The 72089-nt window shown below is 38.5% G+C and overlaps 1 pseudogene; it reads right to left on the reverse strand.

Annotated features, from left to right (window-relative positions):
• Positions 1-33563: 33563 nt before the first annotated feature.
• On the reverse strand, positions 33564-34473 carry LOC127668082 (vomeronasal type-1 receptor 4-like; annotated as a pseudogene).
• Between the last annotated feature and the right edge of the window lie 37616 nt (positions 34474-72089).

Genomic DNA, 72089 nt, shown 5'->3' on the forward strand with positions numbered 1-72089 from the left:
AACCATGGACTCAACAGTTAAAGAAAATGCAAAATGCAAAAAGCTTGTAACCCAAAATATCCAGGAAATCCAGGACACAATGAGAAGACCAAACCTAAGGATTATAGGCATAGATGAGAGTGAAGATTTACAACTTAAAGGGCCAGCAAATATCTTCAATAAAATTATGGAAGAAAACTTCCCTAACCTAAAGAGAGAGATGCCCATGAATATACAAGAAGCCTACAGAACTCCAAACAGACTGGACCAGAACAGAAATACTTCCCGTCACATAATAATCAAAACACCAAATGTTCTAAACAAAGAAAGAATATTAAAGGCAGTAAGAGAAAAAGGCCAAGTAACATATAAAGGAAGACCTATCAGAATCACAGCAGACTTTTCACCTGAGACTATGAAGGCTAGAAGGTCCTGGGCAGATCTCATGCAGACTCTAAGAGAACACAAATGCCAACCAAAACTACTATATCCAGCAAAACTCTCAATCACCATACATGGAGAAACTAAGATATTTCACGACAAAACCAAGTTTACCCAATATCTATCCACAAACCCAGCCCTAGAAAGTATAATAGGAGGACAACACCAATACAAGGAGGGAAACTTCACCCTTAAAAAAGCAAGATAGTAACCTTTCATCAAACCCAAAAGAAGTTAAGCAATCAAATTTAAAAAATAACGTCAAAAATGATAGGAAGTAACAATCACTATTCCTTAATATCTCTTAACATCAATGGACTCAATGCCCCAATAAAAAGACACAGACTAACTGACTGGATACGTAAACAGGACCCTACATTTTGCTGCTTACAGGAAACACACCTCAGGGTCAAAGACAAACACTACCTTAGAGTAAAAGGCTGGAAGACAATTTTACAAGCAAATGGTCTCAGGAAACAAGCTGGAGTAGCCATTTTAATATCAGATAAAATTGACTTTCAACCCAAAGTCATCAAAAGAGACTCTGAGGGACACTTCTTGCTGGTCAAAGGAAAAATACAACAAGAAGAACTCTCAATCCTGAACATCTATGCTCCAAATGCAAGGGCACCCTCTTTCATAAAAGAAACTTTATTAAAACTCAAAGCACACATTGCACCTAACACAATAATTGTGGGTGACTTCAACACTGCACTTTCCTCAATGGACCGATCAGGAAAACAGAAACTAAACAAGGACACAATGAAACTAATTGAAGCTTTGGACCAATTAGATTTAACTGATATATATAGAACATTCTATCCTAAAACAAAAGAATATACCTTTTTTTCAGCACCTCATGGTACCTTCTCCAAAATCGACCATATAATTGGTCACAAGACAGACCTCAACAAATATAAGAAGATCGAACTAATCCCATGCCTCCTATCTGATCACTATGGAGTAAAAGTGGTCTTCAATAGCAACAGAAACAATAGAAAACCCACATACACGTGGAAATTGAACAATACTCTACTCAATGATACCTTGGTCAAGGAAGAAATAAAGAAAGAAATTAAAGACTTTTTAGAACACAATGAAAATGAAAACACAACATACCCAAATCTATGGGACACAATGAAAGCAGTGCTAAGAGGAAAACTCATAGCCCTGAGTGCCTCCAAAAAAGAAAATGGGGAGAGCATACATTACCAACTTAATGACACACCTGAAAGCCCTAGAACAAAAAGAAGCTATTTCACCCAGGAGGAGTAGAAGACAGGAAACCATCAAAGTCAGGGCCGAAATCAATCAAGTAGAAACAAAGAGAACCATACAAAAAAATCAACAAAACCAGGAGCTGGTTCTTTGAGAAAATCAACAAGATAGATAAACCCTTAGCCAGACTGACCAAAGGGCACAGAGAAAGTATCCAAATTAACAAACTTAGAAATGAAAAGGGAGACATAACAACGGAAACTGAGGAAATCCAAAAAATCATCAGATCCTACTACAAGAGACTGTACTCAACACAACTGGAGAATCTGGAGGAAATGGACAATTTCCTTGACAGATACCAAATACCAAAATTAAATCAGGACCAACTAGACCATCTGAACAGTCCCATAAAGCCTAAAGAAATAGAAGGAGTCATAGAAAGTCTTCCAACCAAAAAAAGCACAGGACCAGATGGTTTCAGTGCAGAATTCTACCAGACCTTCAAAGAAGAGTTAACACCAATACTCTTCAAACTATTCCACAAAATAGAAACAGAAGGAACACTACCCAATTCCTTCTACGAAGCCACAATTACGCTGATACCAAAGCCACACAAAGATCCAACAAAGAAAGAGAACTTCAGACCAATTTCCCTTATGAACATCGATGCAAAAATACTCAATAAAATTCTTGCCAACCGAATCCAAGAACACATCAAAACGATCATCCACCATGATCAAGTAGGCTTTATCCCGGGAATGCAGGGTTGGTTTAATATACGGAAATCCATCAATACAATCCACTACATAAACAAACTCAAAGAACAAAACCACATGGTCATTTCATTGGATGCTGAAAAAGCATTTGACAAAATTCAGCATCCTTTCATGCTTAAAGTCTTGGAGAGAACAGGAATTCAAGGCCCATACCTAAACATAGTAAAAGCAATATACAGCAAACCGGTAGCCAGCATCAAACTAAATGGAGAGAAACTTGAAGCAATCCCACTGAAATCAGGGACCAGACAAGGCTGCCCCCTTTCTCCTTATCTTTTCAATATTGTACTTGAGGTACTAGCTCGGGCAATTCGACAACATAAGGAGGTCAAAGGGATACAAATTGGAAAGGAGGAAGTCAAACTATCATTATTTGCAGACGACATGATCGTCTACCTAAGCGACCCAAAAAGCTCCACTAGAGAGCTCCTACAGCTGATAAACAACTTCAGCAAAGTGGCAGGTTATAAAGTCAACTCAAGCAAATCAGTGGCCTTCCTATACTCAAAGGATAAGCAGGCTGAGAAAGAAATTAGGGAAATGACCCCCTTCACAATAGCCACAAACAGTATAAAGTATCTTGGGGTGACTCTTACCAAACATGTGAAAGATCTGTATGACAAGAACTTCAAGACTCTGAAGAAGGAAATGGAAGAAGACCTCAAAAAATGGGAAAACCTCCCATGCTCATGGATCGGTAGAATCAATATAGTTAAAATGGCCATTTTGCCTAAAGCACTATACAGATTCAATGCAATACCCATCAAAATCCCAACTCAATTCTTCACAGAGTTAGAAAGAGCAATTATCAAATTCATCTGGAACAACAAAAAACCCAGGATAGCTAAAACTATTCTCAGCAACAAAAGAAAATCTGGGGGAATCAGTATCCCTGACCTCAAGCAATACTACAGAGCAATAGTGTTAAAAACTGCATGGTATTGGTACAGTGACAGGCAGGAGGATCAATGGAACAGGATTGAAGATCCAGAAATGAACCCACACACCTATGGCCACTTGATCCTCGACAAAGAGGCTGAAAACATCCAATGGAAAAAAGATAGCCTTTTCAACAAATGGTGCTGGTTCAACTGGAGGTCAGCATGCAGAAGAATGCGAATTGATCCATCCTTGTCTCCTTGTACTAAGCTCAAATCCAAATGGATCAAGGACCTCCACATAAAGCCAGACACTCTGAAGCTAATAGAAAAGAAACTGGGGAAGACCCTTGAGGACATCGGTACAGGGAGAAAGTTTCTGAACAGAACACCAATAGCGTATGCTCTAAGAGCAAGAATTGACAAATGGGACCTCATAAGGTTACAGAGTTTCTGTAAGGCAAAGGACACCATCAAGAGGACAGATCGGCAACCAACAAATTGGGAAAAGATCTTCACCAATCCTACATCAGATAGAGGGCTAATATCCAATATATATAAAGAACTCAAGAAGTTAGACTCCAGAAAACCGAACAACCCTATTAAAAAATGGGGTACAGAGTTAAACAAAGAATTCTCACCTGAAGAACTTCGGATGGCGGAGAAGCATCTTAAAAAATGCTCAACTTCATTAGTCATTAGGGAAATGCAAATCAAAACAACCCTAAGATTTCATCTTACACCAGTCAGAATGGCTAAGATTAAAAATTCAGGAGACAGCAGGTGTTGGAGAGGGTGCGGAGAAAGAGGAACACTCCTCCACTGCTGGTGGGGTTGCAAATTGGTACAACCACTCTGGAAAGCAGTCTGGCGGTTCCTCCGAAAACTGGGCACCTCACTTCCAGAAGATCCTGCTATACCACTCCTGGGCATATACCCAGAGGATTCCCCACCATGTAATAAGGATACATGCTCTACTATGTTCATAGCAGCCCTATTTATAATTGCCAGATGCTGGAAAGAACCCAGGTATCCCTCAACAGAAGAGTGGATGCAAAAAATGTGGTATATCTACACAATGGAGTACTATTCAGCCATTAGAAACAATGAATTCATGAAATTCTTAGGCAAATGGATGGAGCTAGAGAACATCATACTAAGTGAGGTAACCCAGACTCAAAAGGTGAATCATGGTATGCACTCACTAATAAGTGGTTATTAACCTAGAAAACTGGAATACCCAAAACATAATCCACACATCAAATGAGATACAAGAAGAAAGGAGGAGTGGCCCCTGGTTCTGGAAAGACTCAGTGAAACAGTATTCGGCAAAACCAGAACGGGGAAGTGGGAAGGGGTGGGAGGGAGGACAGGGGAAGAGAAGGGGGCTTACGGGACTTTCGGGGAGTGGGGGGGGGGGCTAGAAAAGGGGAAATTATTTGAAATGTAAATAAATTATATCGAATAAAAAAATTACAAAAAAAAGAACTTTTAAAAGAACTGTAAGCTAAACAAAGGCAGTTTAATTAAACAGATGATAAATAACTTATCTGCACTTCTGATTCTTTTAATACAAATCACTACAATAAATACGTAAGATATGGCAGATTATGCATTTGATCAAAGCACTTTGATTTAGGCCTAAAACAGATCCAAATGGTCTAAGGTGCACAAGACCCAAGGGCATGTGTGCCCTCCAGGCTCAGCCTTCTGAGTGGGAATTTCCAGACCTCAGCCACAAGCCTCCCCCACCTGGGGCGGAGCACTCTCTTGCTCCTTGTTCTTCAGGATCTACAGTTTCCTGAATTAAGCAGGACCCCCACTGAGCAGGGTAGCGCAGTGGAGCCAACACCCACCGAGCAGTGGAGCCAATGTCCGCTGAGCGGACCCTCGGAACATTGCAGGGAAGGCTCTTGCCCCCAAACCTTAAATTCTCAGTCACCCATTAAAGTTTGGACCTCAATCAGCAATTGGGTTGTCCTGGTCTGTCTCTTTTTTGCTGCCTTCCCGTCTATCCCCATCTTCCCTTCCCAGGTGCCCGGTTTGACTGGAGAGGCTGGCTGGAGGCTACAGATGTGACTGCTGGTCTCTAGGCAGTCTTCTAATCAGATCCATTATTCATCAGCTGCAGATGAGACAAGGCCCAATCTGTTATAAACAGAGAACTCTTGTAAAAATAGGACAATATCATTAAATTAAGATCACTCTTACTCAACTGCAAAGATCCTCCCAAGTGTCTTCCAAGTGTCCTGAGGATGTATTTTGTTGGCCTCTTAATGATTCCATTTTATGGTTTTTGTGTTCAGTTTTATTTTAAAACTTGGTTTAAATTCGAATACAACTCTGTACATGTCAACAAATTATTGCATAAAAAGTATAATCTTCAGGACGATGTTTATAAACCCATGTCCAATTTATGGGGGAAAAATCACATTTCCCATCAGGATTTTTTCTTTTTGTATTTGTTTTTGGGATAGGTAGTTAGTTTCAGACCCGGTCTGTGACATCGGTGAGGGAGGCACAGTGTCTTGCTTAGCATTTGTCTTGTGCTTGACTGTGAACCTTATACTGTCTGTGTCACTTGAGAAGAGCTCAGCAGAGATAGTAGGTTACGATGCCAATTTTTGACCTGTACTCCAGCTGGATCACTTGTACTCATGGTCTTCAGGGAACACGCTTTTTCCTGTTTTTGAACTGCTTCGAAGGCATTCACTAGAAGCTCTTTCTGACGTCCTTTTCTAGTTCTTCTATGTTCTGTATGAAACAGTTGTCTTCACCTTGCTTGTACAAAAGCCAATGATTTTTCTCCCATTCTGTAAGTTACATGTCCACTGACTGGTATTTTCTTTTAAGGTGCAGAAATCTTTTAATTCTGTTCTCCTTAATTCTTGGTGCCTTTTCTGTGCTATTCATATTGTTGCCTCTACCTACATCTTGTTAGCATTTTCCTATGAGAGTTTTAGCATTTCAGCTTTTGAATAATTTAACATTAATTCCTGTGCAAGGTGTAGAATTATAAATGCAAACATTTTGTCTTCAGTTGAATAAGCATTTTACACAAATATATTCAGAATCAGAAGGTCTGAGAACCTAATCACTCCAAACATTCAAGAGAGGAATGATTTCATCTTTGCAAATTCTTCATGAGAACTACTGAGACTCAGAAAACCAGGGAAAACCAGATGCCTTGTTTATCCTCAATACTGATAATTCACAGTATCTTCTCATATCCCCAGATCTTTGCCCAGCATTTGCTATTATAAATAACAAGATCTGATGACTCAATGTGTGGGAGATGCAGTAATACTACATTGGAACTTGGTAATCATTTTTCAACTTTGTTAAAGCAAAACCAATAGTAAATTGTAGAGATTCTACAACATTTTACTTTCAATGAAGTCTGTGTTAGGATTCTTATTTCTCTGTATATTCAGCCCCTTAACATCTTGCTTTTATTTGTGTAAGAGGTATTTCTAAACACCTGTTTATAAGGTGTGTAATGATCTGTCATTGCTATTCTGATTAGCATCTCATCACTGCATTTCCATAACTATTGGTGGCACTGGGTCTCATTTTTCACACATTTTGGACATTCCTGAATAGTTTAAAAACTTATGCCGGTCATGAACCCATTTCTCACTTATTTTATGTTTTTGTTTTCTTCAGATTAAGTTTTAAATATTTTCTTTATGGTAGAGAGGGGAGTCAGTGGCTGAGAGTGCATACTGCTGCTCTTTGCCTCTGTGCTGGGTTCCTAGCTCCAATGAGCAGCTCACAACCATGTCCAGATCTGGGTGTAGGAGATCATTAGCCTCTGGGCTCTGCTGGCATGGCACTCATACTCACATACAACAGCCAAACACACACCATTAAAAACAAGATAAAGCTTAAATTGAAATATGTTTTAAATATTCTGAATATTTAATCACTCTTTGTGGATACTATTATCAAATATTTTATGTTTTTATGATGAATATTAATTGTTTCATTTAAACTTCAGAGATAATGCCATATTCTTAAAATACTTTACTTAAAAAATTCACCCCAAATTAATGTGTTTAGTCAAAAGTAATGAATACATTAATCTTCTTTGTTTCCTTTTATGCTTTTTGAGAACATTATTCTCTGTATGTAGCAATGACTGTTCTGGAAATGTCTGCAGACAAGATTAACCTCAAATTCATAGCTCTGTCTTCCTCTGTCTCTTGAGTTGCAGAATGAAAGGGGTTCAACACCACATCCATGGAAAACATTACATTTTAGTAAACATATCTACTATTTTTGAAATAATAGAGAATCCCTACTCACATAAAGAAAAAGTGATGATCATTTTATTTAAGCTAACTATATGAAGTAATGGACTCAATGTATTTCCAGTGTTTCTTGACCACAATAAATTTATTTACCTTTTAATTGATAGGAAAATGACTTCTGCATGCTTTGCAATGGTAATTTTCCTCATCTTCCAGATAACAGAATGCTTGACAATTCCTCAACAATATTTTATTATGACATTTTGATATACACTGGAAAGCCCTTAATGCCCAAAGACCTAATTATAGAGCACTTGGCTTTTGGCAACTTCTTGTCTATCGTCCCAAAAGGCATTCGACAGACACTGCCAGATTTTGGATTTAAAGATTTCCTAGACGCTATTGGATATAAACAGATAATTATCATTTATACTATCAACACTTCTTTCTAATGGTATTAAGAATTTATGACACCACACAGTAGCAAAATTACTGTTTTGAGGTAGCAATGAAAGTTAGTTTATGGTCGAGAAATGCTAAGATAGCCAAAAATAAGAGTTTTCTGATAGTTGTGACACACAGGATGAAAACCACTTTTCTTTAGGAAGCCTGATGCTCCAAATTAGACCAGAAACCATGCTAGGGGAACTCCCAGGCCCCATGGACTCAACAAACTCCATTCTTTCCCTAAATGAACACATTGTTAAACTACCCTCTAAATTCTTATATCCATAGCCATAAATTAGTACAACACTCAGATATCATCATTGAAGCATCTGTGTGCTGTGAACATGGTTATCACAATGACTAAAGTGCAGAGAATGAGTGACTCGGTCATGCCCAGTCAAAAATTAGATCTCTATATCATACCCATCACTGAAGGTTCAGATAACATCATGGACAATAGCATGGAAAGAATGTATGAGTCAGATGTTGTGGATATTTAGAGGCAAAAAGTACCTACTGGCTATGACAGGACCACTGCAGTCATGAATTCTCAGCTGCTGTGTTTGACTGCATAAGACAGGCACAATACTAGATAGGACAAGCAATTTCCTTGCCTGAGAAAGGGATTCATGACACCCCAATACTAACAGAGTAGCTATGGACAGTTCCTGACTTTCAGGCAAGGAGAATCAGTTTTCCATAAGAATGTGCCCTCTAGTAAGTCAACTAAAATCCCAGAGGTGGCCTCACAAACCTATGAGTGTATGGGCAACAGAAATAATTTCTTTCTCATCTTGTTTATACTTTGAATAGAGGAAGGCCACTGATTTGTTTGAGTAAAGTTTATATCCAGCCACTTTGCTGAAGTTGTTTATCAGCTTTAGGAGTTCTCTGGTGGAAGTCTTGGGGTCACTTAAGTATACTATCATATCATCTGCAAATAGTAATATTTTGACTTCTTCTTTTCCAATTTGTATACCTTTTACCTCCTTATGTTGTCTGATTGCTCTAGCTAGAACTTCAAGTACTATATTGAGTAGATAGGGAGAGAGTGAACAGCTTTGTCTGGTCCCCAATTTTAATGGGATTGCTTCAAGTTTCTCTCCATTTAGTTTGATGTTGACTACTGGTTTGTAGTATATTGCTTTCACTATGTTTAGGTATGAGCCTTGGATTCCTGATCTCTCCAAGTCTTTTATCATAAAGGGAAGCTGGATTTTGTCAAAAGCCTTTCAGCATCTAATGAAATGACCATGTGTTTTTTTTTTCCTTTAGTTTGTTTATGTAGTGAATTACATTGACGGATTTCCATATATTGAACCATCTGCATCCCTGGGATGAAGCCTACCTGATCGTGGTGAATTATACTTTTGATGCATTCTTGGATTCGGTTAGCCAGGATTTTGTTCAGTATTTTTGCATTTATGTTCATGAGGGAGATTGGTCTAAAGTTCTCCTTCCTCGTTTGGTCTTTGTTTGGTTTCGGTATAAGCGTTATTGTGGCTTCATAGAATGAGTTGGGTAGTGTTCCTTGAGTTTCTATTTTGTGGAAAAGTTTGAAGAGTATCAGTATTAACTCTTTGAAGATCTGATAGAATTCCCCGCTAAACCCATCTATCTGGTCCTGGGCTTTCTTTCTTTCTTTCTTTCTTTCTTTTTTTTTTTTTTTTTTTTTTTTGGACGGGAGACTATTCATGACTGCCTCTATTTCCTCAGGGCATATGGGGCTATTTAGATGGTTTATCTCATCCTTTTTTAACACTGGCACATGGTATGTATCTAGAAAGTTGTCCATTTCATCCAGATTTTCAAACTTTGTTGAGTATAAACACTTGTAGTAGGATGTGATGATTTTTTTTGAATTTCCAGTTCCTGTTGTTTTGTCTCCCTTTTCATTTCTGATTTTATTAATTTGCATACTGTCTCCGTGCCCTCTGGTTAGTCTGGCTAAGGGTTTATCTATCTTTATTTTTCTCAAAGAACCAGCTCCTTGTTTTGTTGATTCTTTGTATAGCTCTTTTTGCTTCTGCTTGGTTGATTTCTGATCTAAGTTTGATTATTTCTTGCAGTCTACTCCTCTTGGGGGTATTTGCTTCCTTTTGTTCTAGAGCCTTCAAGTGCGCTGTCAAGCTGTAGTGTAAGGTCTCTCCATTCTCTTTTTGGAGGCAATCTGAGGTATGAGTTTTCCTCTTAGCACTGCTTTCATTGTGTCCCATAAGTTTTGGTATGATGTGTCTTCATTTTCATTAAATTCTAAAAAGTCTTTAATTTCTTTCTTTGTTTCTTCCTTGACCAAGCTATTGTTGAGAAGACCATTATTCCAAGTCCACATGTATGTGTGTTTTCAATTGTTTTTGTTTGAGCTTAAGACCAGCCTTAGGCCGTGGTGATCTGATAAGGTGCATGGAATATTTTCAATATTTCTGTATCTGTTGAGGTCTGTTTTGTGACCAGTTACATGGTTAATTTTGGAGAAGGTACCATGAGGTGCTGAGAAGGTATATTCTTTTGCTTGAGGATGGAATATCCTATAAATATCTGTTAGATCCATTTGGTCCATAACTTTTGTTAGTTTCACTGTATCTCTGTTTAGTTTCTGTTTCCATGATTTGACCATTGTTGAGGATAGAGTGTTACAGCATTACACATACCACCTCCTCCTCTCTGCACTATGCCTGCCATCTAGTTTTTTTTTTTTTTATTCGATATAATTTATTTACATTTCAAATGATTTCCCCTTTTCTAGCCCCCCCACTCCCCGAAAGTCCCGCAAGCCCCCTTCTCTTCCCCTGTCCTCCCACCCACCCCTTCCCACTTCCCCGTTCTGGTTTTGCTGAATACTGTTTCACTGAGTCTTTCCAGAACCAGGGGCCACTCCTCCTTTCTTCTTGTACCTCATTTGATGTGTGGATTATGTTTTGGGTATTCCAGTTTTCTAGGTTAATATCCACTTATTAGTGAGTGGCCATCTAGTTTTAAACCTCTGTATATACTGAGTTTTACTTTCCCTCCAACTTCTCTTTCCTATAAAATTTGTCATTTTATGTTATAAAATATTTATATACTTTTATAAAGTAATTTGACATTTTAAAATAATTTGTCATAAACTTTATTCATCAGCTGTTGCCCTCTTATTTCTTCTCAGGTTCCTCCTCTCGGTTCTTCTCATGAGACAGTGTCGTCTTGATTCCCTTGGTCTTCTTCCCACTGTCTTCAGGTCTTCTTTTGCTATTCTCCGCCCCCACCCCCACCCCCGGATGTTTTCTTTTTATATCTAAAATAAAGCGTTCTCCTTAACCATATCTTGTTATGGCATGCCCACATTTCACTCAAAAATTTCCAAGTGTTACGGAGTATGGGAGAGTAGAAACATAGTCACTCTGTATGTCTTCCGTGCTCCAGAGCAAGGTTTTGAAATGATTCATCTATGCTGTGTGTGCCATTCTTTGTTGGCTTCATGCTATAGAGAACTCCACTGCATGTGCATTGAAGAACTTATATTGTTAGTGACTGGAAAAATCCTTCTAGTGTGAGCTATCATGTAGGATTTTTGTCAATGAATAAAAAATACTTTTCCCTAAATAACTATTCTGTGATTGTTGAGCTAGATCAGGAGACATGAGCAATTGTTGCTTTTGCAGAGAAGTTCCCAGGAGGCACTTGCAGCACAGCAAACAACCGATTTGGTTCCTAAACCTTTTCCTGACATCCATGGACATTAGTCTCACATGTGGTACATATACATATATATGGACAAAAAAATGTATTCACATAAAAGTAAATATTTATTAAAAGATGGCTAACTCACCACTAGACAACTTCCTCCTTTTGAGTTTCATCAGCATTATATTCAGGATTCTGACACTATTGAGATGCTGAAATTAAAGAAATGTTTTCTTCCAGTGATATCCATTCATGGAGCTTATGATGAGTGTGGCTAATACTCTGTTGTGCTTACCATTGAAAAAAAATCTTCCTTGAAGAACACTCCACATGGATTCTTCTGCAGAATTATAAAAACAATAAGCGTACATGTTTATTTCCTTTTATTAGGAAAAAAATTATATATACTGTTAAATTTTCTTTAGACAGACTTGTGTTATTTAATTAGTTAAATTATCTTAAGAAGTCCTTAAATGTCTAGTTCTGAACATAGGATTTGTATAATGAAGGTAAGTGGCAAAAGAAAAGCAACAGAAAAAGATATTACAGCCTGAAAATGGAAACTATCAAAAGGAAGCTCTTGCTACCTAATGAATTATACTTGCACCTTTCCTAAAAAAGGGGGACACATTATCTAGAAGGAAGCAGCTCCCACATTCATTGTATTGCTGTCATATAGTAGAAAGCAGACTCCATATTACATGAGGATATTTTCTGTAGAAAGAAGCAGACTCTACAAGGAAGAAAGCAGTCTATCCTAGCAGGAAGAAGCATTCACATAGCAGGGTGTGAACCCATTACACATGACCAATTTTAAAATCCCACTTTAAAAAAAAACTAGAAACAGATCTAAGTGCCCTACTTTATCTTTTTCTAAAGTATGTTGTTTCCACTCTCTTGATATGAAAGAAAAGATACTCTAATGTTGTACACCCGAAATTATATGGGGAATGGTTTACTTTGTCTTGTGATTATGATCAGATATGTGTTTCCAACTTAAAATTTATTATATCCTAGCCTCTTTCCAAACAGACTAATTATTATTTTCATAACAACTGTGTATCCATAACCTACCTGCAATATTGAAAATTATTTTCCAATCACTTTTGCATAATATTATCTTGAAGTATAAACAAGAAGAAATTACACAGATATATTCAAGAAAGCAGTTGGGAAGAGTTGGAAGAACCCTTTTTCTGTGTGTTGTCGGAGTGCACAGTGTTTTTCTTGAAGAAGCATACATGACACAAAGGCTCAATGCTAAGCAGTATCCTAGTCAGTGTTGGAGATGACCTGGACATTCAAGTCTTTGTTGCTAAATGTGTTTTCTTGGCTAAATGTAACCCGTCCCGCGGGTCAGTTATTCCAGGGTTCCGAAGGGGTGCTACCTGCGGGTCAAAAAGGGGGGGGGGGGGAGAGAGACGGAGGCCAAGCACGAAGAAGGACAGAGTCACTCTGAGTTGTGTCAAAGCCTCGTTTAATGTTCTGGGGTACCCACGTTATAAGGCTTTCAGGAGGGGCGTACCCCAAGGTAGGGACAAAGGAAGGAAGTGCAATTAGCAGTTTCAGCAGGAGGAGATAAGGGTCCTCCGGTGGAGACAACAGGTGTTTGCACAGGCCGGAGCCTGCCGCAGTTATCTCAAGACTTCCTTCCATCGCAATTACCGGAGTCGGTGGGTGATGGTGCAGGCAGGATCATTCTGTAGTTATCTTCGAGACAATGACTAAACCAATGCCCACGGGAGAGGCTCTAGTTAATTGTTCTTATATTTTAGCAGCCACCACCTTAGGGCCATGAGTAAGCAATAGTCCGAATAGCTCAGGATGGCTTCCCACATCTCCTCCTTTTTCCTTTCTTAAGTTGAGGGGTGGCTATGGAAAGAGGGTGGGTGGAGAGCCTGTTTTAGGCTATGTGGTTTTGCCCCCACGTCCAGCACCGCAGTAACTAGGCCCTTTTCTGATCCTAGTAGGGCAGGGCCTCTGTCTTAGGCTATGTAAGTTGCATCCACTCCTGGCATCACATCCCACTCCAATGGCTTAATCAGGCCCTTGGTGGGTGTGACGGGCCTCCAGGTAGCGGACTCACAATAATCCCGTCATGGAGTCACCCTGCAGCCAATAGGCGGTGTGCATCTGGCTTGTGGCACCACAATATTTCCCGTCATTGGCTACTCCACAGCTTATGGCCCTCAGCCACTATTAGGAGCTGGAGGTCACCCTCTCTGGCATTGACGTTTCTACTGCTTAGGAACCAAGAAAGCTCTGTGCCTGCAGCAAGGGTAGAGAACTGAAGGCCGAGATGGTTGCTACCTCCATGTCTGTCAAGGCAGAATCAATCTGTGATTTAACAAAACTGGTTAATCTGTTAAAGGCCCAGGGGCCAAATGACAAAAGAAACAAAAGATCCAGGAGGGGCCCCAAAAGGCTGGAGAGCAAGGTGGAAAGTCAGGGTGAAATCTCAGCATCAGCATATTCTGGCAGCTAGCATGTTCCTTCAGCATCCTGTAGAAAAAACACAAACATACCTCTTCTCTACACTTAGAGTTCCCTGGCATTAAAATTTAAAATTTTTTATGGTATATAGAGATGTTATTCTCCCCTCTTTTATTATAAAAATATTGCAAAGTTATTTTTATTATAAAAATATTGCAAAGTTCTATGGGCTTGTTCTATAATATCTTGTCTTTGCGAATTATGAGGAATCTCAGTAATATGACTAATATCAAATTGTTAATAAGACATCTTAAATGACTGGTTATAATAATCAGTTATAATATTTGTCTTAATCTGATTTGGAACATTTAGTATAAAAAATAACATATGTAATGACTAATTTTATTTTTGTTTCTTATGTTAAAACAGTTATAACTAGAAAGCCTGAAAAGCTGTCAATAGTCGTATGTATATTTTTGATTAATTTTTTGAATTGTATTTGTACAAACAATTGTAAAAGTTAAGAATTAGTATCATTAAAAGGAAACAACTTTAAGCAATTGCAAGCCATGAGCTATATATGTATATTATTAATATAAAAATCAAGTTTGATTTTTAACATTTTAAAACAAAATTGTATCTTTTAGATAACAATTATTAATTTTGTCAAAAAGGCTTGTCATGTAATAGATTAACAATTAATAATAATCAATTTGATTGTTGTTTAAAATAAGGAGCAAACATTTTATCATGCTCTTAAAACATTCTTTTTAAAATATTTTTTTTATTTTATTTTGTAACATTTTATTATTATATCAAATCTTTATTGGAGGATGTCAAAATCGTATTTGGAGAGATTTTACATTAATGTTCTCTTTGTTAAGGAATGGAAGTGAGCATATATCATAAACTGTTGACAAATACTTATGGTAGCTTTCTCCAAGTTATGTCTCTCAGTATTTGTTTTGCATCTATCTTGAGAACATCAGAGACTTAAATGACAAACTTAAAGCAGTGTCTTAGGCAAAATATTTATCTTAACATCTTTTGAAAATCATTTTCTTAAAAAATTTAAAAGCCCAATGTTAAGAGCAAACCATTTCTTGAGGAATAACCTTCTAATGAAAATCTTAAATCTATAATAATTTTGTATGTAGTAGGCAGGCCAAAATTTTAGATCTAAGTTTGAACTTCATTTTGAACCACATCTGTATGGATCTGTTAAAAATGTTCTTTTGGCCAGAAACTCTCTAAGTGAGGCCTGCAAGACAAAACTGCATCTCTCAAGCCTCTGCAGCTTTAAGCAGCTTTGAGGCAGTTCTGAGCTTTGTATTAACTCAAATGTAAAACTCCTGATTTGAGTTTGTTATCTCTAAGGCCAGACCTACACCCACCAGGTCCTGTAAAGAGTAACCTGTAATCAGACCCTATTGTATAGAGGTCAAATAACAAAAGGAACCTGTAATATCAAAGCATAACTACAATTTGTTGAAAGCAAAACCCAGTTTTAAACAATCTTTTCTCCTTAAAATTAATGGCAAATATATTTTTATATTGTAAAGTTTGTGCATCATCTTGTGTTTGAATGTATGACTTTGTAACTTATTGAAGAGACATTATTTTAAATCGTATTTCTTATAAATCCAATCTCCAGGCCAATCTTCACACAAAATACCATGTCAATTTAAAAGCATCTTAGAGGCCTGTATTTCCTGGGTTGCGTCATGTCACGTGTAGCTAGTTAAGATGGCTCTGACACTAAATCACCAGTTTTAAACTAACCTTTTCTTAAAAACACTATACCTTTTAAATTATAACCAATTAATTTATAACTCTATAGCCAAGATATGTAAAACATTTATACCTTTAAGACTAATTAGAAATAAAAATGAAGCGATCATACAAATCTCATAAATTTAAACCAAATATATATTTTTTTCTAGCTGTAACTTCAGAGGAATAAAGCACTTTGAACCCAATCATCATCATGGTAGAAATTTTTCTAGGAGAATTAACCATTTCCACTTGTCCGGCACCTGGCCCTTTAAGAAGCAGCTTTTTTTCCCAGCTGTCTTAGACTCTTACCTTAGAATGTGAGGCACCTCAAATTAGCCTCTTCTGTGTAAACCACAATTGGCAGGACTGCCAGCAAGATAAAGCCTTTTTACCTTTTTTTTTTTTTTTTTTTTTTTTTTTTTTTTTTTTTTTTACATAAAACATAAAAACAACCAATCATTCAGCCAAACAAAACAACAGACAACATGAATTGACACACATATAGACAAGTTTTGGTGCACCAAAGACGTACAATAGACAACGAGGGAACTTCATGTCCCAAAAGATCCAAATATCTTAACCTGAACTAAGGCGATCTCCAGTAGGTTTCAGAGAGAAAACAGGACGTCTCCCGTTTTCTTCTCCTTTCCAGGAGAGTTTTGAAATAGCTTCTAACCATTATTTATTTATTTATTTATTTATTTATTTATTTATTTATTTATTTATTTATTTTTGATACCGTATCCTACACATGGAAAAACTGCTTTTCTGTAACCTGCTTTTTCTCTTGTTTAAGATTTAACAAGGGGGAAGGAGGATGCCTAGTCGAACACACACACCTGTGGAGAGGGGTGGGAGGAGAGCCCAGGAATTTCTCTGCAGTCCAGGTCTTACATGCTGCCCATGAGCAGTTTTTCTCTGGCCGCCTCAGCAGCAGTCTCTGACTTCTACCTGCATGGGTCTCCCCTGTCCATTTTTGCCTAGTCCCTGTCCAGGGAGATAGCCCTGGGAGAGCATTTGTTGAGCAATAACCTCATTGGGACCACACATAAGGACTTTCATTTGAGAGTGAATGTCTCTTCCCCAGAGGTTAACAGGCAGACCAGGAACCACGAAGGGCTGAGTAGAGCCAGCATTTCCCTCTGTCCTCCCAAGTCAGCAACTGTGAGCTCTTGGAGAGTATTTTTTTGATTGTCCAATCCCCTGCAGAAGGGTCAGAGAGGCTTGCAAAAGCCAAGCAGGGGCCAAGCACATTGCGAGATCACAGTAGAATCGGCACCTGAGTCTAAGATGCCCTCAAAGCTTTTACCATTTATTTTAAGGCTGAGTATAGGACGATCTCTGGTGATTGCCTGGACCCAGTTAAGGTCTGAGGGACTTGGCTGAGAGTAGCCACGCTGCATGCCTATCGCCGGGTATAGGGTGGTGGGCCACGTGGAGGGGCTTGTTTTGGCTCTGGCTTTTTCTAGGCATTTGACTTTGAAATAAATCTTGAAGTTAGAATGACCATTTGTCCTTCATAGCTCCTTTAAGAGGACTGCTTGCTCTCTGCAACTTTTCTCCTCTAAGTTGGCTTTCTCCCCGGGGGTCTCTTAACTTAATGACATATCAGCAAGGAATGGGTCCCTCAGGAGCGGAGGATAAAGAGAAGTTACAGGAGCGGATGGCGGGGACTCAGACCTGTCTATAACGACCAAGGAAGGTTTTGGAGAGTTCTTTTTAGGGGAAAGTGAGGTCACAGAAGCTGCCCGCGACAAAGGGCGGAGGCAATATTCAGCAGGGTCCTCGTTCGCACTCTGAATGAGCCTCCAGTAACTAAAGAATGTATCAAACATTGGTTCACCTGTACCTGTTTTTAAAATCTTATTAATTTCTTTACCAACCTTATCTCAAGTTAACGGGTGAATGTCAGGTCCACTTAAAATTAACCAAGGACATTTCTCATGACAAAACAAAAGAACTTAATTAAATCTTTTTTCTTAACTCTTACTCCTCTCTCCCTGAATGATTGCTTGATTTCTCCTATGAATCAAGCCTCTTTAGCCTCTTTTTTTTTTTTTTTCCCCAATGACAATCGGACGACAATGTTTGGCCACTCACCTGCCCCTCCAGCGACGCACGAGCGATGCGGTCTGTGGGGTCCTTCATTCCTTTTCCCGGGATTTCTCCTCCGTCGTCCGGTAGTTGACCGTACTTCGGGTCCCTGGTTCGGGCGCCACTGTAACCCGTCCCGCGGGTCAGTTATTCCAGGGTTCCGAAGGGGTGCTACCTGCGGGTCAAAAAGGGGGGGAGAGAGACGGAGGCCAAGCACGAAGAAGGACAGAGTCACTCTGAGTTGTGTCAAAGCCTCGTTTAATGTTCTGGGGTACCCACGTTATAAGGCTTTCAGGAGGGGCGTACCCCAAGGTAGGGACAAAGGAAGGAAGTGCAATTAGCAGTTTCAGCAGGAGGAGATAAGGGTCCTCCGGTGGAGACAACAGGTGTTTGCACAGGCCGGAGCCTGCCGCAGTTATCTCAAGACTTCCTTCCATCGCAATTACCGGAGTCGGTGGGTGATGGTGCAGGCAGGATCATTCTGTAGTTATCTTCGAGACAATGACTAAACCAATGCCCACGGGAGAGGCTCTAGTTAATTGTTCTTATATTTTAGCAGCCACCACCTTAGGGCCATGAGTAAGCAATAGTCCGAATAGCTCAGGATGGCTTCCCACAGCTAAATCTAAAGAAAAACCCATTAACAACATACAAACCTTCAAACAAATCATTCTCATATGCTTCAAAGAAAAACATAACAGTGAAAAGGGTTTCTATAAGAAAAGTAAAACAAAGCAAAAAACACAACAAAATCAGTCAGGTTTGGCAAGAAGTTATTTTTTTATTATTAGATATATTCTTTATTTACATTTCAAATGTCCCCTTTTCTGGCACCCTCACCCCCTAAAAATCGCATAAGCATCTCCCCTCCCCCTGTTCCCCAATCCACCCTCATTTGCTTCCCTGTCCTGGTATTCCTCTACACTGCAGCATCGAGCCTTTTCAGGACCAAGGGCCACTCCTCTCTTTGGTGTCTAACAAGGCCATCTTCTGCTGCCTATGCATCTGGAGCAATGGTTAACTCCATGTGTACTCTTTGCTTGATGGTTTTGTTCCTGGGATCTCTGGGAGTACTGGGTGGCTCATATTGTTCCTGTGATGGCTCTACAAACCCCTTCAGGTCTTGGTTCTTCTCTTTAGCTCCCCCATTGGGGACCCTGTGCTCAGTTCCATGGCTGGCTGAGAGTGTTCCCCTCTGTATTTGTCATGCACTAGCAGAGTCTCCCAGATGACAGCTATATTTGGCATGGGTCAGCAAGTACTTGTAGGCATCAATAATAGTGTCTGGGGTTTGTAACTGTATATGGGATGGATTCCTAGGTGGGGCAGTCTCTGGATGGTCCTTCTCTCAGACTCTGCTCTACCCTTTGTCTCTGTATCTCCTTCTGTGGGTATTTAGTTCCTCCTTCTAAGAATGACCAGAGTATCCATACATTGTTTTTTCTCCTTCATGGGCATCATTTAATATATGAAATGTGTCTTGAGTATTCCAAGCTTTTGGGCTAATATCCACTTATCAGTAAGCACTGTGTCCTTTTGTGATTGGGATACCTCACTCAGGATAATATTTTCCAGTTCAATCCATTTGCCTAAGAATTTCATGAGTTATTTTTAGTAGTTGAGTAGTATTCCATTATGTAAATATACCACATTTTCTGTATCCATTCCTCCACTGAGAAACATCTGGGTTATTTTCAGCTTTTGGCTGCTATAAAAAAGGCTTCTGTGAAAATAGTGGAGCATGTGTCCTTATTACATGCTGGAGAATCCTCTGGGTATATGCTCAGGAGTGGTATAACAGGGTCCTTTGGTAGGTAGGATTATGCCTAGTTTTCTGAGGAACTACCAGATTGATTTCCAGAGTGATTGTACCAGCTTGCACTCCCACCAACAGTGGAGGAGTGTTCCTCTCTCTCCACATCCTTGCCAGCATCTGTTATCTCCTGAGTTTTTAATCTTAACCATTCTGACTGGTGTAAGGTAAAATCTCAATGTTGTTTTGATTTGCATTTCCCTGATGATTAAGGATGTTGAACATTTCTTTAGGTGCTTCTCAGCCATTCAATATTCCTCAGATGAAAATTCTTTGTTTAGCTCTGTACCCCATTTTTAATAGGGTTATTTGGTTCTCTGGGGTCTAACTTCTTCAGTTCTTTGTATATATTAGGTATTAGCCCTGTATTGGATATAGAGTTGGTAAAGATCTTTTCCCAAATTGTTGGTTGCCATTTTGTCCTGTTGACAGTGTCCTTTGCCTTACAGAAACTTAATTTTATGAGGTCCCATTTGTCAGTTCTTGATCTTAGAGCTTAAACTATTGGTGTTCTGTTCAGGAAAATTTCCCCTGTGCCCATGTGCTCAAGGCTCTTCCCCAGTTTCTTTTCTATTAGTTTCAGTGTGTCAGGTTTTCTGTGGAGGTCCTTGATCCACTTGGACTTGAACTTAAAACAAGGAGATAAGAATGGATCAACTTGGAGTTTTTTGGGTCACTTAAGTCTACTACCATATCACCTACAAATAGTGATAATTTGACTTCTTCCTTTCCAACTTGTATCCCTTTGACCTCCTTATATTGTATAATTGCTCTAGCTCAAGTACTATACTGAAAAGCTATGGAGAGAGGGGGCAGCCTTGTCTAGTCCCTGATTTTAGTGGGATTGCTTCAAGCTTCTCTCCATTTAGTTTAATGTTGGCTACCAGTTTACTGTATCTTACTTTTTCCTATGTTTAGGTATGGGCCTTGAATTCCTGTTCTTTCCAAGACTTTTAGCATAAAAGGATGCTGAATTTTGTCAAAAGCTTTTTCAACATCTAATGAAATCACTATGTGTTTTTTGAGTTTGTTTATGTAATGGATTGCATTGATGGATTTACGTATATTGAACCATCCCTGCATCCCTGGGATGAAGCATACTTGATCATGGTGAATGATCGCTTTGATGTGTTCTTGGATTTGATTGGCAAGAATTTTATTGAGTATTTTTGTATCTATATTCATTGGGGACATTGGTCTGAAATTCTCTTTCTTTGTTGGATCATTGTGTGGTTTTGGTATAAGTGTAATTGTGGCTTCATAAAACAAGTTGGGTAGTATTCCTTCTGTTTCTATTTTTACAGCTGATAAACAACTTCAACAAAGAGGCTGGTTTTAAAATCAACTCACGCAAGTGAGTAGCCTTCCTATACTCAAAGGATAAGCAGGCTGAGAAAGAAATTAGAGAAATGACACCTTTCACAATAGCCACAAACAATATAAAGTATCTTGGTGTGACTCTAACCAAACAAGTGAAAGATCTGTATGACAAGAACTTTAGGTCTCTGAAGAAGGAAATTGAAGAAGACCTCAGAAAATGGAAAAATCTTCCATGCTCATAGATTGGCAGGATTAATATAGTAAAAATGGTCACCTTCCCAAAAGCAATATACAGATTTAATGCAATCCCCATCAAAATCCCAACTCAGTCCTTCATAGATTTAGGAAGAGCATTTCTCAAATTCATCTGGAATAACAAAAAATCCAGGAGAGCTAAAACTATTCTCAATGGTAAAGGAATTTCTGGGGGAATCAGTATCCTGGACTTTAACCAGTACTACAGAGCAACAGTGTTAAAAACTGCATGGTATTGGCACAGTAACAGACAAGTGGACCAACGGAATAGAATTGAAGACCCAGAAATGAACTCACACACCTATGGTCACTTGATCTTTGACAAAGGAGCAGAAAACATCCAGTGGAAAAAAAGATAGCCTTTTCAACACATAGTGCTGGTTCAACTGGAGGTCAGCATGCAAAAGAATGCAAATTGATCCATTCTTATTTCCTTGTACTAAGCTCAAGCCCAAGTGGATCAAGGACCTCCACGTAAAACCAGACACACTGAAACAAATAGAAAAGAAACTGGGGAAAAGCCTTGAGGACATGGACACCGAGGAAAGTTCCTGAACAGAACACCAATAGCTTACGCTCTAAGATCAAGAATTGACAAATGGGATCTCATAAAATTATAAAGTTTCTGTAAGGCAAAGGACACTGTCAAAAAGACAAATCAGCACCCAACAAATTGGGAACAGATCTTCATCAACCCTACATCCGACAGAGGGCTTATATCCAATATATACAAAGAACTCAAGAAGGTAGACCCAGATAACCAAATAACCCTATTTAAAAATGTGGTACAGAGCTAAACAAAGAATTTTTACCTGAAGAATTTCTAATGGCTGAGAAGCACCTTAACAAATGTTCAACATCATTAGTCATTAGGGAAATGCAAATCAAAATAACCCTGAGATTTCACCTCACACCAGTCAGAATGGCTAAGATCAAAAACTCAGGAGACAGCAGGTGTTGGCAATGATGTGGGGAAAGAGGAACACTCTTCCACTGCTGGTCAGATTGTAAGAAGGTACAACCACTCTGGAAATCAGTTTAGTGGTTCCTCAGAAAACTGGGCATGACACTTCCGGAGGACCCTGTTATACCACTCCTGGGCATATACCTAGAGGATTCCCCAGCATGTAATAAGGACACATGCTCCACTATGTTCATAGCAGCCTTATTTATAATAGCCAGAAGCTGGAAAAAATCCAGATGTCCCTCAAGGGAGGAATGGATACAAAAAATGTGGTATATTTACACAATGGAATACTACTCAGCAATTAAAAACAATGAATTCATGAAATTTTTAGGCAAATGGATGGAACTGAAAAAAATATCATCCTAAGTGAGGTAACCCAAACACAAAAGAATATACATGGGATACAGTCACTGATAAGTGGATATTAATTAACTTAGAAGCTCTGAATACTCAAGACACAATTAACATATCAAATGATTCCCAAGAAGAAGGAAGGAGAGGGCCCTGGTCCTGGAAAGGCTTGATGCAGCATTGTAGGGGAGTACCAGGACAGAGAAATGGGAGGGGGTTGATTGGGGAATGGGCAGAGGGAAGAGGGCTTAAGGGACTTATGGGGAAGGGGAACTGGGAAAGGGGAAATCATTTTGAATGTAAACAAAGAATATAGAAAATAAATTTAAAAAGAAAACTATTAAGAATATTTGTGAGGAACTTTTTCCATAATTCCTGGATTATTCTATGTACTTCAGAAAGAAGCATCGAGGAGACAATGGTTCAGTGCTAAACCATATCCTATCCAGTATTGGAGAAGACGTGGAAATTCAATTCTTTGTTTTATTCAGTTGACTTGTGTTGTAGTAATTCTACATAACCAACCTATTAAAAAATTATATACATATGTGCAGGCAAAACATTCATTCATACCCTACAAAAAAAACACAACAAAAAATTTACAAAAGAAACAATTATCCATCTAGTTTGACAAGGTACTTGCATAAAACTGTGAAAACCTAAAACACATGAGGATAATCTGGATCACTGCTTTTCAACATTCCTAAGGCAAGACCATTTACTATGGTTCCTCATATTGTGCTGACCAAACCATGAAATTATATTAATTGCTCCTTCATAACTGTAATCATCACCTGTTAGTTATCAAGTGTAAATAACTGATATGCAGAATATCTAATGTATGGCCCTCATGGAACCATGGCACACAGGTTGAAAAGCACTTGTCCAGAAGCAAGCTTCTTCTGGTAGCTAGGGTAGCATACCTCATAGCTATATATTCTTTATTTACATTTCAAGTGATTTCCCCTTTCCTGGATCCCCCTCCCCGAAAGTCCCATAAGCTCTCTTCCCTCTCCCTGTTCCCCAATCAACCCCTTCCCACTTCCCTGTCCTGGTATTCCCGAGACTTCTGCGCTGAGCTTTTCCAGGACCAGGGGCCACTCCTTCCTTCTTATTGGACATCATTTGATATGTGCATTGTGTCTTGGGTATTCCAAGCTTCTAGGCTAGTATTCATTTATCAGTGAGTGCATACCATACCCAGAGGATTCCTCAGCATGCAATAAGGACATATGCTCCACTATGTTCATAGCAGCCCTATTTATAATAGCCAGAAGCTGGAAAGAACCCAGATGTCCCTCAAAGGAGGAATGTGGTTTATATACACAATGGAATACTACTCAGCAATTAAAAACAATGAATTCATGAAGTTCTTAGGCAAATGGTTAGAACTGGAAAATATTATCCTAAGTGAGGTAACCCAGAATAAATAAATAAAAAAAAACAAAACAAAAGAAAGGTTTGAAGGTTTCAAGGAGTCATCCGGCAGACATCAGGTTTAACCCTCTTCTCTTATTAAGCCTTTCTACATGGACAACCTTCCCTGCCTGTTTAGTAGACATTTACCTGTCAGTGTGAATCCATCAAGAAGCCTAAGTCTATTACCTACATTTGGACAGAATACCGGTTCTATTCCTGTGTGCCTGGATACACAATTTAACTTCATTTCCTCTTTACAGTCATTGTGGAATCAGTTTTGGGAAGGCAATTGCCCTTTTGGTCTCTCTCCATGAATAACATTCCATTGCACAGCATCACCAGGCTTTTTCAACTAATGCCTACTTACTAGTACTTGGAGTACATTTCAAACATCCGAAAGTGGCCAGTAGATTGACTCAGAGCATAACATGCCTTACTTCCCAATATGAAGATCTGAATTCTCTCTGGGGATTCCAATAAGTTGAAAGAAGAAAACCAATAACCACACGGTGGAGTGTGTCAGGGACTCCTCTGTGGAAGACTGTAAGCTTCTGGTGTTGGTTTCTTCCAAGATGGAACTCACTGTCTTCTCACATGAGCTACATTCTTGAATTTTAATCATACATGAGATAAAAAGATATTTCAGTGAATAAGAGTACTTGACTTGGAATTTCAATAACCTGAGTCTGGATCTTAGAATACAGTGAACCTCAGGTCCAAAACCTGTATTATTTTGTTTTGTGTTGAATTAATTTTATGCCCAGCCACTTCACTGAAGACATTTAGTTGCTGTAGGAGTTCTATGGTAGAACTTGGGAGTCGTTTATGTGTAGTAGTGTGTCATCTACCAATAGTGATGGTTTTACTTCTTTCTTTTTCAATTTGTATCTCCTTGATGTATTTTAGTTTTCTAAGTGCGCTAATATATCAAGAACTGTAGTGAATAGGTATGGAAGGAGTGGACAGCCTGGTCTGTTCCTCATTCCAGTGAAATTCCTTATATATGTCTCTCCATTTAATTTGATGTTGCTTCTCACCTTGCTTTTAATAGTCTTTAATATGCTTAAGTATGTTCCTTGTATCACTATCTCATCAGGAGTTTTATCATGAAGTGGTGTTAGATTATGTCAAAGGCTCTTTTGCTTTTTCTTTTAGTTTTTTGTATCTAATGAGATGATTTTGTGTGTGTGTGTGTGTGTGTGTGTGTGTTTATTTGTTTTTCAGTTATTTCCTATGGTGGACTATGTGGTCAAATTTTCCTACATTGAATTGTTCCTGCATCTCTGAGGTGAACCCTAATGAACCAAACCCTATTATGGTGTTTGGTGTTTTGTTTGTTTTGTTTTGTTTTATCCTGTTTTGGGGTTTCATTTGTGAGCAATTCATTGAGTGTTTTTGCATCAGTGTTCATGAGGAAATATAGTCTATAACCATATTTCTTTGTTGAAACTGTGTGGTTTGAATAGCAGAGTGACCATGAGTCATAAAATGAATTCAGTAATATTCCTTGTTTCTAAGTTTTGAAATAATTTGAGGAGAATTGGTATTAATATTTGAAAGACTCACAGAATTCTCTGCCAAAACTGTTGACCTTGGGCTTTTTTGTTTTCTGCAAGATTCAATGACTGCAGTATTTCTTTCAAAGTGGTAGGTCTATTTTAATTGTTATCTGATCTTTGTGTAATTTTCTTAAGTGGCATCTGGCTAGAAAATTGTCCATCTCATTTAAATTTTCCAATTTTGTGGAGTACATGTTTTTGAAGTAAAACTTAATGATTCTTTGGATTTTCTTAGTGTCTGTTATCATGTCTCTTTCTACTTCTAGTTTTGTTACTCTAAATATTCTGTTTGTCATTTACTTAGTTTGGACAAGGGTTTGTCAATCTTGTTAATTTTCTCAAAGAACCAAATCTTTGTTTCATTTATTCTTTATATTATTCTATTTGTTTCTATTTTATTGATTTCATACCTTCATATTGGAAGGATTATTTTCAGCTTTCTATCCCTCTTGTGTGTGTGTGTGTTTCATTATTTCAGCTGTAGAGCTTCTAGGTGTGCTGGTAAGTCCCTAATATGAGATCCTTCTAATTTCGTTATAAAAGTTCATAGTTTCTAGGACCCTTCCTCCTTGCACCACTTCCATTGTGTCACATAAGACAGGGTTTGTTTTGCAATCAATTTCTTTGAAATAGAGAAAGTATTTTTCTTTCCATTTTTTATTGGTCATTTGTTTACATTTCAAATGTTATCCCTCTTCCCAGTTTCCCTTCCACAAACTCCCTATTTTCTCCCCCTTCCCCTTTCTCTATGAGGATGCTCCCCCACCCACTCACCCACTCCTGCCTCAGAGCCCTAGCATTTCCCTACCCTGGGTCATCAAGCCTCCACAGGATCAAAGGGCTCACCTCCCAGTGATGCCTGAAAAGACCATCCTCTGCTACATATCCAGCTGGAACCATGTCCCAGCCCCATGTACATTCTTGGGTTGATGGTTTAATCCCTGGGAGCTTTGAGGTTCTGGTTGGTTGGTATTGTTCTTCTTCCTATGGGTTTGCAAACCTACTCAGCTCCTAGACTCCTTGCACTAATTTCTCCATTGCCCTAACATCTCCTCTGCTCAGCTCGTCTGCTGTTGGCTGAGTATATCTGCATCTGTACTGGTAAGGCTCTGGCAGAGCCTCTTAGGGGACAGCTATACTAGGTTCCTGTCAGTAAACACTTATTGGCATCAGCAGTAATGTCTGAGTTTCCTGTCTGCAGAAGGGATGGATCCCTAGATAGGGCAGTCTCTGGATGGCCATTCCTTTAGGCTCTGATCCACTCTTTGTCCCTGCATTTCCTTTTGACATGAGGAATTCTGAATTAATATTTTTGAGGTGGGTGGGTAGCCCCACCCTGCAAACAGAGCCTGTGCCTATTTACTGTATATGGTCTCTATAGGTTCTATCTTCTGTTTGTTGGGTATTTCTGCTATTTTCCTCCCTGTTGGGTCCTGGGAACATTTGGAGTACCTGGTATGAGGAACTTTCTAGTGGCCACTCCAAGTTCCCAACTGCTACATACCTCTTTTCAAATTCTGAGCCTCTGTTCTTCTCCCCAATTTCCTCCCATATTTGAACTGCCCCTCCCCCTTTCTTGCCTCCTCCTCTCTTTCTCCCAGATCCCTCACTCCCTCTACTTCACAGAGTTTATTTTCTTCCTCACTCTGAGTAGGATGGTAGTATACACACTTTGGTGTGATCATCTTTCTTGGCTTTCATATCATTGGTGAGTTGTATCGTGGGTGTTCCGAACTTCTTTTTGACTAATATCTACCTATCAATGAGTACATACCATTTGTGTTCTTTTGTGACTGGGTTATCTCACTCAAGATGATATTTTCAAGTTCCATCCATTTTCCTGTGAAATTCATGAAGTAATTGGTTTTAATAGCTGAGTAGTACTGAATTTCTTTACTTCTCCTTTCACCCAGTGTTCATTCAGTAGAATTTTTCACTTTCCATAAGTTTGTAGGCTTTCTGTTGTTTTAGGTCTAATAACATACAGGGGACTACTCAATTTTCTTCTATCCCTTGCCTCTTGTTTTATGAGGTCACTTTTGGAGAGTTTTCTGGGTGGTCCTGAGAAGAAATTATATTCTCGTATCTATCCATTTGAGCCATACTGTATAGCAGGACCAATATTTCTGTGTTAATTTCTGTGTGGATGAGCTGTGCACTGGTAAAGGTGAGATGTTGAAGTCTCCCACTGTTACTATGTGGAGTTCAATGCGCAATTTAAGATTTAATAATTATTCTTTTACAAATGTAAGTGCCTATTTGTTTGGGGCATAAATGTTCATAATTGAGACATTATGATTTCATTTGATGTATAACAAGTGTCTTCTCGGTCTCTTTCTCTATACTGGGCTTGCATGCTCCGTTTTGTTACAAAATAGAATGGCTCCATCCCTTTACACTTTTGCCCATTTGCTTCAAAAACCTTTTATTTAACCCTCAACTCTGAGGCAATGTCTCTTTTTTATTTGTGTATGAAGCAGAAGAATGTATCCTGTTTTTACATCAATTCCTTTAGATTGCACCTTTTTATTGAGGTGTTGAGTCCATCTGTTTTGAGAGATCTTAATGATAAATGATAGTAGTAGACCAGCCATGTTGCCCTGGCTTTGTTGATTCTTATCACGCTGGCGTCTACTCATCTGGCTGTAAGGTTATGATAAGTACAGGTGCTGATTTATTTCTAGTTTGTGTTTGTTAGGTGGATGCTTTTTGTATGTTTCTGCTCTTGGTTTGGCTTCCTCTTGGTCGTTTGGCCTGAGCAGCCTGAGGTTTTGCTGACAAACATGTCTTCAGTTCTAGTAGGATGTCTTTGGCGAAGTGGTAGGGCAGAATATGGAAACTATAGGAGACTGTGCAGGTGGAGGTTGTTGAAGAGGAAAGCGCCTTGAATGGCCCTGGTCTCCAGTAAAGGATCTGGAGTGCGAGCTGGAAAATCTATTGGATTATTTTTTAAAATATAGTATCTTCATTAACTATCTGAGAATATTTGCATAAAGAGGCATTTGATCATGTTGACCTTTTTGCTTGTCCTGTGAAGTCCTGTAGATGTGCCTTTACATTACCAAATTCTCCCAACATCATAAACTCTTTTTTTTTATAATAACAAACTGATCATGTCAATTTCTGCTATTCATATATACATAGACATGTGAGTTTATCTACTGGTGCTTGGTCAACCTACTGTTTTACCCTTAGTGAATAATGCCTCTCCCTGCCCAGAAGCCTCAAATTGTCAAAAATTCCTCACCTAGGGCAAGCTTTTCATAAACACCTCCTTCATGTTAAGATGTCAACTGGCCAAGATGCAACATTTATATCCAAAACCACAGCGATCCAACAGGCTGCAAAATCCCCACCTATTGTGACTTTATGAGTGCAGTGTTTCAGACAGAACCAGTGATATTGCTACTACTACTACTACTACTACTACTTCTACTACTTCTACTACTACTACTTCTACTACTACTACTACTACTTCTACTACTACTACTACTACTACTACTATTTGTGGTGGTCCTTCACATAATGCCCTTTGAATTTTTCCATTCTATTTACCATGATGTTATCTGAAACTTTAATTTGGAGAATGATATAGACATTCCATTTATGACAGGGAATTAGACTTACTCATTCTTTGCATTTTGGTCAATGTGATAACTACCTTCACAGCACATAGAAATTTCTCTGATGGGCTCTGAATGTTGCATTAACCTAAAGCTGTGGATATATGAATTTAAAGGATAATTTGATACTATGTCCATTTAGTATAATAAGGGAATTCATTGTGTTCATGGAGCCTGCAAGGCCCCCTACCATGTGTTCCTGGTCCAATTAGCAGTGCCAGGCTTCCTGGAATGCAGTGATTGCAATCTGTAGCTCAAAACCAGAGAAAAAACACATTTACTCTATTCTTATGACCCCCAAAACCATAAATTTATTTTTGTTGATACTTCATGACTGAAATTTTTCTAATGATAATTTTTACAGATACTCAAAATATGTTTTCTAATAGTCAGGATCTACAGGTTGAGAACCATTACTGTAGAGCAAGCCCCAAATGCAACTATAAAGTGACTAGTCACCCCAATAAAACTTATGCTACCAATGAAGTAATGGCAGTATCTTACTAGGCCAGTGTTTGTTGTGGTTCACAGTGTTCACAGGTGGGTAAAACTATGGCTTCCTCAAATAAACTCAAGCATCTCAGATGCAATGGAGTGTACCAAGCTGGGAGAAAACACATTGGTCAATATGAACTTAAGTTCATATGCTCCATCTCAAAAGTGTATGGTATCTTTGGCAAGAGGGTCTTGTTATATATTACTGGTTTTGAACAAACTTCAGTGATAACAGTCTACATTGTTTGAGGGGTCTCCAGACACTCGGACCACTCAAGTGCATGCCTCTCACAACTGCCCTTTTTGTGGACACCATATGAATTGTGTGCAATATTATTGTAACACTCTGTACATAACCCCAAATAAATACATCTACTAACAAACATATACAGACCACCCATATGCCTTTTTTCAATTATATATAGTGTTAGTTATCCCCTCCCAACACTCCACCTGCATCCATTTTCACAGTGATATAATGGAGAGTAGTTTTTTGAAATGATTAAAGTATATCATGAGCATAAATATTTGCGGGTTTACATATTCACATTTGTACTTAAGTGTGTGTGTGTGCGTGTGTGTGTGTGTGTGTGTGTGTGTGTGTGTGTGTGTGTGCATCTTCATATTCGTTGATTCTGTGTTGGGATATTTACATCAATTACAGCATATGTGTATTTACCTCTTCACGATTAATCATGCATTTTAAAGTTGGAAATCCTGTGCATTTTTAACTCAAAACATATAGACTGTTATTAAAACATTATTTTTATAATTAAGAATCATATGTCAAGTTGACAATATGGACTTGTGGTAGTCACCTTTCATTGTCTACATGGCAGTGAAGGTGTTTCAGAGAGGTTCCTCTGAGGGCAGAAGACCAGCTCTCAATATGTGTAATGCCATCTCGTAGACTGATATAGAATCTATAAAAAAGCATCCCCCCAAAAGAACCTAACACTACAATTCATGTCTCTTCTTTATGACTGTGAACACAAAACTCATGCAACTATCACCACAAACCCATCACCCCCACTGCTTCTAGCTTTCCATGATGGACTTTACCTTCAGACTTTGGAGTGAAAGAAACCTTCTTTGAATTGACTTTGTCAGGTATTTTGTCTAAGATATAGGAAAATAAATATCAGATCTAACATGTGGCTTCTAGTATATCCTAAGATCCTGCTTTTCTTATTCCTATGATGTAAAGTTTGTGTGTATGAGTGTATGTGTGTACATATGTGTCTGTACATACACATGTGTGTGCATGTGTGTGTGCTAGTGTGTGTATATGTGTATGTATGTGTTTTATAAGTAGCTATCTAATTCTACATTTTGAAAGTGATTTCACTAAATTTGTAGTATTACTTCAATATTTTGATGGAACAAAATGTGAGAAGTTTTTGCATTTCTGCTAATAGTTGAATTTTTGAAAATTTATGTTATGAGAAAAATTCAAGCTCATAGAAAAATTGCAAAAGCTACAAAACCCTTTTCCATCTTACTTTACTCAGATTCCCATGCCTTACTCTTTTCTGGGTGTGGACAATACAGTGGCAGAATGTTTTCCTGACAAATACGTTGCCCTAGGAAGTTTATATAGATATCTGTTTACAGCATACTTTGTACAGAACTTAGTATACATTTCCTAGAAAAAACAGCATCACAGCAAAATCCTCATTGAGATCGAACATCCAGAGTGTTCCTATCTTTTTAGCAATATTATCTTATTAGCTAGTACCTTTCACATTTTCCAATAATCACAATGGTGCATTGTGTAAGAAGAAAACAAAGTGTTCCTCTGAAGAATGTAAGCCAGGATTAAATATAGCATTTACTAACCTTCCTTCTCTACAGAATGCTTACATCCAAATCATATACGGACATAAGATTAGGAAACCTATTCTCTAGGAGAAACGAGAAAATGTGAAATCCTATTTTCAGTTGTTTAGGAGCCAAGAGATAATGTCTGTAATATGCACAAATTGCTCACAGATAATGCATTATACTAGAAGAAAGAGTTGAATCACAGAAGACTTAAAATATTCAGTTTTACCACAAATATGGAAAATTGTTCTGTTTTGTGAAATTTTCAGGTGGAAATAAAAATAAAGTTGAGGTATCTGAATCAATCAAATTAAAACTGTAGATGTAGATCCTCTAAACTGACCTGAGAATGGTACTTAGGGTTTGGTGATATCCTGGTTATGTAGAAAATAATATATTAATGCATCTTAAGAAGGATACTAAAGCCTAAATTTGAAGGTCTTTGTACCAAGCACAATCTGTTAACATGTTTCTTCCCACTTGGAGAAGTTGAAGCTTTTAACTACTTGATAAAAAGCACTTGGGTTATTGGGGTGTTCACACACTAGGAAACTGCAGACTTGACGCATTTAATCTTTGCAGAAAATAAGAAAATTTCTCCTAGGAAAAGTTGGTATAAACAAAACACGTTATTCATGTAACGCCTCAGGAATGAGCAGGAGTCCAGAGGTATATGCCCTTGAGAAAATGAATCTATGCAAACACCATAATTTCACGAATTTGAAGTATTTTGATGAACTTCCTAAAGAGTTCAAGTTGCAGCACATGGCATGTAGGAGAGAAGGAAGAGGCACAGAGACAGTCATGGAAGCAAAATGAAATGAACCAAATGGGCCCCAGGTCTGTGGTGAGAGGTTTCAATTTCTTTCTATATTAAAGCATATGATAATTATCCATATTAAGGGATTGCATTGTGACACTTAAATATATGCAAAATATGAGCTTGTGTCCTAGCAACCCTTCTTCATCTCATCTCTATCTCCCTTTCTTGATCTATGGATTTTTCAGCTGTAATTCATATTTGACTTTGGTTTCTCATTGTTCTATGATTTCACATGAAAGAAAAGATTGTTTGCCTTTGCCAGAACAACTAATTTTCTTAAGCTTCTCTCTGTTTGAATACCCATTTCTATAAGGTATTCCTAGCAGAGCTAACACTTGGAACATTGTAATTTCTACATATTAGAAGCAATAAACAAGATCTTGGAGCTTGGAAGCTGGCTCTGTATTTGAAAGCATGCAGTCATCTTGCAAATAAACTGAGTTCTGCTCTAAGCAACCACATTGACTGATATGTCACTGCCTATAGCTATAGTTCCACAGGATTCAAAGGACTGTTCCTGCCTCTGTGGGCAGCAGATCTGTATAGTGTGGACATATACACACTTAATCACATACACATGCACAACATTAAAATATTAAAACATTATCGATAGATTTTAGTTCTGGACAGATGGCTTGGCACGTATCAGCAATGACTGCTCTTCCAGAGTTCCGGTGTTTTATTCTTATCACCCAATGTTTGCTCAAAACCATCAGTAACTCCAGTTCTAATGGATACAGCACATCTTCTGAGCTCTCCAGGTGTTTTGTGCAGGAGGTATACAGATAGAAATCAAAGGATTATACCAATTCATACAAAATAGAAGGAATATTAGACATTAGGCACACACACACACACTGTCAATCAAAGATATATTTTCCTGGGCCATCAGATAATTCCTAGCCTCCCAATTATATTATCCCATGTTCACTATACTTTGCTTAATATCATATAACAATTTATATTAAAATATTAATCTTATATATTAGAAAATTTTGTCACTATTGAATAGTAAATTATATGAAAATGAAGTTCTAATGACTGATAACTGACTTCTGCTGATATTTTCAAACTGAAATCATAGCATTGTACAACACAATAAGAGAAAGTATAAGATAGGACAGATGACCAGGGCTCATATTATATTTAGACGAAGCTATCTCTTACAGAAGCAGAAAAAAACCAGGCTAATACTATGCTTGATATTGTTCATGAGAACAAAGGGGCAAACTATGGGAAAGCAGGTTTCGAGAACTGTAAATACAGTTACTCGCAGTAACATTGGGTATTTGGAGGAGGCCATAAGGATAACCATAATGGAGGAGAGCAGATAGGAGAGGACAAAAGTGCACACCAGGATGACAATAGATTGAGTGGCTCTGTATTCAGCTGAGGCATTTAGGAGGTGCTGAGAACTATGGATATGCTGGACTTGCCTCTTGTGTCTATAGAGTCTACTCACCATGGAGACACTGGAGCAGGCCATGAGATCCAGGCACAGTCCATCAGAGAAGCACAGTATGAACATAGTGCAGTTCCCACATTTCCATAAGCAAACCATGAGCAGTATTCATTAATCTCCCATTTAGTCACATTTTTGTTGTACCTGGGACCTGACACTGTTACTGGCGTCATGATGTTTAGAAAGAGATTCACAAGCCAGCCTACTGAGCAGGAGGGTCCAATGTGCTTGGTCGCTCTGTGTTTAATTATCATCCACCTGGAGTTGCTGGGGCTGATTGTGATTGCTTGGAAGCAACTCAGTAGGCACATGGCATACAGGGACATTCCCCTTGTTATTCGGTAAATATAGTTTATTAATTTACATCCAATATCATTCAGAAAATCTTTAAATCCATAATTTGACAATGTCTGTGGAATGGCTTTTGAGATGACAGACAAGTAGTTGGCAAACGTCAAGTGCCCTATAATCTGGTCTTTGGGCATTAAGGTCTTCCAGTAGATATCAAAATGATATAATAAATTAGTATTGAGGAATTTCCAAGCATTCCCACAGTAATCTGGGAGAAGAGAAAAATTCCCATTGCAAAGTTTTCAGAAGACATTTTATTTCCTATTAAAATAGTAAACAAATTTAGTATGGTTGTGAGCCCCTAGAAATATAATATCAATGTGTATTATTTCATGATGTTATCTAAAGGAATGTAGTTATAACTTTATTCCATTTGTATAGCTTTCCCATTGACGAACATTCAAAGATTTGGTCATTGTTAGAGTAAATACTCTCTATTGTGTATATGAAAAGTTTGAATATCTTTTCTTAAGAATAATGTTTTCACTGGACAAGGTGCTGCATGACCTTCAATATAGCCATCAGGAGACAGAAGTACACAGAAAAATGAATTTGAGAGTAACCTGGACTAGAGAGTTATTTCTAGGGTATACAAAATACATAACTCTATGTTAATCCCCAAGAATGATAAATGTTTTTATTGCTTTTGAAAAATATGATTGATTTGGAGTCAATTTTCAAGGAACAATTTTAAGACTCATTAATTCTAAAATTCACAAGAAATACAATTCACAATTCCTTAAGAAAAACAATAAATAATATTTGAAAATCTTATTTTAAAAGTGGTTAAATATTCACGACATATAAAGTGTAGTTAATTTTAGTATTTATATAGTTTTTCATTATGTGATTTTAATTATGGGGGTGGTTTCATGAGAGTGTAAGTGCTAACAGGGGCCAGAGTTCTTGGACCTGCCAACTTTGAAGACCTTAGAACAATTAGCATCAAGAGAATAAACAATAACATGTACTGAAGATGATGTAGTGATAAGTAATCATCATTCTAAATTAGCTCCACACTAATATACTGCCCTAGGTGCACATGTCCTTCCTCAAAAATAAATGACTTCCCTAATAAAAATTTAAAGGAGCATACAATAATGATTGACAGGAATATGAGAAGAAGGTGAATATAAACATTCATTAGAGAAGTGAATATAAACATTCTTTGATAAATTAAAAATAGAATGCTATATAACACAGCTATAAAATTTTGAGGCATATAACCAAAGGACTCTATATCCTATCAAAGCAGGCATGTACATCCATGTCAGCTGCTGGGTTTTTTCACAATAGTAAAGACATGATGTGCATCCTGATGGACAACATGATGAATAATGATATTCATCATCAGACAATGGAAATTTACAGTGGAATTTTGATCAACTTTTTTTGAAAATAAAATTATGAAATATTCAGTAAGAAGACAGATTGGAAAAGAATTCAGCAAGGTAACAAGTTAAGAAAAACAACTCAAGTTGGTTGTAGAACATGGACATGTCCAGATGAATGTATGTGGGCAAAAAGTCATTATGGACTATAAAAGCAGAAGAGTTCAAAACATTGAGACAAAAGAGATATTGAGGAACCAAGACTGGGGTAGTAAACATAGTATATATAGCAAAAATAGCATTTAAAAGGATATACCAAATAGCATTATAAAGGATATACCAAAGTGCATGATGTTGAGGGGTTTGAGAGGAAACCTAGAAGATAAACATAACTAATTTTTTGAAAATGTCATGAAATCCAACATTATAGTAAATTAATTTTATAAATTAAATAGTAAATTAATTTTTAAAAACCTCTCCTGACAATATTATTGTTTTGTGGTAAATTTTTGCCAATGAACATAACAATTCTTGTAGTCAATGCAGTCTTACAACTTACACCCTATACTTAAAATAAAATTAAATTTCCCTGGTAATTCTTGTGTTATGTCTCTTCTATGGAAATTTTCTTATATTTGAAGGACTGCGGATTAAACCCAGATTTTGTGTATAGAAGATGAGCAAGCAGTCTGTCATGGTGCTACAGTCCTATTCTTCTATATAAATTTTAGATCAGTACATCATGTTTTAGAAGAATAAAATTTGAAATCTTTATATCTTGGTGATATGTTGGCTATACTGTCATTTGTGCATAGAAAATTTTGATTAAACCTATCTTGTTTTTTGTTTCAGAATTTTTGCATGAAGGACATGACATAAATGTACATTCCCCTTTGCTTTAGAGAGTACAATTTAAAGTATAATATTGTAAATGTATATTATATAATATAATATATGCTTTCTACAAAGTACAATGTCCAGAGAGCAACAAGGGTACCACATGGTGAAAAGAGAAAAACTGCTCCCCAAACATATCTTCTTAGCTCCACACTAATATACTGCCCTAGGTGCACATGTCCTTCCTCAAAAATAAATGACTTCCCTAATAAAAATTTAAAGGAGCATACAATAATGATTGACAGGAATATGAGGAGAAGGTGATGTATCTTTGCTTATGGGCAAAATGCTTTGTATCTGTCATGAAATGTTCTTGAGATCACCTGCAGAACAAGAGGGTTGTGTTTCTCATTTGTGAACTATGTACTCAGAATTATTTACAACATAAATATTTGTAGTTTGACTTTGGTTTTTACTTTCACAAATGAGGGCATTGTGAGTAATATGTGACAAGTTCTTCCTATGTTTTGAGGTGTTGTGGCTATAGTGATGGCAGCCAACTGAACAGTATACTGACTTGTGCTCATAGCTTTGTGATATAAAACACAGGGTCACAATGATGGGTCTTTATTTTTGTGTGTAAGGAAGATTTAGAACTGTATTAGATAAGCGTATAATATGGCATAGTTTTGCTGTTGTAATTTTAGGTTAGTAACATTAATCCCTGACATCCGGCAGCTACATGATAGCTCCTGAAATTCTCAACAGTGACTATAACATTGGAATATAGAAAGCCAAACACTTGTGTAGAATTTCAACAAGTAGACAATCCTAACTGTTCATATAAAAAGAACTTTGAGTGTGCAAGTTATTTCTAAGAAAACAAGGAAGCTAGGATTCTATAGAGTTCTTTAGCAAAACCAATCTAAGAGTTCTTTAGTAAAACATAGAAACAGAATCAGAAAAACATCTGACACAGTCAGAATAAGAGAATTCAAAAGAAATTAAACACATTCGCAGTATGCATGCGCAATTTTCTTATAACACATTGAACTTTTGATTCCAAATCTCAATTTTCTCTAAAATTCATGTTTTCCTCATAGAAATTCACCTGTAATTCTACCAGTTTTGATACAATTTTAATTACTAACATCAATATTCAATACAAAACATTCCCTAACTGCTGAAAAATAAAATTATAATGTAGCAATTTCCAGAAGCAAATTACTAGGTAAGTAGAAGAAATTACAATAGTAAAACACTGAGTCTAGCAGACACAGGACTTCCCCCCTGTGCTCATCTGTTCCTTTACATGGGCCAGAGTGGCAGGCCTCCTCCCTGACCCAACCCCACAGGCTGCCTCTGTCCAAGAAGGTATGCCAATACCAGTGACACAAGAGATCTTCTGTAATGAGGGACACAGTCATTCCAGTCTTCACCTCCATCTGCAAATGGGGAAGGTCCTGCCTGAGGACCTCAAAGCCCACTTGTGTCATAGAAAGTTCACCCTTACCAGGAACACAGGCTATCTTCCCTAACCAGGAACACACACAGGAGGATTGCTCTAAACAGGGACACAGAGGACCTGCCCCAACAATGGAAATAGGAAGTCACCCTAACCAAAGAAGGCACTGTCTGCTTCCAAGAGGCTAGTGATAACCCAGGTCCAAGGAGGCAAGATAATATTAGAGATACCCAGGCCAGTTAATACTGGAGATAACCAGACTGTTGAGTTGCAAACCCACGAACATAGGCAACAGAAGCTGATGCAATTTGGCACCATCACAACCAAGGTCTCCAACCATAGAAAGCCCAGGAGACCCTAACACACCTGAAAATCAAGATTCTGAGCTAAAATACCATGTCATGAATGTGCTATCGACATTTACATAGTATATAAATAAATGTCTTAAGGAAATACAGGAAAACGGGGAGGGGGGAATGTAGAATTCCTTAAAAGGAAATAAATAAATCCCTTAAGGAAATACAGGATAACACAATGAAGCAGGTGAAGGAATTGAGCAAAATGGTCCAAAACCTAAAAATGGAAATAAAATCAATAAAGATAAGAAAGAGATCAGGGGCAACAGGAACATAACCAATATACCATGAGGTACAGAAGAGAGAACCTTGAGCACAGAAGATGTCACAGAAGGTATTGACACATTAGTTAAAAAAAAAATAGGAAGTGCAAAAAACTCACAACTCAAAGAGCAAGGAAATTCAGGACACAATAGCAAGATCAAACCCAAGAAAAATAGGAAAAGCAGAGTGAGAAGATTACCAGCCTAAAAGGCCAGAAAACATCTTCCATAAAATCACAAGTGGGGGGGGAACCTTCCATAACCTAGAGACAGAGATGTCCATGAATGTACAAGAAGCCTATAGAACACAGAATAGATTGGGCCAGAAAAGAATGTCATCCCATCATATAATAATGCACAGAACAAAGAAAGAATATTAAAAGTTATACAGGGAAAAAGGAGGACAAATCACAATTATACCAGACATCCCTACAAAAACTCTAAAATCCAGAATATCCTAGTCAGTAGTCAGACATACCCTAGGAGATTACAAATGCTAGCCCAGGTTACTATGCCCAGCAAAACTCTCAATACCGTAGATAAACTGATATATGTCACAGATAAAACTAACTTTAAACAATATCTTTCTACTAATCCATCCATACAGAGCATACTGGAAGGAAAATTCCAACACAAGGTGGTTAACTGTAACCCAGAAAATATAAGAAATTAAACAACTCACAACAAACCCAAGGAAGAGAATGACATGCACATAATGCCACTTCTAATAACAAAAATAACAAGAATGTACAATCATTTGTACTTCATATCTCTCAACAGAAAGGGATTAGTTTCCACAATAAAAAGACACAGACTAACAGACTGGATATGCAAGCTGAATGTAGAAATTTGCTGTATACAAGAAACACACCTCAGTGACAAAGACAGATACTATCTCAGACTAAAGGGGTAGAAAAAGTTTTCCAAGCTAATGGTCCCAAGAAACAAGCTGGAGTAGCCATTCTAATATCCAAGAAAATAGACATTGACCTTCTGTTCTGAGCTGGTGCCCTGAGCAGACCTTGGAAACTAATTCTGCACTCAAGCCTACAACACCCCGAGGAAGCTAGACTCCAAGGAGCTCTGATGCTCAGGATCATAGGTGAGGACACTACAAGATTCATCCCAAACTGGGAGGAACAGGGACACAGAAAACCCTGACTGACCAGTGGCACAGGTTCCTTCCAGTCTGAGCAGTGCCCTGAGCAGATGTTGGGTGCAAGATCCACATTTACTCCCAAAACATGCAGCAGAATCGTGACTGCATGGTGCTATTACACGCGCAGCATCATAGGATCAGAGAACCACAGGATCTCGGGAGCTTGGTCACACCAAGATTTCAGGATCCCAGTGGTGGCTTGACTTGCAGGAGCTCTTATACCCAAGATGTCAGGATTAGAGGATCACAGAGACAGCCGGACTCTGAGGAGTTCTAACATAACCAAGATAAGAGGAGGGACAGGCTCCAGTTAGAGACACTGAGTGCAGGTAGCATTAGCAATAACCAGAAAAAGAGAAGCAAGCACAGGAACATAAGCAACAGAAACCAAGGTTACTTGAAATCATCTGAACACAGTTCTCCCACAATAGCAGGTCCTGAATACCCAAAAACCCCCAAAGAGCAAGACTCTTAAAAGTCACATCTCATGATGATGATAGATGACTTTAAGAAGGACATAATTACCTTAAGGAAATCAAGGAGAACACAGGTAACCAGGTAGAAGCCCTTCAAGAGGAAACACAAATATCCCTTAAAGAATTATAGGAAAATACAACCAAACAGGTGAAGGAACTAAACAAAACCATTCAGAGTCTTTAAAAAAGGAAATAAAAACAACAAAGAAATCACAAAGGGAGATAACACTGGAGATAGAAAACCCAGGAAAGAGATCAGGAGTCATAGATGCAAGCACGACCAACAGAATACAAGAAATAGAAGAGAGAATCTTAGGTGCAGAAGATACCATAGAAAATATTGTCACAGCAGTCAAAGAAAATAGAAAAATGCAAAAAGGTCGTAACCTAAAACATTCAGGAAATCGAGCACACAATGACAAGACCAAACCTAAGGAAAATAGGTATAGAAGAGAGTGAAGACTGACAACTTAAAAAAGAGTTTAAAAACTTCCCTGAACTATAGAAAAAGAAAGAGATGCACCTGAACATACCAGAAGTCTACAGAACTCCAAGTAGATTAGACCAGAAAAGAAAATCTTCCCATCACATAATAGTCAAAACACAAAATACACAAAACAAAGAAAGAATATAAAGATATTAAAAGCAGTAAGGGTACAAGGTCAAGTAACATGTAAAGGCAGACCCATCAGAATTATGCCAGACTTCTCATCAGAGACTGCAAAAGCCAAAAGATCCTGGATAGATGTCATACAGACACTTTGAACAAAAATGCCAGCCCAGGCTCCTATACCCAGCAAAATGTTCAATTAACATAGATGGAGAAAGAAAGATATTCCATGATAAAACCAAATTTATACAATATCTTTCCACAAATCCAGCCCTACAAGGGAAAATAGATGAAAAAGTTGAACACAAGGAGGGAAACTACAACCTAGAAAAAGCAAGAAAATAATCTTCTAAGAAACCCCAAAGAAGAGAGTCACACAAACATAATTCCACCTCTAATAACAAAAATAACATGAAGCAATAATCAGTTGTCATTAATATCTCTTTTTTTTTCTTTTTGAGACATGGTTTCTCTGTATAGTCCTGGCTGTCCTGGAACTCACTCTGTAGACCAGGCTGGCCTCCAACTCAGAAATCTGCCTGCCTCTGCCTCCCAGAGTGCTGGGATTATAGGCGTGCAGCACCATGTCCAGCTCCTTAATATACCTTAACATCAATGGACTCAATTCCCTAATAAAAAAGATATAGACTAACAGACTGGGTAAGTGAACAGAACCCAGCATTTTGCTGCATACAAAAAAATATATGGAAAATCTGGAATAAACTGAAAAATCTGGGTGAAATGGACAATTTTCTATACAGATATTAGGTACCAAAGTTAAAGGAGGATCAGATAAAGCACTTGCATAACCACTAAAAAAAATAGCATCAGTCATTAAAAGCCTCACAACCAAATAAGGCCAAGGACCACATGGTTTTATTGCAGAGTCCTCTCAGACCTTCAAAGAAGACCTAATTCCAATTCTCTTTGAAATATTCCACCAAATAGAAACAGAAGGGACGTTACCCATTTCCTTCTAAGAAACTACAATTACACTTATCCTAAACAACACAAAGACCCAAAAAAGAAAGAGAACATCAGACCAATTTCCCTTGTGAATATCGGTGCAAAAAAATACTCAATAAAATTATCTCAAACTGAATACAAGAAAACATCAAAATAATCATCCATCATGAACAAGTAGGCTTCATCCCAGGAATGCAGGGATGGTTCAATATATAGAAATCTATCAGTCTAATCCACTAAATAAGCAAACTCAAAGGAAAAATCCTCATGATCATCTCACTAGATGCAAAGAAAGCATTTGTCAAAATTCAACATACCTTCATGGTAAAAGTCTTGAAAAGATCAGGAATTCAAGACCCATACCTAAACATAGCAAAAGCAATATACAGCAAACCAGTAGCCAACAGCAAGCTAAATAGAGAGACACTTGAAGCAATCCCACTAAAATCAGGTACAAGATAAGGCAGCCTACTCTCTCCCTACATATTCAATATAGTAGTCAAAGTCCTAGCCAGAGCAATTAGAAAATAAAAGGAAGTCAAAGGGTACAAATTGAAGTGAAAAAAGTCAAAATATCACTATTTGTAGATGATATGATAGTATACTTAAGTGACCCCAAAAATTCCACCAGAGAACTCCTAAAGCTGATAAACAACTTCAGCAAAGTGGCAGATATAAAATTAACTCAAACAAATTAGTAGCCTTCCTCTACTCAAACAATTGACAGACTGAGAAAGAAATTAGGGAAATGACACCCTTCAAAATAGTCACAAATAATATAACATACTTTGGTGTCACTCTAAACAAGCAAGTGAACCATCTGTATGACAAGAACTTCAAGTCTCTGAAGAAAGAAATTGAAGAAGATCTCAGAAGATGGAAAGATCTCCCATGCTCAAGAATTGGTAGAATTAATATAGTAAAAAGGGCTATCTTGCCGAAAGCAATCTACAGGGTCAATGCAATCCCCATCAATATTCCAATTCAATTTTTCATGTACTTAGAAAGAGCAATTTGCAAGTTCATTTGGAATAACAAAATCTCAGTATAATGGAAACTATTCTCAACAATAAAAGAACATCTGGGGGAATCACCATTTCTGACCCGAAGCTGTACTACAGAGCAGTTGTGATACAAACTGCATGGTATTAGTACATTGACAGGCAGGGAGATCAATGGAATAGAATTGAAGACTCAGAAATGAGCCCACACACCTATGGTCACTTGAACTTTGACAAAAGGAGCTAAAATCATCCAGTAGATAGAAGAAAGCATTTTCAAAAAATGGTGCTGGTTCAACTGGTGGTCAGCATGTAGAAGAATGCAAATCTATCCATTCTTATCTCCTTGTACAAAGCTCAAGTCTAAGTGGATCAAGGACCTCCACATAAAATCAGATACACTGAAACTAATAGAAGAATTCATTAAATTCTTAGGCAAATGGGTGGAACTGGAGAATGTCATCCTGAGTGAAGTGACCCTATCACAAAAGAACACACATAGTATGCACTCACTGATAAGCAGATATTAACCCAGAAGCTCAGAATACCCAAGAAAAAATTCACATATCAAAGGATGCCCAAGAAGAAGGAAGGAAATGACCCTCATCCTGAAAAGGCTCAGTGCAGCAGTGTAGGGGAACACCAGGATAGGGGAATGGGAAGGGGGTGATTGGGGAACACGGGGAAGGAAGAGGGCTCATGGGACTTTTGGGATGGAGGGATCCATGAAAGGGGATATCATTTGAAATGTAAATAAAGAATATATCGAATAAAAAAAGTAAATCTGAATCAGAGACAAAATTTGTTAGGTTTTTTTTCCTTAAAATATTCAGCAGTAGGCAAAACAGGAGTTGGAAGAAAGTAGAGGTAGTGTATATTGAAAAGCAGTAGATAAGAATGAAAATCATGAAGCTTGCATAAGACATCAGTAAGGGAAGGGCTATGAATTCCCAATTAAGAGAATGTCCCATAGTAGTGAGATAATTTTAGGCATCATTAACCTAGGATTCTGGGAGTTTTAAAAATAGGATGAGGATGAGAAAAAAAGTAAATATGAACTAGCTCCTTGACACATCCCAATAGCCTATACGGTGAACACCTCTCTCTCTCTCTCTCTCTCTCTCTCTCTCTCTCTCTCTCTCTCTCTCTCTGTGTGTGTGTGTGTGTGTGTGTGTGTGTGTGTGTGTCTGTCTGTCTGTCTTTCTCTTTCCAGATAATGAATCTTCCTGGCAAAGTAAACTTTTTCTTCCTAAGGAAATAGGACAAGCCACTGAGCTTTACTGAAGAATTATCTTCAAGGAGCCAGGACAAATGAAATGGCTTTTAGCTGAAGACCTGGTGAATTAAGAGATAAATTCTACTTTCCAGAGACAGTGGTTCACTTTTCTCTGTGACAGAGGCTGTTTTATGCAGTCTTTCCACAGTAGACTTCAGAAGCTTACAAAGTCTTTCTCTAATAGTTTCAGATAAAATAACCAACTGGATCAACTCCCACAGTGTCCTCCTCCTAAATCCAACAGTTCCAAAGATGTGCTATAGTTCATAGAGAATCCCCTTGCATTTGTGACTAATTTGCATATGACAATGGAAAGCATGAAGGAGAAAGACGCAGGGGACATGTAAGAGAAGTGGCCGGAAGGAATGACATTAAACATAGAGCAGTTTTCACCTTCTCAAATGTGCTTTGCTCTTAATGGAAAAGTCAGCATATGTCCATGAAACTGAGATTTGGGGACATGTAATTCCATGCTAATTTTTTCAGTGTATCTCCAGTCACCCTGATGGTCTCGATAAAAGCCTTGAACACTTACCAATCATTTAACTCTTGTGCTAAGGAGACTGATCTCTGTCTGTCTTCTTTTAAAAAAAAAAAGATTTATTCTCTGTCTTCTAATTATTGAAAATATATAGTGTTGTGAAATAAATTAATAAGTCACAGAAGAATACAAAGAATTCCAACACAACATTTTTTTAAAATCACTGATGCATGTTAAGTTGTAAAATGTTTGTAGTTGAGGCATTTGTCTGTATGTGAGTCAAACACCTTACAGTTCACATTATCCTCCTTGGAGATAAACCTTTGACAGTGATTGTTTATAATTAATGCTAGAAACTGTGAAACTGAAGTCTAGAACTCTATGAAGTCCCATGCTGCATAGATTAGCTTAGTTACTTGAATTTTCTGACTATCTTCACAGTATATTTGTGTTGCCTCATTGTACAAAATGCTTTCTTTCAAACACATATCCCTTTATAATTAAAAAATAAAAAATCTGAAGTTAAATATAAAATTCAAGAAATCATGACTATATATTAAGTATAGAATTTTCAAAATATTTATTTAGGTATAGGAATCAGAGGCAAGATGATCAAGAAACGAATTTGTACTACAAAATATTCTGCCTCAAGAAGTGGTAGAGGAAAAGAATTATGATTAAGTAGCAAAAGTAGCAAGAAGGACCAGAAAGAAGAAAAGAGAAATAAAAAAAAGTAATCATCAACTATTGGATATCAAAGATCTTTTGTGGGGTTTCAACAGATCATGGACACTTTCATTGTTTATGATATTACTAAACTTTTTTGAGGTTAGGTAGTCTAGAGTTTTATTTGTGTTTTTTTCAAATGGTTAATAATTTCTGAAATGTTCATTAAAGTGTGAATTACTTGAACTTGCAAAAAATCATAGACTTTCAACCAAAAGTTACCAAAGATATGGGTAAGGACACTTTATATTCATCAAAGGAAAAATCCACCAAGAGGAATTTCAATCCAGAACATCTATGGCCCAAATTCAAGGACACTCACATTTGAAAAAAAAAACTTTACTAAATCTCAAAACACACATTCAACCTTGCATATTCATATTGAGAGACCTCAACACCACACCCTCAGCAATCATCAGGTCATTAAAACAGAAACTAAAACAAGACACAGTGAGACTAACAGAAGTTTGAACCAAATGGATTTAACAGGTACATTTCATCCCCCAAACAAGAGAATATGTCTTCTTCCCAGCACTGGATGGAAACAACTCCAAACTGACCATATAATCAGGCACAAAACAAGCCTCAACAGGTACAAAGAGTTTGAAATAATCACAGTCAAATTTCTGACCAAGATTGTTTATATCTGAAACAATTGCTGGGCCAAAAGTGGAGGAGACTGAAGGAAAGGCTGCCCAAAAGTGACTGGCCCAACTCGGGATCCTTCTCATTGGGGATGGAGCCAGCACAAAGACCTGACACTATTACTGATGCTATTAAGTGCTTACAGATAGGAGACTGTAGTAGCTGGCCCTACCAGCAGCTGACTGAGACAGATGCAGAGACCTACACCCAGTCATTGGACTGAAGTTGGGGAAACCATGGAGGAATTAGGGGAGGACTGGAGGAGTTGAAGGGGCAGGTGACCCCATAGGAAGACCATCAGTCTCAACTAAACAGACCTCTGGGAGGTCTCTGTGACTGAGTCACCAACCAGACAGCATACACTGGCTGGATCAAGTCCCCCCACCCCTCCCTCAGTGCCTCCATATGACACATATATAGCAGAGGATTGAGTGATCTGGCCCCAGTGGGAGAGGATGCACCTAATCCTGGAGAGATCTGAGGCCCCAGTAAAGAGAGATACCTGAGAAGGGAGAAGCCCCCTCTTGGAAGCAAGGAGGAGGGAGAATGGGTAAAGGAACTGTGGAGGGGCATGGGAGAGGCAATGACTGGAATGTAAATAAATAAAATACTTAAAAAAAATGAACAACAGGATTTTGGTTAGACTGTGATGATATGCCTTTAAGCTCAGCAGAGAAGGCAGAAGAAGGAAGATCTCTGAGTTGAAACCAGCCTTCTGTACAATGCAAGTTCCAGAACATGCAGGACTACACAGAGAAACACTATCTTGTAGATAAGTTGGAGATTAAGAAAAACAGTTTTGTCCTGCATTTAGAGGTGAGCCCAACCTCTTCTACTACTGTGACTGATCTACAGCCAGGAGCACCTGTGCTCCAGAACAGCTGGGACAGGGTCTGCCAGGGCTCCATCTGCACCCAGGATCTGGGCAGTACCACAGAAATCTGTGCCAGGGGAGAGCCCATGAACCAGGGGTGCTGACACAGGTGTGCAGGCACACAGGAAGGACAAGCACTAACCAGAGACAGCAGGACCAACAAACACCAGAAATAACCGGATGGTGAAAGGCAAATGTAGGAACTTTACCAACAGAAATCAAGGCAACATGGCACCATCCAAACCCAATTTTCCCACAATAAGAAGTCTTGGATACCCCAACACACCAGAAAAGCAAGATTTGAATTTAAAATCACAGCTCATGATGCTGATAGACGGTTTCAAGAAAGACATAAATAACTCCCTTAAGGAAATACAGCAGAACACAAGTAAACAGGTAGAAGCCCTTAAAGAATTACAGGAAAGCACAACCAAACAGGTGAAGGAATTGAACAAAACCATGCAGGATCTAAAAATAGAGGTAGAAACAATAAAGAAATCACAAAGGGAAACAACTCTGGACATAGAAAACCTAGAAAAGAAGTCAGAAGTCATGGATGCAAGCATCAACAACAGAATACAAGAGACAGAAGATAGAATTTCAGATGCAGAAGATACCATAGAAAGCATTGACACAACAGTTAAAGAAAATGCAAAATGCAAAAAGATCCTGACCCAAAACATCCAGGAAATCCAGCATAAAATGAGAAGACCAAACCTAAGGCTTATAGGTATAGAAGAGAGTGAAGATTTCCAACTTAAAGAGCCAGTAAATGACTTCAACAAAATTATAAAAGAAAACTTCCCTAACCAAAAGAAAGAGATACACATGAACATACAAGAACTCCAAATAGATTTGACCAGAAAAGAAATTCCTCTCATCACATAATAATTAAAATGCCAAATGCACTAAACAAAGAAAGAATATTAAAAGCAGTAAGGGGAAAAGGTCAAGTAACATATAAAGGCAGATCTATCCGAATTACACCAAACTTCTTACCAGAGACCATGAAAGCCAGAAGAGCCTGGGCAGGTGTCATACAAACCCTCAGGGAATGCAAATGCCAACCCAGGCTACTATACCCAGCAAAACTCTCAATTACCATAGATGAAGAAACCAAGGTATTCCATGACAAAAACAAATTTACACAATATCTTTCCACAAACCCAGACCTTCAAAGGATAATGAATGTAAAACACCAACAAAAGAAGGAAAACTACACAGGAAAAAGCAAGAACTTAATCTTCTTTTAACAAACCAAAAAGAAGAGAGCAACACAAACATAATTCCACCTCTAATAATAAAAATAACATGAAGCAATAATCACTTCTCCTTAATTTCTCTTAATATCAATGGACTCAATTCTCCAATAAAAATACATACACTAACAGACTGGATGCATAAGCAGGATGCAGTATTTTGCTGCATACAGAAAAACCACGTTAGGCACACTGAGATTTTTACTCAGAGTAAAAGGCTGGAAAACAATTTTCCAAGTAAATGGTGCCAAGAAATAAGCAGGTGTGTCCATCCTACTATTAAATAAAATCCACTTTCAACCTGAAGAAATTAAAAAAGATAAGGGAGGGCACTTTATTCTCATCAAAGGAAAAATTTACCAAGATGAACTCTGAATTCTGAATGTATGTGCTTCAAACACAAAGGCACCAATATTCAAAAAAGAAACTTTAATAAAGCTCAAAGCACACATTGTACCCCACACAATAATAGTGGGAGACTTCAACAACCTATTCTCATCAATGGGCAGATCAGAAAAACACAAAATAAACAGACAGAGTTCTAACAGAAATTATGAACTAAATGGATTTAACAGCTATCTATTGAACATTTTACCCTGAAACAAAAGAATATAACTACTTCTCAGCACCTCATGGTATCTTCGCCAAAATTGACCATATACTCGGTCACAAAATAGACCTCAGCAGATATAAGAAGATGGAGATAATTCCATGCACCCTATCAGATCACTAGGGAATAAAGCTAGTCTTCAATAACAACAAAAACAACAGAAATCCCACATACACATGGAAACTGATCAACTCTTTACTCAACAATAATTGGTCAAGGAAGAAATAAAGAAAGAAATCAAAGACTTTTTAGAATTTAATGAAAACAACGGCACAACATACCGAAATTTATGGGACACACTGAAAGCAGTGCTAAGAGGAAAACTCATAGGTCTGAATGTCTCCAAAAAGAAACCGGAAAGAACATACCTAAAAGCTTAACAGAACATCTGAAGGCTGCAGAACAAAAAGATGCAAATACAGCCAAGAGGAGCAGAGTGCAGGAAATCATCGAACTCAGGGCTGAAATCAACCAAGTAGGACCAAATAGAAACTATACAAAGAATCAACAAAACCAGGAGCTGGTTCTTTGAAAAAACCAACAAGATAGATAAACCCTTAGCCAGACTAACCAGAGGTCACAGAGACAGTATCCAAATCGGCAAAGTCAGAAATGAAAAGAGAGACATAACAACAGATACTGAGGAAATCCAAAAAATTATCAGATCCCATTACAAAAGCCTATACTCAACAATACTGGAAAATCTAGATGAAATGGACAATTTTTATAGACTGATACCAGGTACCAAAGTTAAATCAGGATCAGATAAGTGATTTAAACAATCTGATAATTCCTAAAGAAATAGAAGCAGTCATTAATAGTCTCCCAAACAATGAAAGCACAGGACCAGATGGGTTCAATGCCAAGTTCTACCAGACCTTCAAAGAAGATTTAAAACCAATATTTTGCAAATTATTACACAAAACATAAACAGAAGGAACACTACCTAACTCATTTTATGAAGCAACAATTATTCTGATACCTAAACCACACAAAGACCCAAGTAAAAAAGAGAGCTTTAGACCAATTGCCCATATGAATATTGATGCAAAAATGTGCAATAAAGTCCTTGCCAACCAAATCCAAGAACACATCAAAACAATCATTCACCATGATCAAGTGGGGTTCATCCCAGAGATACAGGGCTGGTTCAATATATGGAAATCCGTCAATGTAATCCACTATTTAACAAACTGAAAGATAAAAACCACATGATCATTTCATTAGATGCTGAAAAAGCATTTGACATAATCCAACACCTATTCATGATAAAAAGTCTTGGAAAGATCAGGAATTCAAACCCATATCTAAACATAGCAAAAGCAATATACAGCAAACCGGTAGCCAACATCAAACTAAATGGAGAGAAACTTGAAGTAATCCTATTGAAATCAGGGCTAGACAAGGCTGTCTACTTTCTCCTTACCTATTCAATATAGTACTCGAAGTCCTAGGCAAAACAATTAGACAACAAAAGTAGGACAAAAGTAGGTCAAAGGGATTCAAATTAAAAAAAATGGAAAGGAAGAACTCAAAGTATCACTATTTGCAGATGATATGATAGTATACTTAAGTAACCTATGGTCACTTGATCTTTGACAAAGGAGCTAAAATCACCCAGTGGGAAAAAAGACAGCATGTTCCACAAATGGTGCTGGGTCAAATGGCAGTCAACCTGTAGAAGGCTGCAAATTGATCCATTCTTATCTCCCTGTACAAAGCTCAAGACCAAGTGGATAAAACCAGAGAGGAGAAAGTGAAGAAGAACCTGTAGCACATGAGCACAGGAGAAAAGTTCCTGAATAGAACACCAATAGCTTATGCTCTAAGATCAAGAATTGTCAAATGGGACCTCATAAAATTACAAAACACTGTCAATAGGACAAAACAGCAACCAACAAATTGGGAAAAGATCTTTACCAATCCTACATCTGATAGAGGGCTAATATCCAATATATACAAAGAACTCAAGAAGTTAGACTCTAGAGAATCAAATAATCCTATTAAAAAATGGGGTACAGAACTAAACAAAGAATTCTCAACTGAGGAATACCAGATGGCTGAGCAACACGGGAAGAGGGCTTATGGGACTTTCGGAGAGAGGGGGCCCAGGAAAGGAGATATCATTTGAAATGTAAATAAAGAATATATCAAATAAAAAATGCTCAACATCTTTAATCATCAGGGAAATGCAAATCAAAACAACCCTGAGATTTCATCTCACACCTCACCATTCCACCAGAATGACCAGGATCAAAAACTCAGGGGAGAGCAAATGCTGGAAGGGATGTGGAGAAAGAGGAACACCCCTTCATTGCTGGTGGGATTACAACCTGGTAAAACCACTCTGGAAATTAGTTTGGCAGTTTCTCAGAAAACTGGGCATAGCATTACCTGAGGACCCAGCTATACCACCCCTGGGCATATACCCAGAAGATGCTCCAACATGTAATAAGGACAGATGCTCCACCATGTTCATAGCAACCTTATTTATAATAGCCAGAAGCTGGAAAGAACCAAGATGTCCCTCAACAGAGGAATGAATACAGAAAATGTGGTACATTTACACAATGGTGTACTACTCAGCTATTAATAATAATGAATTAATGAAATTCTTAGGCAAATGGATGGAGCTAGAAAATATCATTCTGAGTGAGGTAATGCAATCACAAAAGAACACAAAAGGAAGGTACTCACTGATAAGTGCATATTAGCCTAAAAGCTAGGACACCCAAGATTCAACTCACAGACCACATAAAGTTCAAGAAGAAGGAAGACCAAAGTGTGGATACTTCGATCCTTATTAGAACGTGGATCAAAATACCCATGTCTCACAGCCACCTAATAGAATGAACATAGGGTCCCTAATGGAGCAGCTGGAGAAAGGACCCAAGGAGCTGAAGAGGTTTACATACTTGCAGAGGGAACAATAATATGTACCAACCAGTACAGGCAGAGCTCCCAGGATCTAAACCATCAACCAAAGAGTACACATGGCTTCAGCTACATATGTAGCAGAAGATGACCATTTCAGACATCAATGAGAGGAGAGACTAGGGGTGTTGTGAAGGCTTGATTCCCCAGAATAGGGGAATGAAAGTCAAAATTGGGGCAGAGGGTCAGCAGAGGGGGATGGGAGTGGGGATTTTTGGAGAGATAATGCTGAAAGGGGATACAATTTGAAATGTAAATAAAGCAAATATCTAATTAAAAAAAGAAAAACTTTTAAATACTAACACCTCCTTTTTTATTTTGGAAAGATCCATGGAAAAATACTATTTTAAATATCAAAATATAAAAATTGAAAGAAATAACTATTGCTAATTAATTGGAAAAATCTATAGAAAATTATAAAAGTAGAAAAATTATTGAAGTGGGTTTTTAAAGAACCAACATAATGCTATCTTCAGATGCTAAGAAAAAAATATTTCCAATTTATGAGTCTGAGTAGTCAAAATTACATTTTAGGAAGTAAAAATGTTTAGTAAAATGCCAGTAAATAGTTCACCTCTAAGACACAGGACCTCACTAGTCCTAAGAATTTGGGTAAGGTGCCTGGCCTGATTTCTATCTTGTTGCGTAGACCTTAAGTACAATTAGACAGCTCTTGGTTAGTGCGAAGATAACAGTACCACTATTGCATTCGTAGGTCTGTCCTACCACCCTTGTCTTCATTGTGTATCAACGGTGTTATTATAAAGTAGGATCATTGGTTGCTTCCCTCCTTTGGATGCTTGCATAGAAAGTTCAACACAACTCCATAAAAGGCTCAGGGTACATCTCCAGAGAGGAAACCTGCTGTAAGATTGTATCTCTTAGAAATGAAAGAGAAGCTGAACTTGTGGTACCTCAACAGTGTGACTGACTAAAGCAGACCTGAACAAGTACAGCATCAATTCTTGTGTTAACTTGGAAAGGGAAAATTTTATGGGGCTCCAGAAATGCCACTATTCAACCTTGAAATCACATACAAGTAACACTAAACCTACTGAACAAATTGTGTGTGTGTGTGTGTGTGTGTGTGTGTGTGTGTGTGTGTGTAATAATAAAAAAGGAGGGCATGAGTCTGAGGGGGAGTAGCAGAGAGGACATGGGAAGGGATAAATTGGACTCAGAGTGTTACCAAAACAAAAACAAACAAAGAAACAAAGGATATGAAACTGAGAAATATCAATGTATCAGAGACAGTCTGGGCAAGTCAGACTGAAGGAATCAGGGTTCAACACAATCAATATGCACTGAATTATTTAGTTTGGAATTTTCATAAAATTTTTAAATGTTTTTTTAGGAAACAAAAGGAGCAAGGCACTGCAACCTGTAAATGGTGCGGCAATACAGCTAACTGGGATCAAGAATATGATTTTCCCTTGACTCTGTGTAACAGCCATGAGAGAGAGTTGGCTTTCATTAGAGAAATGCTATGTTTATCCTACTCCTGTTTGTCAGGAATAAAGTTGAAAATGAATATACTGATTTGTCCTTGTTATTGTTTGTGGATGTTCCATTTTAAAGGTGAGGTTTTCTTTTTTTTTTTACCTGTTTTTCTTTTCTTTAACCTGTTTTTCTTTCAAGACAGGTTTCTTTATGTAGCACAGGCTGTCCTGGAACTCACTGACTTGAACTCAGAGATCTACCGGGCTCTGCTTGCCAATTATTGGAATTAAAGATATTTTGACTCAGAAATAAGACAAAGCCACTACTCAACCTTACTTCAGATCAATAATGAGCATCTCACTGACAAGCTACACAAAGGAAATAAGTAAGATATTCTTTATGTGGTTGTATACTATAATCATTCACATGCATTTCAGCCTTTGATATGGGGAGAGTTCCAAGGACATTACTCTATAACTGTTTTATCTCAGCAACATGCGAATGGTTTGATGATGATGAAGACAGTAGATATAAAGTAGAAACACAGTGAAAAGGGGAAGCAGATCTCCTGTTGGTACTTATCTTTAATCAGAAATTAAAACTGGGACAGCAACATTAAGACTTAGGAAGCTACACCTTTCTGCCCTACCACTCTCTTGTGAGTGCCGAACATTACTGCCGAGCTTCCTTCTCTTCCTTGGTTGATATCATTCACAGGTTCACAGGCAGTGAGAGCCCCAATCATTCAGTGAGTTGAGGCCAGAATAGGGAAGAAGTTAAAAGAAAATGCTCCAAAGTCTCCTACAGAGGGCTCTACACTGCCCTCCCTCACTCTGTAAATTTGGAATTCTTTCTTTAATGAAAATAAATCATGTTCCAGAGAATGTTCAGAGTATCTGATGAGTTTTTATGCAAGTGCCTTCCTGGGCAATGTAGAAAGCAACTGATCTCAATTATAATTAATGAGGGACAGTTAACCTGAAGATGAACCTTTTCCTTCAAGCTGTAAAGGATGCCAGAACATTTGATCGTGTAAATAGTGTAACTGACCAAGAGAATTGCAACACTTTTACTGAAGCAAAACAAATGGAGACAAGATTCAGTTAGTGCATCGTGAGTTTGATCCCAAAGCTTCAAATTAAATCTCTGTAATTTTGCTGAACACGAGAGCACAAAAAGCAATGTGCAGGTGGACGTCGTGGCAGAGACCGCAGAACACGCCATGTCTTCTATTGCTCCCTGCCTCCCAGCTTGAGAAAGGCAAACAAAAAACTCTACATAGCCATGCTAGGATTATAGACATCATACAGATAGATCTGGCTTTTTATGTAGGTGCTGGGAATTAAACTTCGGTTCTCAGGCTTGAACAGGTAATCTTACCCAGTGAGGAAGTAGAAGATGAAGTAGAAGATGAGACTCTGGAAAAGACTGACTTTTCTGATACAACAGATAGGTAATCAGGTCCTGTCTGTCACCACCTTTGAAAACATTTGCATCTAGAACTACAATCTATTGATTTCTGGCTAGTTTTTCTGCTTTTATTAAAATACACTTGACTTTCAAAGATATCAAAAATTTCAAATTTCATGTAACAAAAGAAAATAAAAAATATTTTAAAACAGAATAAAACACTTCAATCTAGTTAGCATAACATGGGGATGTAAATAACAGCTTGTCTAACTAGCCTTGAAAGTCCCCAGACCTCAACCCTAGTGCCACTGTTAAAGAAAAATGAGGAATCCAAAGAAATCTTTCTTCTAAAACCAAAAGAAGGAAGAAACATGCAAATATATAGATGCAGCAAGAAAGAAGAAGATAAAGACAACAACACAGAGAAGAGACAAAGAGAGAGGCTACATACAGATAAGAAGGGAGAAAATGAGGAAGAAAATGAGGAAGAAAATGAGGTGCTATCAGCAGTAGAGAGACTCAGCAGCAGCTTATTGGAGGAACAGGAGTCACTCTGCTGAGGGAGGATCTGAAACAGTCTACTCTGACCCGAGGTGGCAAGAGCTGCAGTTTCACCCAAAAGTACATTTAAGTTCCCACTTTCTAAACAGTACCTGAGTGCCTTTCCCTTAACCTGCCTATGTCTTGAGTTTCTCTCCCTCTCTCTTTCCCTTCGTTCCTTCCTTCTTCTTTCTGCCTTTATCTCTCCCTTCTTTACTTATTTCCTTCATGTCTTTCTTCCACCTTCATTCCTTCCTGTCTAAGTCAGGGTTTCTATTCCTGCACAAACATCACGACCAAGAAGCAAGTTGGGGAGGAAAGGGTTTATTCAGCTTACACTTCCACGTTGCAGTTCATCACCAAAGCAAGTCAGGACTGGAACTCAAGCAGGTCAGGAAGCAGGAGCTGATGCAGAGGCCATGGAGGGATGTTCCTTACTGGCTTGCTTCCCCTGGCTTGCTCAGCCTGCTCTCTTATAGAACCCAAGAACACCAGCCCAAAGATGGCACCACCCACAAGGGGCCCTCCCCACTTGATCACTAATTGAGAAAATGCCCCACAGCTGGATCTCATGGAGGCACTTCCTCAAGGGAGACTCCTTGCTGTGTGACAACTCCAGCTTGTGTCAAGTTGACACACAAACACTGCCAGCACACTGCCCTTTCTTTTTTCTTTCTTTTTTTTTTTAAATTTCTTCCTTCTTCCCTTTATTCTTTCTTCCATCATTCTTGTTTGCAGCAGAGATTTTGAAATATATTCTTAATACATATTTTAAGTACAACTAAGATTTAGAGAGATACTCAGGAAGAAGTTAAGAGCACATGTCTGCTTTCTTCAAGAATTACTTTCTAATGTGTTTTATGTTTACTATTCCTGTGCTGTGATCACTTACCTCAGTGCTTGATGACACCATGGTTATGCCTGTAACCTTGAGAGGTGAGTCTCTGCTGAAACCATAGTGAGATACTCCCTATCACTGAAAGGAGTAATGTTCTCCTGGTGTTCTTTCCCAGAGGGTTGGGGATTTTTAACCCAGTTCTGGACCCCTGATAACAGCATCTCCACAAGAATCTTCTGTAACTTTTAATCACTTTCCTCTCATAAAAAATATATATAACCTATGAACCCAAGATGTGTAAATTACAGGAGCTACCCCAAGGAAGCAACTAGGAATCTGAACAGGAACTTTTTTTGTCAGTCTTTGGAGCAGAAAACTTATTGTAAAGTGGAACAGAAACTAAACTTCAGAGCAATTAAAGTATAGGAAAGTTTCATGGACTTTTCCCTAAAGGGGCTTCCCCTACCACCCAGCCTCTTAGACAGTTTCCAAATTAAAAAAAAAATTGGTATACAGACACACAGACACACAGGACAACTTGCTAAATTAGGTGCCTATTAACACTCTAAAAACAGATCCCAGCTGGCATGCTCTCAGAGCCTTTCAAGTCCCTCTGCAGAGTCTTGGCTACTCTCCACAATTCTTACCCCAACCTTGTACATTAATCCTGTTTAGCGTTCTGTTCAGGAACTCTTCCCCTGTGCCTATGTCCTCAAGGATTTTCCCCAGTTTTTTTTTTCTATTAGTTTCAGTGTGTCTGGTTTTAGCTTATGCTCTAAGGTCAAGAATTGACGAATGGGATCTCATAAAATTACAAAATTTATGTAAGACAAAGGTCACCGTCAAAAGGACAAAATGGCAACCAACAAATTGGGAAAAGATCTTCACCAACCCTACATCCGATAGAGGTCTAATATCCAATATATACAAAGAACTCAAGAAGTTAGACCCCAGGGAACCAAATAACCCTATTAAAAAATGGGGTACGAACCTAAACAAAGAATTTTCACCTGAAGAAATTCGGATGGCCCAGAAGCACCTTAAGAAATGCTCAACATCATTAGCCATTAGGGAAATGCAAATCAAAACAACTCTGAGATATCACCTCACACAGTGAGAATGGCTAAGGTTTAAAACTCAGGAGAAGGCAGGTGTTGGGGAGGATGTGGAGAAAGAGGAACACTCCTCCACTGCTGGTGGGATTGTAAGATGGTGCAACCACTCTGGAAATCAGTCTGGCTGTTCCTAAGAAAACTGGACATGCTGTGGCGCAGCCTGCTCTGAGGTGAAGTGGACTGTCTGACTGGCTCACAAGCTCCTGAGGACCGACATCTTCGTGCATGCCGCCTTCAGCATTAACTCCGCCCTGGATATCAGGCAGATTGAGGGAACCTTTATCCAAGGCATGGGATTCTACACCACAGAGAAGCTGAAATACTCCCCAAAGGTGTGCTCTATTCTCGGGGTCCCGATGACTACAAAATCCTCACTGTTACTGAGATACCAGAGGAGTTCTACATCACTCTGGTGCGCTCTCGAAATCCCATAGCCATCTGCTCATCCAAGGGATTTGGTGAGGCTGGAATGTTCAGGGGTTCCTCAATTTTATTTGCCATATATGAGGCAGTGACCACTGCCCGTAAGGAGAGAGGGCTGAGCGACATCTTCCCCTCAAATAGCCCAGCAACACCTGAAGTGATTCACATGACTTGTACGGATCAGTTTACTGACATGATTCCCAGAGATGACCCTTCAACATTCACACGTTGGTCCATCCATGTGTCTTAATCTCGTGTCTTTAAGAAAAAGAAAGATCATACATCTGATTCAAAGTAGGCCCAAACCAGAGCAGCATATGGGTTGACTAGAATATATCAAACATGATTTTACTGATTTTAGTTATTCTCTGTGGTTAGGTTATTGTGTGATTACATATTAATATACAGATTTTTATAAAATTGTGTGACAAAACTTATAACTGGAAATTCTGATTTAGTTTTCATCATCCTGAAAATATGCATCGTGAGTTTTTAAACCTGGCTAACCTGGGGTATCTTAGGAGGGCCTCCTTGTGCTTTGTTTCAAGCAGCTATGCTTGAAACCCAACAGAACTGTCTATCCAAAACTCTCTATAGACTGGAGTCTCCCAAAACCAACACACATGGAAAACCCACTCTCCAATGCCTGCCACTTCCTGTGGTATAGATGCTGTCTATCACAAGATCGAGCAGTAAGTGCTCAGGGAATCGGGATGTGGAACTGGAGACAGGTTCAAAAACAGCCTGTCTCCAAAGGTGTGTGCTAGAAGCTAGCCTCCCAGGGTGGTAGTGTGGAAACTGTAAGAGGTGGGGCCTATTGCGAGGTCATTGGTAAAGGATCGATGGTGATAGGAAGGGACGGACTAGTTCCCAAAAGCCTGGCCCCTGCCCATCTCTGGCTTCCTCTATGCCAGTGTGAGCCTTCACATTTCTAGTGTGTGATACCATCTACTGTGACAGAAAGAAGGTTGTCACCAGATGGGCAGTCTTGTGACCTAGCCTCTAAACTATGAGCCAAAATAAACCTCTTCTCTTCACACACACAAAAAAAAAGAAAGAAAGAAAACTGGACATGACACTTCTGGAGGACCCTGCTATACTTCTCCTGGGCATATACCCAGAGGATTCCCCAGCATGCAATAAGGACACATGCTCCACTGTGTTCATAGCTGCTTTATTTATAATAGCCAGAAGCTGGAAAGAACCCAGATATCCCTCAATGGAGGAATGGATACAGAAAATGTGGTATATATACACAATGGAGTACCATTCAGGTGGGAGGACAGGGGGAGAGAAGGGGGCTTATGGGACTTTCGGGGAGTGGGGGGCCAGAAAAGGGGAAATCATTTGAAATGTAAATAAAAAAATATATCGAATAAAAAAAAAAAACAAAAAAAAACCCAACGAATTCATGAAATTTTTAGGCAAATGGATGGAACTGGAAAATATCATCCTAAGCAAGGTAACGCAATCACAAAAGAATACACATGGAATGCAATCATTGATAAGTGGATATTAATTAACCCTGAAGCTCTGAATACTGAAGATACAATTAGCATATCAAATGATTCCCATGAAGAAGGAAGAAGAGGGCCCTAATCCTGGAAAGGCTTGATCCAGCATTGTAGGGGAGTACCAGGACAGAGAAAAGGCGGGTTGGGGGGTGGGGGGGGGAAGATAGGAGAATGGATGGAAAGAAGAGGACTTATGGGACATATTGGGAGGGGGGACTGGGAAAGGGGAAGGCTTTTAAAATATAAACAAGGAATATAGAAAGAAAAAATTCCTGTTTAGCCCCTGAGCTCCCAGAGACTAAGCCAAAAACTAAGGACCATACACGACCTATTTTGTGGCCCTAGGCACACATGTAGCATAGGACTGCCTTGTATGACCTCAGGGGAAGAGGCTTCCTTTAATCATGTGGAAACTTGATGCTCCAGGGAAGAAGGATGCTGGGGCAGGGGTAGAGATGGGTAGGTGCATGGGGTAGTGATCTCTCAGAGGCAGGACTCAAGGAGGAAGAAGCAGAAGATCGAGGGGAGTAGGAACCAGGAAATGGGGCAACTTTTGGAATGTAAATAAATAAAATAACTTAATAAAAAAAGAAAAAATGGTTTAAAAATGAAAAAGAAAGAAAATAAAGATCTGATCAAGTATTAAGTGCAGCATTTAGGAAGCCTCTTAATGTTCATGTCTAAATTGTATTTTGTCAGATAAAGAATCCTTAATAAGAGATGAGAAACTTCTGCCAGAGTAACTGCAGAATGAGTTTAAATTCCTCAGATATTTTGGAGCTGGTCAACAAGTGATAATTTCTGTAATATGTAGAGAAAGCTCACAAATACTCTATTAGACAAGAGGCTAACATTAAATCAGAAAAGATTTAAAACTGTGTTAAGCTTCATACAGATAAAAATAAAGATAATTGTCCTTCTTTTATGAATTGGGCAAATGAAAGTAAAACTGAAAAAGAGATATCTGAACAGATCAATCTTAAAAGTGTGGATAAGCAAAGGACACTGTTAAAAGGACAAAATAGGGGCTGGAGAGATGGCTCAGTGGTTAAGAGATTGCTCTTCCAGAGGTCCTCAGTTCAAATCCCAGCAACCACATGGAGGCTCACAACCATCTGTAATGGGATCTGATGCCCTCTTCTGGTGTGTCTGAAGACAACTACCATGTGCTTATATGCATAAAATAAAATCTTCTTTAAAAAAAAAAAAGGACAAAATGGCAACCATCAAATTGGGAAAGGATATTCACCAACCCTACATCTGATAGAGGGCTAATATCCAATATATACAAAGAAGTCAAGAAATTAGACCCCAGGGAACCAAATAACCCTATTAAAAATGGGGTACAGATCTAAACAAAGAATTTTCACCTAAAAAACTTCAGATGGCTGAGAAGCACCTTAAGAAATGTTCAACATCATTAATCATTAGGGAAATGCAAATCAAAACAACCCTGAGATTTCACCTCACACCAGTCAGAATGGCTAAGGTCAAAAACTCAGGAGACAGCAGGTGTTGGCGAGGATGTGGAGAAAGAGGAACACTCCTCCACTGCTGGTGGGGCTGTAAGATGGTACAACCACTTTGGAAATCAGTCTGGCGGTTCCTCAGAAAACTGGACATGATACTTCCGGAGGACCCTGCTATACCTCTCCTGGGCATATACCCAAAGGATTCCCCGGCATGCAATAAAGACACATGGTCCATTATGTTCATAGCAGCCTTATTTATAATAGGCAGAAGCTGGAAAGAATCCAGATACCCCTCAAAGGAGGAATGGATTCAGAAAATGTGGTATATTTACACAATGGAATACTACTCAGCAGTTAGAAACAATGAATTCTCAAAATTTTTAGGCAAATGGTTTGATCTGGAAAATATCATCCTAAGTGAGGTAATCTAGTCACAAAAGAATACACATGGAATGCAATCTCTGATAAGTGGATATTAATTAGCCCAGAAGCCCTGAATACCCAAGGCACAAACTGCACAACAAATGGCTCCCATGAAGAAGTATGGAGAAGGTCCTGATCCTGGAAAGGATTGATCTAGCATTGGAGGGGAATATAAGGACAGAGGAAAAAAAAGGAGGGGGGTGATTGGAGAATGGATAGAAAGAAGAAGATTTATAGAAGGTTTATGGGACATATGGGGAAGGGGAATCCAGGAAAGGGGAAATCATTTGGAATGTAAACAAAGAATATAGAAAATAAAAATATTAAAAAAAAAAGTGTGGATAAGGACCTAAGAGGCAGAGTTAATGCTGATGCTCATGGCAGAGTTAATGCTGATGCTCATGTCTTAGCAATGTCACAGATATTTAACAAACAAAATGTCAATGCTTCTTAAGAACAGCATGCTGGGTGATGGTGGAACATGCCTTTAATCCCAGTACTTTGGAGACAGAGGCAGGTAGACTTCTGTGAGTTCAAAGCCAACCTAGTCTACAGAATGACTTCTAGGATTTTCAACATACATAAATAGACTATCACAAAAAATATGACAAATTAAAGCAAAGAAAGGAAAAGAATGGCTAGGTGTACTACAGAGCTATAATAATATCACTTATTGATATAAGTAGAGAAATGCTGATCAATGGAATTGGATTAAGACCAAGAATTAAATCCACCAACCCCAGGATAATGGAATTTTGAGAAAGACTCAACAAATACATAATTTGGGGGAGGGGCATCTTTAACAACTGGTGCTGGTCTAAATAAATGTCATTATGTAGAAGAATGCGAATCGATCTACGATTACAACCCTGAATAAAACTTAAGTCCAGGTGAATCAAAGACCTCAATATAAACCAGATAAACTGAATCTGATAGGAGAGATGTGGGGAACAATCTTGAACCACTGGCACAGCAAACAATTTCTTGAACAGAACACAATGGGATGGGCATTAATATCATCAATTAATAAATTGGAATTTATGGAACCAAAATATCTTTAGGGCAAAGGATACCATCAATAGGACAAAATGGCTGTCAACCTAATGGGAAAAGACTTTCACCAACCCTCCATCTGACAGTGGACTAATATCCAAAACATATAAAGAACTCAAGTAATTAGATACCAATAAAACATATAACCCAATTAAAACTGGGGTACAAATCTAAACACAGAACTCTCCACACAGGTATCTCAAAAGAAGCATTTAATGAAATGTTCAATATTGTTAAATCCTTAAACATAGCCATCTGGAAAATGCAATTAACAATATCTTTGCAATTTCCTTTACTTCTGTCAGAATGGCCATGATGAAAGCCACAAGTGACAGATAATGCTGACAAGGACACTCAGCAATGGGACCGCTCTTCCCATGCTGGTGGTAGTAAAGTCTTGCACAGCTTCTTGGATATCAACATGGCAATTTCACAGAAAATTGGGAGTCAGTCTACTTAAAAGCTCAGCTATAACAAATTTGGGCACATATCCAAAATATGCCCTATCACATCAAAAGCACTTACAAAGCTAGGTTCATAGCCACTTAAATCATTATAGCCAGAAACTAGAAACAACCGAGATGTTCCTCAACAGGAAAATGGAGAATGGATAAAGAAAATCTGTCTTATTTCAGAAATGGAATATTCATCACCTATTAAAACAATGCCTTCATGAAGTTTGCAGACAAATGGATGGAACTAGAAAAGAGCTACCTGAGTGAGGTAATCTTGACCCATGAAAAATATGGAGCTCGCTTATAATTGATATTAGTTGAAAAGGAAAAGATGATAATACTATCATCAACAGGGCCAGAGAGGCTAAGTATAAATGAGGACTATCGGAGGAAACTTAAGGATGTCCCTGTTAAGGTGAACTAGAATTGATTTTTCAGGTGGACTGTGGGAGATAGTGCTTGATCATAAAAGTGATCAAGTTGGGGAATGGTGAAAATACTTTGAGCACTGACAGAAATTAAGGACAGAATTTTGTGGATGAGATAGAAACCTAGTCAATAGAAACTTCATGGAATCTATGAGAGCAGCACAGAATCGTCACTGACAGCTTCCTAGAGGGAAATGGACAGAGCTACAAATCTTCAAGCTCCAGTTTGTTTTGCTTGCAAAGTGTTCTGGGACTGGAATCTGTCATAATTTTCATCAAAGAGACCAGAGAGATTTTATCTATGCAACTGATGATAACAGAAGCAGAGTTCCATACACAAACATAGCCAGAGCTCTGAAAGTCATTCAGCTTGGATAGGGAGGAATCAGGAACTGGAGGGTTATGGACACCATCAGAACATGGGATAGAAAATCAAATAGCTGGGACTTATAGGGAATCACAGAGATCAATGTGCTTGTAGAGATGTGACCTAGGTCCTTTGCATATTTTTTAATGGTTTCATAGCGTGATGTTACTGTAGGAAGCCTGTCAGAGTAAAGAAATAGACACAATGGAATATTATTCAGCTATTAAAAACAATGAAGTCATGAAATCCTTATGCAAATGGATGGAACTAGAAAATATCATCCTGAGTGAGGTAACCCAATCACAAAAGAACACACATGGTATGCACTCCCGGATAAGTGGATATTAGCCCAGAAGCTAGGAATACCCAAGATACAATTCACAGACCAAACAAAGCTGAAGAAGAAGGACCAAAGTATGGAGACTCTTGTCCTTCTTAGAAGGGGGAATAAAATATCCACTGTTGGACTTCAAAGGGAGGAGAGGCCCTTGGTCTTAAGAAGGCTCAATGCCCCAGTATAGGGGAATGCTAGGAGAGGGAAGTGGGAGTGGGTGAGTTGGTGAGCTTGGGAAGGGGAGCTGGGTTGGGGGGGGGGGGTTGGAGGAGAAAAATAGGAAAGGGGATAGCATTTGAAATGTAAATAAAGAAAATATCTAATAAAAAAGAAAAATGTAAATAATAAAATAACCAATAAAATCTTTTTAAAAGGAAGAAAGAAAAAGAAAATATTGTCTGTCCTCTTGCTAGGTAGATCCTTGCATGTAGGATTGTGAGGCCTGCATCAGCTCCACCCCAGGGCACTGCTGCTCAGAGAAGCAGGACACAGGAATTGAGTGAGCTTACTCCAAGCCAATGCTGGGTGCCTGTTGGGCAGTAGGGAAGCCCTGGGACCCTGCTCAGGCATGGGGAAGAGAAGTCGGAGGTGCTGGACAGCTGGGGCTGGCTCAGGGTAGTCAGGCTTGCAAAGAGGTTGGGGCAATCTGGTTCTCTCACTATGGGACACCCAAGTGATGCTGTGAGCCATGGAAGAGCCTAGAGAAGAGTGGGGTCCTGTGGGCTGGATCTAGCCTGGGGCAGGGGCAAGGGGGAGCTCAAGATGGTCCCACGATAGAGTCTTTGGCTTGATGGTGATAGACTTGGCTTGAACTTGGTGGTAGCCATGACTGCGAGTGCAGATGCCTTCTACGGGAGGTTGGACAGCTGTGTCTATAGGTGAAGGACTTCTCCATGGCTCCCCAAGAAAAGATCCCAATGGCTCTAAGGCATTTATTGTCATGGCAGAAACTGGATATGTAGAACCACACCCCACTTCACAGAATGGGCCTGAGATCAATCACCTTTTGGAGTGTCTGGGAAGGGAAGCTTATTGGCTGCACCCTCCAGGCCTCTATGTAGCTCATTAGCATGGCGATCTGTCTTGAGCAGACATGACCTGTGGTCACATCCTTTTCCTCATCTACATGTGGAGGGCTTAGGGTGTTGTCATTACATGAGTGATGACCACAAGTGGGGCAATGGCTGCAGCTAGTGACAGGTGCCTGGATCCCAGGATCAGGCAGAGCTCCTACTGTCCCTTCAGGGTCCCTGGGGCTTCTTTCCTTAGTTCTACTGGGGACCATGCTGCCTTTCACTGTCCAATACTTACTTCCTGACATCACCCCACCTCGTTACCCAGCCTCTCTGAATCTGTGGATTGTAGCATGATTATTTTTTATTTTACAGCTTATAAGTGGATATTCTCATTTATAAGTGAGTACATATCATGTTTGATTTTCGTGCTCTGGTTTTCCTCAATCACAGTGATTTTTATTTTCTAATTCTGTTCAGCATGACTCTTTAGCCTATTCATAGGAACTTTCTCCTCATACTGGATTGCCTTTGTCCAGCCTGATGCAATCAAAGGTGTCTATTCTTATTGTAACTTGTTATGCACTCTTAGTTTGTTGTCCACGGGAGGCTAGATCTTTCTGAGGGAAGGCAGCAGGGGCAGGGGACCATGTTGTTGGCAGATCTGTGTGACAGGACAGGTGGTAAGGATATACTTGGGGAGGGTTGGGAACAGGAAGCTGATGTAATATATGAGAAAAGACTTTTTTTTAAGGCCAGAAAGGATGTTGCTAATGGCAGAATTTGAAGAATGCCTATTTGTTAATGTTTCCTCTCACCATGGAGATGGTGTCACTATTCACACCTAGACTGTTAGTACTTATATTATCAATGTGTGTATCCTCTGAGGAACAAAAGGCTCTCAGCCAAGAACATTTTCGTCTTTGTAGAAAAAGAGAATTTATTCTTAAGAAAAATTGCTATAAATTACATGTGATAGACATGTAACTCCTCAGGAAAATGAGGAATCCAGAGATATTCTTATAAATATATGCAAAGAACATAATTGTACAAATTAAAGTATTTTAATGAATCTTCTGCAAACTGGATGTTATAGAAAATGGCATGAAGGACCTAGAGTAGGGGAGATCATCATGCAAATAAAATGAAGCAACTGGGCCACAGGCCTGTGATGACAGGTTTTAAATACATTTTATTTGAAAGAGGATATTAGTGATACATAAGAGATGATTGCACTGTGAAATTTCATATTTCTGTGTTACGTACTTGTCATATTTACCATTCATTATCACAAATATTTCTTCTTAATAGTTTATATTTCTACAACCATTTCAGCCCAGTAATGACACTGGAAGAACTGTATTGTTTTCATTTGAGAAGGAATAAACAACAGCTTGGAGCTATAAACAACATTATGCTGTGTGAGATCCAGTGGAAATGTAACTCACTGGATACTTCCAGTCTCAGAGAATTAACATTTTTTTTTTTTTTTACAGAATGTAGGAGTAAGCCTTCCTTCAGAGTCTCTGTTTGTGGAATTCATCTGTATATACTGAAAGTCTGTATGTTACAAACAAGTTGCCGTGTGATTTGTCCTGATGAAGTTTTACATGTATATACATTTCAATGTTCTTATGATTAGAGGTATTTCTAAATATAAATATATATATATATATATGATTAATACCAGATTAATTTGACTGTATTTTGTCAGCTGTGGAAAGCCTTTTCTGAGCTATGCAAATTGCCTCACCTGTATTACTTGATAAACATAATTGTTGGTTTGTTTAGACAGGATTAGGGCATGGTCCCTCACTAGCATGATAATTTGGATCCTTCTCCCTCAACCTCTTGAATAATGGTTTTTTTAATCTTCATAATACTGCAAACCTTTAATTCAGTTCCTCATGTAGCCCCTACCCATAAAATTATTTTTGCTGCTACTTCATGATTATAATTGTGCAACTTTTATGAAATATAATACAAATGTCAGACATACAACTCTATGAAAGTGTCATCCAGCCCCAATGGGGTTGCAACCCCCAGGTACAGAAGCCTGGTCTTGAAAGACAGTGTCAGTGTCAGAGAATTGCCCCTGCCCTGCCCTGCCCTGCCCTGCCCCTGCCCTGCCCTGCCCTGCCCTGCCCCGCCCCACCCCACCCCGCCCCTGCCCTGCCCTGCCCTGCCCTGCCCTGCCCCTGCTTCTTCACCTGCCCTGCTCCTGCCTCTGCCAAGCACCCACAAAGGCCCCTGCCCAGGCCCCTACCTTTGCCATTGCCTTTTGAGTGCTAGGATTAAAGATTTTCCCCTCCATATCCTGGGATTTCTGTGAGTCTTTTTTATTCTTGCTTTGTTGTGTTTTAATCTACTGTCTTTAGGAAAACTCTCTTTTTGGCTAAGGTAACATTGAAAACTCCTTGTAAAAGGGAATGCTTGAACTTCCATTTGTCCTATTCAGATATCCCAGGTGCAGTGGTTTCCAGAATGTTGCATACATTCTGGTATTACACCATTATCAGCTGTTATTCTCCGCTTCTCACCAGTACAGGGCTTAACCATCAATGTTAGGTTGTAAATTTCTCTGAAAAAGGCACTGATTCTAATTCAAAACTCTGGAATGTTTCAAAGGCTAGGATCACAAAAGATAAAAGTCTAAAATATTCCCCAAACTCCAATACAGGAAGCTTTAATGTTAAAACCATGAGAACCTAAATTACCCAACATCACTAAGAAAAGAAAGATCAGAACACATAACATAAGCAATGGGATTAGAAAGCTAACTACTGAGGACTGGGTCCATAACAGGATATGCTAGAAATAAAATCCTCAGTGTGGAAATGCATAACTGGTGTTGGTATTCATGTCGGTATTCAGCTGAGGAAATTCTATATAATGGAAACTGGAACTGACTGATTGCCTGCTGAAAGGCTGCACCAGGTACATCAGGGCAAAGTCAGAATATATCCTCAAAGCTTCTATATGATGTGGGAACTTAGGTAACTCAGGGAAATCATGAGCACATACATAGATCCCAACAACTCAATCAGCCTATGCCCTCTTACTGCCGATCTGCATAGAATCCTGTTTCAAACATGACTCTTATTCCATTTAACATTCTTGACATTATTTTTTTTGCAGTTATTCATGGAAAAAGACTTGCTTTTGTCAGATATTTTTCATCATATAAAGCAATCTTCCATATAATCACCTCTACTCTGCAAGTTTTTATATAACCTAAAACCAGATCTATGCAGAGCATGGTAGGACCAGGTAGGGGAGGCTCCTCTGAAGCACTGTGAATAACTGTAGCATTCCTTTTACTTTGGAAGTTTTTCTACTAATACAGAGAAATATTCTTGAACTGTAAGCAGTACACATGAGATGTATGAGAGGAAGATCCACTTACCTAATTAGCTTAAGACTTGAGTTGAATCCACAATGGTGTAGAAAAATTCATAGAGAATGGCATTTCACTGAAAGGGACCTCTACACATAGATGGGAACTGAAGACCAGACAATGTTTGGAATCTCTAGGGTCAGAAAGACTGGTGTATAAAGCTGTCAATAAAAAAGATCATGTCTCAAAGCAAGCCATCACTCAAGAAATGACTTCTAAGAATTATACTATCAATGCATGCTGTAGAAATAATAATGAAATACAGACAAAAAATATCACCCACACAATCACTACTCAACATATCCAAAATTGGAAATCCGGAAGTTACATGTTACATCTTTATTGGCTAAGTACTATTTAGTAGCTATATTCTTATTTGAACATGATGTAATGATCCCTCAGGAACTCTACTTGATAACTGGAGTTGCCTTGAATTCTTGTTCTGTTACCCCCATAAAATCCAAAGGAAATTCCTCCCCCTTCATGCTCAGCATACTACTCTTTCTAGGTAAGAAGGGGATGCATCTCATTTCCAGTACAACTGTCACCAATGTTTACTTCAGTAGAGCATCCAAGGAAGTATTGCAGCTATTTTCACTTTTTTTGTCTAGTGGAAAGAAGACAGTTTATGAAAATATGCCCCAAAATGGAACCCCACACAACATGCTTCTTCTGCTCAGGTTCCCTACTTACCTGTGGCCAGTAGTATATCTTGTGGGATATGCACTGAGTCCTTGCATTCTTCTTTATCTGACTAGCTGCTGATTTCTCTTGTTTCAAAAGCTTAATGAAATCTTTTAAGGGCATGATTACCGAAAATGGGCCTTCCTGCCCCTGCATGGAGGCACAGACCTGCAAACAACACAAGGTTACTGTTGTCAGTGAATCTGTGGATTACTGATTCCTGCCCTCAACCTGCTTCTGAAGATTATTGGTCTACGGGTTAGCTCATTTGTCTAGGCCTTATGTCTAATTTCAAATATTGAGTCACTGTTCTTAGAGAAGCACAAAGATATGTTCCTGTGAGCTCTGCACACTGTATTTTTGTCAGCTGCTAAATTCATTGAAGGAGCATTAGCTTTTCTTAAATGGGCCAGCTTATGTTTCCAGATAGCCCTAACATTACCTGATGGTCCTTCAAGTACATTGTCTCAAAGAAGCACAAGGTCTCTGCTCTTATGCTCATGACATGATATTATGGGAGCAGTATACTTGGAATGCAGTTTTAATCATGAAAGGTTTCATGGAACATGATACTTAACTCTCAGTGTGTCTTGGTCAACACATTTACCCTAGCACTAGAGAAACAGAGGGAGAAAAATTCATCATATTCCAAGGCCAACCAGGACTACATTAGGAAACCATTTTGCAAGTGACAAATACAAGACACCAACCAACCCAGTAACTGAACAAGGAAACAAATGATAACCCAAACAAAAAATCTTAAATAAAAGGAAGTAATGATGTCTACTTGATGTCTAGGAGGTGTGTTTGAAATTTTTCAGCTCCTTGGCTAATACTGTCTATGACTGAATTATGCCAATCAAATTTGGAAAACAGATCCAATGAATTATCTACATTAAGTCTATCTAAATTCAAAAATTTTGACTGAAGCACCATTATTCACCAAGGAAATTCTATGTGTATAGTACTGTTGTGTAGACATCTACCAGCCATACTGAAACATCAAAACCTTACCCTACCATTATGACTACTCAGTATTCTAGACATAGAATCATGACATGTAGTGGTTAATTTGGTAACCCATGTAGTCAACATCATCCCCAGTTTCTGACACACAGGTCCTGTATCATAAGAGAGTGCTGTGAACCCTGTTTTGAAATGGGTAGGGGAGGATATAAGACAGTTCTCATGATTACAATCTAAGCAACTCCCTGACCAAGCCATATCTCAGACCTAAGGTATCTTCTGTAAACCTTAAAGACTTTGCCATATGTCAATTCCTCAATCTCTTTCCTAACATGTAAATAGACTAGATTTAATTATGCTCCTCAAACCCAATTAATGGGCTCCTCTCTACTGTACTCACATTTATTTGGAGCCATATTTCTTATTCATTATAAATAGTTTCACTTCAGGAATACAATCTCATTGATATAAAACAGCATAAGCCAGAAACCAAAACAAAACAAAAACCCCTACTTTTACCCAAACCCAGATGATTGCTGCCTTTCCTCCTAACTAAGCCATCGATTATCCCAGGTAATCACCATGATAAGTGAGCACAAATCAATCAGACTATACTTGAATCTCCTCATGTTTCTGCCACTAGATTTCTACTTCTCCATCAAGGCAAATTTGACCTTGTCGTGCCTAGTGATGAGAAACTGCTTCAAGACCAACTGAGAAATCATCTGATCCTTGTTCTGCTTTTCTGGCTGAGACCATGAGGTAAACATCACCATAGAGTTTGCAGCTCCTGCTTTGCCCAGCAGTCATTGTTAATTGGAGACAAGATGAACTTAGCAATGGTGAGTTATAGATGTCTTCACACTCTAGAGCAAAACCATGAGTTGGAATAAACTCTAGATTGTCTATATGAAAGTTTTTGGATGTTGACTTGGGCTTAAGCCCAGGAGTCTATAAATTGTGATGCCATTTTGCTGACAATGTTTAGAAAGATTCAAGTATGGCAATATCTATTTTGCAACTTGAGGACCATACAAACAATGGGTAGATGTACTATATAGTTATGAATTTCCTGTATATTGCTTTTACTCTGTTTAGGTATGGGCCTTGAATTCCTGTTCTTTCCAAGACTTTAAGCATGAAAGGATGCTGAATTTTGTCAAATGCTTTTTCAGCATCAAATGAAATAATTTTTTCTTTGAGTTTGTTTATGTAGTGGATTGCACTGATGTATTTCCCTATATTGAACTATCCCTGCCTCCCTGGAATAAAGCGTACTTGATCGTGGTGGATGATCATTTTGATGTGTTCTTGGATTCGGTTGGCAAGAATTTTATTGAGTATTTTTGCATCGATGTTCATAAGGGAAACTGGTCTGAAGTTCTCTTTCTCTGTTGGATCTTTGGGTGGTTTTGGTATCAGTGTAATTGTGGCTTCATAGAAGGAGTTGGGTAGTGTTCCTTCTGTTTCTGTTTTGTGGAATAGTTTGAAGTGTATTGGTGTTAGGTCTTCTTTGAGGGTCTGATAGAATTCTACACTAAAACAATCTGGTCCTGTGCTTTTTTTGGTTGGAAGACTTTCTTGACCCCTTCTATTTCTTTAGAGGTTATGGGACTGTTTAGATGATCTATTTGGTCCTGATATAATTTTGGTATTTGGTATCTAGGAAATTGTCCATTTCTCCCAGATTTTCCAGTTGTGTTAAGTATAGGCTTTTATAGTAGGATCTGATGAATTTTGAATTTTCTCATTTTCTGTAGTTATATCCCCTTTTCATTTCTAATTTTTTTAATTTGGATACTTTCTCTGTGCCCTTTGGTCAGTCTGGCTAAGGGTTTATCTATCTTGTTGATTTTCTCAAAGAACCAGCTCCTGGATTTGTCAATTCTTTGTATGGTTTTCTTTGTTTCCACTTGATTGATTTCAGCCCTGAGTTTGATGATTTCCTGTCTTCTACTCCTCCTGGAGGAATTAGTTTCTTTTTGTTCCAGAGCTTTCATGTGTTCCATTAAGCTGCTAGTGTATGCTTTCTCCCATTTCTTTTTGGAAACTCAGGGCTATGAGTTTCCCTCTTAGCACTGCTTTCATTGTGTCCCAAAGATTTGGGTATGTTGTGCCTTCATTTTCATTAAATTCTAAAAAGTCTCTGATTTCTTTATTTCTTCTTTGGCCAAAGTGTCATTGAGTAGAATATTGTTCAGCCTCCATGTGTATGTGGGCTTTCTGTTGTTTTTGTTGCTATTGAAGGCCTCTCTTACTCCATAGTGATCTGATAGGAGGCATGGGATTAGTTTGATCTTCTTATATTTGTTGAGGTCTGCCCCCCAGGAGAGGGTGATCGCCCAGCAGCGCTTTCACTTCTGAGTGTAGAGGTGAGATCTCCACCTTCTCTCTGGAGGGGACCAGCTAGGAGCACACAGGGCATAAGATCAGTGGAGCAGCTGGGACAGAAGTCTTCCTGACACCATTTGCACCAAAGAACCTAGAAACTCCACAGCCTTCTGTGCATAGCCTTTCAGGGGAGAGAGAGAGAGAGAGAGAGAGAGAGAGAGAGAGAGAGAGAGAGAGAGAGAGAGAGAGAGAGAGAGAGAGAGAGAGAGAGAGAGAGAGAGAGAGAGATCTCCCAGCAGTGCTTTCACATTTTGAGCTCAGAGGAGTAAGGACACAGGCTTACAGGCCCACAGGAAGAACAAACTCCAGCCAGAGACAACAATACCAACCAGCACCA

This window comes from Apodemus sylvaticus, chromosome 17, assembly GCF_947179515.1.
Source record: "Apodemus sylvaticus chromosome 17, mApoSyl1.1, whole genome shotgun sequence".
NCBI classification, from domain to species: domain Eukaryota; kingdom Metazoa; phylum Chordata; class Mammalia; order Rodentia; family Muridae; genus Apodemus; species Apodemus sylvaticus.